The sequence below is a fragment of the Podarcis pityusensis genome (genome assembly GCF_964106645.2).
Source record: "Podarcis pityusensis genome assembly, chromosome: W".
Lineage (NCBI taxonomy): Eukaryota > Metazoa > Chordata > Lepidosauria > Squamata > Lacertidae > Podarcis > Podarcis pityusensis.
The window spans coordinates 9,258,397-9,330,485 of record NC_138045.1 but is presented as its reverse complement, the minus strand read 5'-3'; the positions used below and the strand labels follow the sequence as shown (position 1 = coordinate 9,330,485).

The following is a 72,089-nucleotide window of genomic DNA, read 5'->3' as shown; positions in this document are numbered from 1 at the left end:
CTTTTGGAATACATGGATTACAAATTAATTTTAATGGGAGATTTGAATGGAGCTGCATCTACCTTGATGGATAGGACTCAGAGACAAAAGAATTTGAATACTGGCAGATTACCTAAGACTTTTTTTTATATAACTGACAAATTTGATCTGTCAGACATATGGAGAGTCAGAAATCCAACTGAAAAAGACTTCACTTTTTTCTCAGATACAAACCAATCATTTTTAAGAATCGACTACTTATGGATATCCAGAGACTTGGTTCCTAAGGTATTAAAAACGGAAATTTGCCCCAAAACTTGCTCTGATCATAATGCAGTTTTTATGGATCTGAAAATGTTCGTACAGGGTTCCTTCAAATGGAGAATGAATGATGATTTGCTGAGAAGTACTCCAATTGTAAATAAAGCCCAAAAAGCCCTAAAGGATTATTTTGAACTCAACATGAATCAGGGAATGGAAACAAGGGTTATTTGGGATGTCAGCAAAGCAGTAATGAGAGGATTTCTCATTCAACAAAACTCAGTTAGGAAAAAGACACAGAATGAGAAAAAAGATAAAATTATGGAGCAATTAAAAGATAAAGAGAAAAAGCTTAGATGAAATCCAAAGAATTTGCAGATACAAAAGGAAATTAAAGCTCTACAGATTCAACATTCACAGATTATAAATCAAGAAATAGAATGGAAGTTAAGGAGGATGAGACAAAGGAACTTTGAATCTGCAAATAAATGCAGGAAATTTCTAGCATGGCAATTAAAAAAGAGGCAAAAGCAAAGTACCATCACAAATATTGTAACAGAAGGAAAATCTGTGGAGAACCCTGTAGACATAAGAAAATGTTTTCACAAGTACTACAAACAACTGTATAAAAAAGATAAAGAGGACCATGTGAAAATTGAACAATTCATCAAAACTAATGGTTTGCAGAAGATTCCAGAAGACAAAAAGATCCTTCTAAAGGGACTAATCACAAGACAGGAAGTGGAACATGCAATAAATTTAATGCAACTTGGCAAGGCACCGGGACTAGATGGTCTATCAGTGAAATATTATAAGACATTGAAAGATTGGCTAATCCAACCTCTGGTAGAAGTATGTAATCTGATTTTATGAGGGGGCAAAGCACCTGAAACCTGGAAGGAAGCCTATATTACTCTGATTCCCAAACAGGACCAAGATAGATCCAATGTTAAGAGCTACAGACCAATCTCCTTACTCAGTGTGAGAGCCAGTGTGGTGTAGTGGTTAAGAGCGGTAGTCTCGTAATCTGGGGAACCGGGTTTGAGTCTCCGCTCCTCCACATGCAGCTGCTGGGTGACCTTGGGCCAGTCACACTTCTTTGAAGTCTCTCAGCCCCACTCACCTCACAGAGTGTTTGTTGTGGGGGAGGAAGGGAAAGGAGAATGTTAGCCGCTTTGAGACTCCTTAAAGGGAGTGAAAGGCGGGATATCAAATCCAAACTCCTCTTCTTCTTCTTCTTCTTCTTCTTCTTCTTCTTCTTCTCAATGTGGATTACAAAATTTTTGCAAATATACTGGCTAACAGGCTAAAGAAGGTCCTGTCTGAGCATATACATAAGGACCAGGCAGGATTTCTGCCTGGAAGACACATGAAAGACAATATTAGGAAAGTTGTTGATATCTTGGAAAAGTTGGAAGCAAGAAAGAACTGTAAAGCAATGTTAATGTTTATTGATGCAGAGAAAGCCTTTGACAATGTATCTTGGAGTTTTATGTTACATAACTTAGAAAGTATGGGGGTTGGTCAAGATTTTTAAATGGTATTAAAGCGATCTACCAAGAACAAAAAGCTAAAATTATTGTAAAGAATGTGGTATCAGAGGAAATTAGAATTGAGAAGGGAACCAGGCAAGGGTGCCCACTTTCCCATCTGTTGTTTATTTTGGTCCTAGAGGTCTTGCTAAGCATGATTAGAAAAGATGAAGAAATCAAAGGTATTACAGTAGGATCCAAACAATATAAATTAAAAGCCTTTGCTGATGATTTAGTACTGACATTACAAGATCCAGACTCCAGTGCAGTAAAAGCACTGGAGCTGATACAGGAATTCAGACAGGTAGCGGGATTTAAGTTAAATAAGAGCAAAACCAAAGGATTAGAGAAAAATCTGGATAATGATGAAAGAAAACTATTACAAGAAAAGACGGGCCTAGATTTCGTGAAAAAAGCTAAGTATCTGGGTGTGAATCTGTCTGGGAAAAAATTGAATTTATACAAAGATAATTATGAGAAATTATGGAATGAAATTAAGAGAGATCTAGAGAGATGGTCAAATTTAAAATTGCCATTAATGGGCCGGATTTCAGTGGTCAAGATGCATGTATTGCCAAAGATGCTTTTTTTGTTTCAAGCCCTCCTAATCATAGACAATGTGAAATGTTTTAAAGAATGGCAGAAAGCTCTATCTAGATATATCTGGCAGGGGAAAACCCCCAGAATTAAATATAAATTGCTTACGGATTCTAAGGAAAGAGGGGGATTCTCACTGCCAGATTTGAAAATCTATTTTGAAGCAGCAGCGCTTTGCTGGATTAAAGAATGGATACAACTGGAAGATACTGATGTTTTAGATTTAGAGGGATTTGATAATGTGTTTGGATGGCATGCATATTTATGGTATGATAAAGTAAAGGCCCATAATGCATTTGAAAATCATGTAATTAGGAAATCTTTGTACAATGTATGGATAAAATATAAAGATCCTTTAGAAAAGAAGATGCCCAGATGGCTCTCACCAATTGAGCCGAAGGCCCAGAAAAAGTTAAATATGGATATCAAATGGTTGAGATATTCAGATTTATTATTGGAGGATAAAGAAGGATACAAACTAAAACCATTTGATCAAGTTATTGAGATAAGTTAAATTGGCTACATTATCACCAGATTAATGAATTATACAAATTAGATAAGAAAAATGGTTTTGCTTCTGAAAAATTGAAGTTGGAGACGGAGCTGTTGGATTATAAAATTAAAAATTTGTCTAAAATGTATAACTTATTGTTGGAGTGGCATACAAAGGATGAACAAGTTAAATCAGTGGTGATAGATCGGGCAAGAGATGTAGGACATAACATAATGTTTGAGGATTGGGAAAGATTGTGGAAGAAAGGGGTCAAGTTCACTGCATGTACAGTGTTAAAGGAAAACATAATGAAAATGATGTATAGATGGTATCTGACTCCTGTGAAATTAGCAAAGATTTATCATAATAGTGACAACCTATGTTGGAAATGTAAAGAAAAAGAAGGTACCTTCTACCATATGTAGTGGACCTGCCCCAAGGTGAAAGACTTCTGGGAAAAGATTTATAATGAATTGAAAAAAATGTTGAAATATACATTTATAAAGAAACCAGAGGCCTTTTGTTTTGGTCCGGGGGGGGGGTTTACCGTGAGGCGTGATCAGAGTCCAGTCCTGGGTCGAGGGTCTGGAGACTGTCCACCAAGGGCGAAGCGGGGTCCAAAGCAAGAAGCCGGGTGTGGTCGGGAACTCCGGAAAAACAGGTCTGGGTGCTGGCAGAAACAGGTTTCCAATGACGTTGCTCCCGCAACCTGGGACTGGGCTGACTGGCCTTTATCTCCTCTGGGGCCTAGGGCGGTCCCGGCCCACAGGTGACTCGCCTCTCCTGGCCTTAAGGCAAGGACTCCTCCTAAGAGAACCTAGTTCCCTCCGCCTCTCTGCCTTGAGCCTCTGCAGCTCAGGAGAGGCTGGAGAGTTACTGGACCCAGGGGGAAGCTTCACCTTCCCCTGACAGGGCTGGGAGAGGCGCACCTGCAGGCAATGGGTCCTTAATCACCCCCGGAGACAGAGTGGATTCATCTGGTGTTTGCTCCTGAGGATCCGGCAGATTCGAGGCCCTGCCCCGGCTCAGCCAGCCCTGGAGGCAGGGACTCCTGTGTAGGCTGGGATTCCTCCGGTTCAGCCTCTGAATCAGATTCCCAGGCCATCACACCATTCCCCGTCCCAGCCCCCCCCCAACCGAGGGTCCGGAACCGGCTTGCTGGGGTATGCTGCATGGAAATCACGGAGGCAGGCACGTGGACGTTGGCTGCTGGTTCCCAGGAACGGTCCTCGGGTCCATACCCCTTCCAGTCTATGAGATACTGAAGCTTTCCTCTGCGGTATCGTGAGTCCAGAATGTGTTCCACCTCGTACTCGGGCTCCCCCTGAACCAAAACTGGCTGCGGTCGGGGACGGTTCAGGTGGAACTCGTCGGGCAGGGCCACCGGACTCAGAAGGGACCTGTGGAATTCCGGATGAACCTTCAGGGTTGGGGGTAACCGGAGACGGAATGCCACAGGCAAGACCTGGTCCACAATAGGAAACAGGCCGGTGAAGCGGGCGTCCAGCTTCCGCGAAGGCCGAGAGGGGTGGAGGTGGCGAGTGGAGAGCCATACCAGGTCACCGACGTGGAGTTCCGGCCCCACCTGGCGGTGGCGGTCAGCCTGGGCCTTGTATGCCTCCTTGGCCTGGCGCAGTTGCTTCATCAATAGTTGTTGCTGAGACTGGAGCTCCTGGAGCCAATCTGCCACTGCAGGGACCGTGGATACCGGCAGCACATACCGGAATAACCGCGGGTGGTAACTGTAATTGGCCTGGAACAGGGTCTGCTGGGTGGAGGCGTTCACCGCGTTGTTGTAAGCGAACTCTGCCAATGCTAGGTGGTCGACCCAGTCGTCCTGCTGGAAGCTGCAGTAACACCAGAGATACTGCTCCAGCACCGCGTTTGCCCGTTCTGTCTGACCATCGGTCTGCGGGTGGTAGGCTGAAGATAGACAGACCTCTGTCCCGAGGGCCTAATGCAATGCTCGCCAGAAGCGGGATGTGAACTGGACACCCCGGTCGGAAACCACACGCTCGGGAAGGCCATGCAGGCGGAAGATGTGCTGAATGTATAGCTGAGCAGTTTATTTAGCCGTGGGTACAGATGGGCAGGGGGCACAGTGCACCATCTTAGTGAAATGGTCGGAGAACACCAGGAGGCAGGTACAGCCACGAGACGGGGGTAAGTCCACCACAAAGTCCAGCGAGACCGTGTGCCAAGGACGTGGTGGGACTGGTAACGGCTGAAGTAGGCCGGGGGGTTGCCTGGTAGGACCCTTGGCCCGCCGGCAGACGTCACAACCAGCGATATAGCGAGCCACGTCAGCCTTCAGGCGGGGCCACCAAAACTCCCGGCTTACCAGATGGGTGGTCCGATACCTTGGAATAACAGGTTTGGAATTGCCCAAGAAAGATGTTAAACTATTTTTGTATGCCACAACTGCTGCTTGAATTTTATTAGCCAAGAACTGGAAAACACAAGAAGTACCAACAGTGGAAGAATGGCAGATGAAGAGGATGGACTTTTTGGAGCTAGCTGACCTGACTGGAACAGTCCGTGACCAGAAGGAGGAGGAGTACCCGGAAGAATGGATGGAATTTAAAGACTATTTAGTTAAATATGTTAAGTTAAACTAATTGGAAAAGCTTGCAAATACTAGATAGGCTTAGGATTTAAATATGTAATGTGATGAATTAATATGTTTAATGCTGAATTGGAAAGAAAGAAAGATGTTAAGTGATTAAGTTAATTTTATAAGAATACTGGTTTTGGAAAACCGTTAAAATGATATACACTGAAATTCAACCAGGGGGATACGAGGAAGCCACTTAACAATGTTAATAAGATTAGTCTTAATAAGGTTATGATTTATGTTTGTTTGTTTATTTGTGTGTTTAAAATTTTGGGAAAATCAATTAAAAAAATTGAAAAACAAACAAACAAACAGTCAGTGATGGGTGTGGTGAGTTGCGAGTAGTTAGGCATAAACTTTCTGTAGTAGTTAGCAAAGCCCAAGAACCTCTGCAAGTCCTTCTCAGTCTTAGGCTTCTGCCACTCCAACACCGCCTTCACCTTCGCCGGATCCATATGCACCCCCTCAGGAGACATGCAATACCCCCAAAATTCCACCTCTGTCACGTGGAACTGGCACTTCTCCAACTTGGCGTAGAGTCTATGCGCCCTCAGCCGTTGCAACACCTCCCTTACATGTCGCATATGCTCTTCAGGACTTTCTGAGTATATCAAAAGATCATCAAGGTAAGATACCACGTTCCTGTCTAGCAAGTCTGCCAAAACATGATTGATGAAGGCCTGGAAGGTGGCTATGCCCGATTGCAACCCAAACGGCATCACTAAGTACTCAAAGGTCCCATATCTTGTATTAAAGGCCATCTTCCACTCGTCGCCTTCCCTCACCCGTATCAGGTTGTAGGCCCCCCTCAGATCCAACTTGGTGAAAGTTTTCGCTGATCTCAACCTCTCCAGCAGATTCCCAATACGTGGCAAGGGGTATCGGCTGGAAATCATGAGCTTGTTGATCTTCCTATAGTCCACAACGAGCCTTTTTTCCGGGGTGTCCCTCTTGCTTATGAAGAAAACTGGGGCTGCCCCTTGTGCCTTTGTTGGTCGGATAAAACCCCTTGCCAAATTCTTCTGCAAAAGCTCCCTCAGCTCGGCTAGTTCCATCTCTGACATGGAATAGAGGCGACTGGTGGGTATCTGGGCCCCTGGCACCAAGTCTATTTTGCAGTCATAAGGGCGGTGTGGGGGTAACTGGTCTGCCTCCTTCTCGCAGAACACGTCTCTGAAGGCCTTATACTGTTACCATAAAGCACCAATGCTGCAGCAAGCAAAGGCTCTAGCAGCTCAGCCAGCTGCTTGTGGCTGGAAAGCCAGACAGGATGTTTGTGACTGTTGCCATGGGAACAAAGGGGCAGTCCATTCTGTACTGAGCACCGGATGTTAGCTCAGTGTGTGTGTGTCATATGACCCGTACTGGATGTACTTGGGAGGAGTTTTCTTCTTGCTGTTGTTGAGTGCAGACATGATTCTCTGTACTGATGTAAGAGGCAGAAATAAATGATGTAAATAGTTTTCTGTCTGCTTCTTTCCCCTCCCTGGGGACACCAAAGGGGAGAGAGGAAGAACGGTGTGTTCCTCTCATACATCTGAGAAGAATCGCCGGACCTCGCCTGCTTATCAGCAGAGTGGAGACGCGGGGAGGTCGACAGGAATATCTGCCGGTGCCTACGCTGTGGCACATTCCTCTGACCCAGGCAGAATTCCAACAGTGGTAGCAGAGGATGGTTGCGATCCATCGAACATCTGCATGAGAGGCTGGTGGATTGTCCTCCTCTGCTCCAAGGAGGAAGAGAAGCGTCTGAAAGAAGCCAGAGGCTCCACAGACAGCTGGTGGAAAGAAGAGGTGTTTTCCAGAGCAACAATGTTCAAGGTATGCTGCATTTCGGGCTAAAAGTGTGAACGCAGGAAGATTAATTCCCTGGTTCACGGAGCTGCGTTTCAAAGAAAACAAAAGCTCCGGAGGAAGAGGCCTGCAGCTTGAAGGCTGAAGCCTGCATTCCACAAATTTTTGTGGTAGATAAGATGTCATATTGAAATGCATTGTTGCTAGGTAACGGTCCTGGAAAATTACTGGCAAAGGGGCTGGACTCTGCGTGTAAGCCTGGGAAAGCGAAACAAAACCAGAGACTGTTTTGGCTACAAGGTTTACGAGCTCTTGGAAGGGACTTTTCGATAGCAGCCTGAGTTTAGCTGCCAGGTGCAAAGAGCGTAAACAATTTGCAGTTTCCTGCGTGAGAAAGAAAAAAACAACTGTTGGATTTTACAGTTTGTTTGACAGTCTGAGCTGGAGGCTTGGCTTCAAGATGGATGCCAAGAAAGGGGGAGGTTTGCCTTGCCCACCTCCCTTAACCAATGACAATTATTCATCTTGGTCTGTAAAGATGAAGGCCCTGCTGCAGAATCAGAGGCTTTTTGATGTAATTGAAAACCCCATCCCTGCAGCACCAACCAGAGGTTGGGAGTCACAGAATGTAAGGGCCAGGACTGCTATAATTCTGTGTGTCTCAGATGATCAGTTGGTGCATGTTCAGCATTTAGAAAATGCGAAAGAGGTATGGGACACGCTGCGTACAACGCATCAGAGAGATGCTGGTTCTTCAGCGTTGCTGTATTTTGAGAAATTGACCAATCTGAGACTTGCGCCTGATGGAGATGTTCAAGCGCACCTGACAGAAATGAAGTTTCTGCGTCAACAGATGGTGGAACGCAATTTCCGTCTTCAGGAGGAAGTGTTTTGCTTCATGATGATAAACAGCCTTAGCCGCAACTACAAGGTTGTTGCCAGTCAGCTTGGTTCCCTACCGGCCGCGCAGCTGACCGCGGAGAGAGTTTGTGCTGTGGTCCTGAATGAACACGACAGACTTGCTGCACTGGAAGAAAAAGACAGGGGGAGGGAAGAACAGAGTTCTAATTCCCCCACTGCTGATGCTACTGGGGAGCATGGTGTAGCATTGAGTGCTGTCCGATGCTACAATTGTGGACAGACTGGGCATCTACAGCGAAACTGTAAGAAGCCGCGCCAGTCAAGAGGAGCAAAGAGCAGCTCTACGAAGCCTCAGGCGTCAGGCAAAAGCCGTTCCAAGTGCCAGGTGAAACCTGCAAAGGCTATGATGGCGAAAGGAACCACGCCAGATGTTGGGAACTCGTTCATAATTGACACGGGCGCAACGGTTCACATGTGCCCGCACAGAGGACTGTTTTCGACGTTGAAGAAGCAAAGCTTCACTGTGAAACAGGCCAACGGTCAGGAGTTGGAAGCGACTGGATTTGGGACTGTGTATCTTGAGAGTCTGAACTTGACTATAAGTGAAGTTTACCTGGTTCCAGAACTGAGATTTAATCTGCTGAGCGTGTCGCAGATTGCAAAGAAAGGACTGAAACTGTCCTATGATGCTAAAAGCTGCAAGATCTACAAAGATGGAGAACTGTTTCTTACTGCCAAAGAGAAAGATGGACTGTATTTGTTGACTTTTGATCAAAGTGATTACATGAAATGTAATTCTTTTGTTTCTAACGAAATCTCTCTTGCAGGTGTGACCAGTGTGAGCACCAGGAAGGTGACCAAGACCAAGAAGGTCGACAGAGCATTTCAGCGGGTGTATGCTGATGTGATTGGTCCTCTAGATCCATCTAGAGGCGGTGCACGATTTTACCTTTTGTGTGTGGATTGTTTCACTAATTATTCTTGGGTTTATATGATGGAGAAACCGCAAGAAACTTTAGAAAAGTTTCAGGAGTTTTGTGACAAGGTTAAAAGTATGCATGATGCTAACATTGATTGTCTTTTCACAGATCACAAGCAAATTTTTCTGTTACAGAAGTTTCAGAAGTTCCTGGATGAAAAAGGGATAGACCACAAAGTGGCTGTCTCGCCAGAAGCGTGGAACAGGGGGGTCTGTGTGAGGGTGAACAAAGAATTGCAAAAGGGGATGCATGCGCAATTGCTGAGTTCACATTTGCCACATGAATATTGGGCCGAATCGCTAGCGTCCTATCTTCATGTGTGGTTGAGAAAAGTCTCAACAGAGTTGGGATGTTCTCCTTTTGAGAAGCTGTTCAATAGAAAACCTTCTGTTGCCTATTTTAAGGTTTTCGGGTCTCATGTGAGAACAGAAGCTCCAGGTGGAGTAAAGAATGCCAGAGGCATTTTTGTGGGTTATGAAAAAGGTCTCTACAGAGTAATTTTGTCTGAATCTGGTCAGGTGATTCTCACAAAGTTCCTAGAGAGTGCTCCAAAGCAAGAGCGGATAGTACAGACATTTCCCACAGGAAACGATTCAGATGATGATGATGATGAGTTTGATCTTATTGAGTTCAGTAGTACTGATGATGACAGCGATAGCTCAGACAGCTCAGTTGTCACAGTCATTGAGAGGAAATCTCACATAATGACTAGACCCTCAGAAGAGGAGGATGAACCATTGATTAAGCTTAGTACTGGTTCTCCAGAGAGTTCAGAGGCTGAACCAGAAAGCAGAGAAGAGCAGCAACTTTTACGTAGGTCTGAGAGAGCAACGAAGGGTGTACCACCCAAGAGGTATTCAAAGGAGTTTGCTAACCTTGCATATGTTGCTATTGTAAATGACCAAGGACAGATTGAAGCTGTGTCTGAGTCAGAGACAAAGGCACAACAGAGAGTTGTTAACCAAGGTAATGCGAAGTCACACAACCAGAGAGGTACATTGGTTAAACCAGTGGCGGGTAGTTCCAAGGGTGGAACTGAAACAACAGGGGAATGTTATAAATATAACAACTGTTTGTTTTCTTCTCTGGATGACGCTTTGCTCGCGGCACACATTGATACTTTAGGGGGAGTATGTTACCATAAAGCACCAATGCTGCAGCAAGCAAAGGCTCTAGCAGCTCAGCCAGCTGCTTGTGGCTGGAAAGCCAGACAGGATGTTTGTGACTGTTGCCATGGGAACAAAGGGGCAGTCCATTCTGTACTGAGCACCGGATGTTAGCTCAGTGTGTGTGTGTCATATGACCCGTACTGGATGTACTTGGGAGGAGTTTTCTTCTTGCTGTTGTTGAGTGCAGACATGATTCTCTGTACTGATGTAAGAGGCAGAAATAAATGATGTAAATAGTTTTCTGTCTGCTTCTTTCCCCTCCCTGGGGACACCAAAGGGGAGAGAGGAAGAACGGTGTGTTCCTCTCATACATCTGAGAAGAATCGCCGGACCTCGCCTGCTTATCAGCAGAGTGGAGACGCGGGGAGGTCGACAGGAATATCTGCCGGTGCCTACGCTGTGGCACATTCCTCTGACCCAGGCAGAATTCCAACATTTTTGTGGGTTATGAAAAAGGTCTCTACAGAGTAATTTTGTCTGAATCTGGTCAGGTGATTCTCACAAAGTTCCTAGAGAGTGCTCCAAAGCAAGAGCGGATAGTACAGACATTTCCCACAGGAATCGATTCAGATGATGATGATTTTTCTGATGTCACAGATTACAGTGGTACTGATGATGATGACAGTGATAGCTCAGAGAGTTCAGTTGTAACAGTCATTGAGAGGAAATCTCACACAATGGATAGACCTTCACAGGTGAAGGAAGAACCACTGATTGCTACTGGTTCTCAACAGAGTCCAGAGGTTGAACCAGTGAGCACAGAGGATCAGAACCTCATACGCAGGTCTGAGAGAGTTACAAAGGGTGTACCACCAAAGAGGTACTCAAAAGAGTTTGCTAACGTAGCTGTTGCATGTGTTGCTATTGTTAACAACTCAAAGCAGGTTGAAGCAGTGTCTAAGTCAGAGACAAAGACACAACAGAGGGTAGCAAGCCAAGGTAATGCAGAAGCACTCATTCCTTGGAAGCCAGACAACCAGAGAGGTACACTGGTGAAACCAGTGGTGGGGAGTTCCAAGGGTGGAACTGAAACAACAGGGGACTGTTATATGTATAACAACTGTTTGTTTTCTTCTCTGGATAATGTTTTGCCAATTGATGCTTTTGGGGGAGGATGTCAGGAAAAAGCACCAAGGCAAAAGCCAGCTCCAGATGGCTGGAATGCAAAACAGTGCAGATGTACTGTTGGAGAAAAGGTGGAGCCTATTCTCTGTACTGAGCACCGGATGTTAGCTCAGAGTGTCATATGACCTGTGCTGGAAGTACAGGGGAGGAGTTGAGACTCTTCTGATGGAGTCTGAAGGGAACAGTCACATTTCTATGTACTGTTGAATGACAGGAATAAAACATGTAGAGAGGACTCCTGTCTGTCTCATTTCCCCTCCCTGGGAGAATGCAGGGAGGGAGGAAGGAGGAGGGTGTGTCCTGCTCACATTTGAGGAGGATCGCCGGTTTGTTTACCTAGCCTGCCAGGGGTCGCAGACGGACGGTAAACACACAGTATCTCGCTCAATTGCCTCGGGGGAGGCCAGGTACCTCTGCCTGTGGGCTGAGATACTGACAACCTCCACCCCTAACGGTTGGGTGGCTTGCACCACCTCCCCCCCATTAAGGGTCGACCATCTATCGTCTGTACCTCTATTGGAGAGTCTAGTTGCTGTGTCCCAAGGTTGTGTTGCTTCGCAAAATCTGTATCTACAAAGTCTAGCGATGCCCCCGAATCCACCAACGCTTGCCCTTGCACCCTACCCTACGCCCATCTGGGAGTTGTAGCGTCATGGGCAGAGCTATCCCAGGAACGGCTGGTTCCATTTGAGGCCCCTCTACTGACTTGTCTCCCAGCCCCTGGCCTCTCTTAAGGGCTGGGATTCGCCGTTTCCCAACTGTTCTGCTTGGGGTTTGGGCTTTTCCTCCACCCTGGTCCCTGAAAGGGATGCCCCTGTCTTCCTATCAGGACACTGGTTAGCCAAATGCCCCTGCCTAGCACACACGAAGCAAGTGCGTGTCTCCTGACGCTGCTGACTCCCTTCCTTCCATGCCTTCCTGGTTCCCTTCCACCGATCCAATCTGCATCGGTTCATCAGCTTCTCCTTGAGTAGGTGTGCTGCCTGTCGGCATCTCCGCTCGGCCAAGCTGATAAAGCCTCATATTCCTCTGGCCGAGCCTTCAGAATTGCCTCCGACGAATAATTAATGACCTGAGCCTTTGATGAGGCCTCAGGCACGTTCTCATTAAGCAGAGTTTCCAGCAGCATGTGGAAGTGATGAGATTTATGGCTACATGGCTAAAGAGTTTTATTTCTCGCTACGCAGACAGCAAAGAAAAATACATCCTCTCTCTATGAAAGCAGAGAGCAACCGGAACAAAGGAACAAAGGAACACAGGAAACCACTAACATCACATCCCGTCTCCTCTCCCGTGAGACTTCCAATAGTATGGAATCCCTGGAATGTAGAGAGAGTCCTGTGACTCCACGCAGCTGCTCAGTGGCAAAACAGAAACTAACATCCTCCCCCTTTCTGTGAACACCACTGGGCAACGTGTCAGTACAATCTCAGTACAAACCCAATTTGTGTACATAGGTACGGTGTTGATCCCTTGGAACAACCTTGGACAATAAATCAGCAGGAATTTCATTACCTGGCATGTAGGACACCGTTACGAGTACCTTCTGAACACATTCCCTAGCATGTTGCAGCTTCAATTGCAAGTGCTTTGTGCTTTACTTACAACCTTCAGAAGTCAGCAAAGCCAAACATGCTTTGTTGTCCTGATAAACCTGAATTGGACACTTGACAGGAATTCTCATGTCTTTACAAAATTGTAACAACCATTCACAATCCACAAGTGAATAAGACAGTGCATTCAGTTCAGCTTCACAAGTAATTAAGCTTACTGTTTTTTGCTTCTTGCACGACCAATCAAATAGACCCTGGTTGTACATGTAGCAAACTCCAGACGTGCTTTTCCTGTCTGTAGTGTCACTTCCAAAACTCGCATCAGCAAATATCTCAAGACCGCCAGACTTCTGATTGTTAAATCTCAGTCTGTAGTGCATAGTGCCTTTCAAATAGTGTGCTATGTGTTTCAGAGCTTTCCAATCCTTAACAGTAGGATTGTTAACTTGTCTGCTTAGCAAGTTACAGCTAACTGCAATGTCAGGTCTTGAACATCTGGCAATGAAGATTAGTTTGCCTAGCACACTTCTGTACAGTGTAGTGTCAGAAAATGCTTCTTCAGTACCATCTACCTGATAACCTGTTGTCATCGGTGTGTCTACAGGGTTAGCATCCATCAGGTTTAGTTTGGCTAGCAATTTTCTGTGACTGGTGTACTAGAATGTTACCATCTTGATCTCTCTCTATTTCCAGAGATAGGTAGTTGGTTACCTCACTAAGATCTTTCATGTCAAAGTGCTCTTTCAGTTGACCTAGGGCGCTATTGTACATTTTGACATCCTTCCAAAAGAAAAGAATATCATCAACATAAAACAAGCAATACAGCTTCTTTTGCCCTTCCTCTTTGACAAATACACATGGATCAGCTTTACCTTGCTGAAAACCTAGAGAAAACAACACTTTAGTGAGTTTAGAGTGCCAGCATCGTGCACTTTGCTTGAGACCTGTATGCCATCAGGTGGAAGCATATAAAGTGATTCACCTAGAGATCCGTACAAAAATGCTATATTCACATCGTGATGAGAAATGTGTAGATTCTCTTCTGCAGCAAGTTTGAGCATAAGCCTAATGCTCTCATATCTCACGGTGGGTGAGTAGGTCTTGTGATAGTCTTCTCCTGGTACCTGTGAAAAACCTCTGGCTACCAATCTGGCTTTGTGTCTGACTATCTTGCCATTTTGATCTGCCTTTGCTTTGAATACCCATTTGCTGTCAAGCAGTTTCATCCCTGGAACTGTTGGAACTAGCTCCCATGTTTTGTTCCTCTCTAGGGAATCAAGCTCAGCCTTCATGGCAGTTAACCATGGCTCAGCATCCTTCGAGTCCAAAGCCTGGCTCTCTTGTGGCAGTTGAAAAAGAGACAAAAATTGAACTTTGTTACTAATCTAGAGGTGGAAGGGAGAAATATTCAGAAACCAGAAGAAATTAGAAAGTGTTTCCAGAAATATTTCAAAAAACTTTATACACAAGGGCCTCAGGAAGTGTCTGAGATAGACCAATTTTTAAAAGTTAATGGTCTACCAAAACTATCTCAGGAGAAGAGGACAATCTTGAATTATAGAATAACACAACAGGAAATAGAGGGTGCCATTCAGAATATGCAACTAGGCAAATCTCCAGGCCCAGATGGACTTACCTCCAAGTACTATAAGACACTAAAAGACTACTTGATACAACCACTAATGGAGGTTTGTAACCAGATTATGGAGGGGAGGAGGGCACCGGAAACGTGGAAAGAAGCCTTCATCACATTGATACCTAAACTGGAATCTGAAAAGACTCAGCTTAAGAACTACCGTCCCATCTCACTCCTAAATGTGGATTACAAATTTTTTGCTGATATTTTGGCAAGTAGACTTAAAAAAATACTTAATGAAGTAATTCACAAGGACCAGGCAGGCTTTCTCCCAGGGAGACATCTGTTTGATAATACCAGGAACATTATTGATATTTTGGAACTTTTACAAACTAATATCAATACGAAAGCTGTGTTAATTTTTATCGACGCGGAGAAGGCCTTTGATAACATTTCTTGGATGTTTATGAAGAGAAACTTGGAAGGGATGGGAGTGGGACGGGGGTTTGAAAATGGAATAGAAGCAATTTATTCTGAGCAAAAAGCTAAACTGATAGTGAATAATGTGGTGACAGATGAGTTCAAAATTGAAAAAGGGACACGACAAGGGTGCCCCCTATCCCCTCTTTTATTTATTTCAGTCCTGGAGGTGCTATTGAACATGATTAGGGAGGACCAGTCGATACAAGGAATACAGGTCGGAGTGAAACAATATAAACTGAAAGCTTTTGCAGATGATTTGGTTTTAACATTACAGGAGCCAGAATCTAGTACAAAAAGAGTATTAGAACTGATTCATGAGTTTGGTCGGGTGGCGGGATTTAAGTTGAATAAGCAAAAAACCAAGGTTTTGGGAAAAAACTTGACATCTTCAGAAATAGATGGGTTTCAGAAGGAGACAGAACTAAGTGTGGTAAAAAAAGTGAAATACCTAGGGGTTCATTTGTCTGCTAAAAATTTGAATTTATTTAAAGACAATTATGAAAAATGTTGGTCGGAAATCAAAAAAGATTTGGAAATTTGGTCAAGATTGAAACTTTCCTTGTTGGGTCGAATTACAGCTATAAAAATGAATGTATTGCCGAAAATGTTATTTCTGTTTCAAGCCCTACAGATTGTGGACAGAGTGGAATGTTTTGGAAAGTGGCAGAAGGATATATCCAAGTTTGTTTGGCAGGGCAAAAAGCCCCGGATAAAGTTTAAAATACTAACTGATTCGAAAGAAAGAGGGGGGTTTGCCCTGCCGGACCTGAGATTATATTATGAAGCTGCGGCCTTCTGCTGGATGAAGGATTGGTTACTTCTTGAGAACACTGATGTCCTAGATCTGGAAGGGTTTGATAATGCTTTTGGTTGGCATGCATATTTGTGGTACGACAAGGCAAAGGTTCATAAAATGTTCAAAAATCATATTGTCAGAAAATCAATATTTATGGTCTGGACAAAATACAAGGACTTATTAGAAGGTAAGACTCCGAGGTGGCTATCACCAGCAGAGGCCAAGGCCTGGAAAAAACCCAATATGGAGGTTGGTTGGCCGAAATATGGGGAAATTATAGAAAAAGTAGGAGAAACTTGGAGGCTGCAGAGTTATGAAAAATTAAAGAATAAGGTGCAAAATTGGTTTCACTATGCTCAAATTCAAGAGGTTTTTAAGTTGGACAAAAAAACAGGTTTCCAGGTGGAAAAATCGAAACTAGAGACAGAATTGTTGGAACCAAAGACCAAGGTACTTTCGAGAATGTATAACTTGCTGCTTAAATGGAACACTCAGGATGAGACAGTCAAATCAGCAATGATAAAATGGGCTCAGGACATTGGGTACAACATTATGTTTGAAGACTGGGAAAGGTTATGGACCACTGGTGTGAAATTCACGGCATGTAATGCCTTGAAAGAGAATATTATGAAAATGATATACAGGTGGTACATGACCCCAGTCAAGTTGGCTAAGATATATCATTTGTCTGATAATAAATGTTGGAAATGTAAGGAGGCTGAAGGGACATTCTTTCACCTCTGGTGGACTTGCCCAAAAGTGAAGGCCTTCTGGGAAAGGATCTATAATGAGTTAAAAAAGGTGTTTAAGTACACCTTTCCCAAGAAACCAGAGGCCTTCCTCCTGGGCATTGTCGGCCAGAAGGTGTTAAAGAAGGATAGAACTTTTTTTATGTATGCAACTACAGCAGCAAGAATTCTCATCGCAAAATACTGGAAGACTCAAGATTTACCCACACTGGAAGAGTGGCAGACGCAATTGATGGACTACATGGAACTGGCCGAAATGACTGCCAGGATCCGAGATTTGGGAGAAGAAGCAATGGAGGAGGATTGGAAAAAAATTAAAGATTATTTACAAAAATTTTATAAGTTATATGAATGTTAAGAATTCGCATGATTAGGGAAATTCAGCTCCAGCAATAAGATTAAGCTATGGTAAATTAAGTTATATTAATGAAAGGACGAATGTTTAAAAGAATATTATATATGTTATCAGTGTAAATTGACAATAAGTATTTTAAACGTAAATTACAAGTATTTGAAAGAACAAAAGAATGCACGAAATAAGGTTATAATTTGCTGAAAAATTTTATTGTAAAGAATGCACGGTGAGGGAGACGTGGGGAAGTCCGGTTGGTTATGGAAAAATGCTTTGAAAAGATGATTTTCTTTTTTTTTCTTTTTTCTCTTCTGTTATTTCTTTGTATATCTGATTTTGTATTTCTATCTGGAAAAAATGTAATAAAAAATATTAAAAAAAACAAAAAAAAACAAAGCCTGGCTCTCTTGGAAGCTTGACGGTTCAAATACCTTCTTGGAGCTATTAACAGCAGTTACAGCTTTTGCTGCTTTAGCAAATTCATCAGCAAATCTCTTTGGAGGTCTACCTTTTGTGGCTCTTTCAGACCTGCGAATTAGACGTAAGTCTTCAACGCTCTCCTCTTCTTTCTTAGGAGAAAAGTGGCCTATAGTGAACAGTGGTTCCTCCAATTCTCGATCAGAGCCTTCAGAGGGTCGCAGAGAGGCTTTAGCACTCTTGAAATCCTCTGAACTATCTGAGTCAGCTTCAGATTCAGAATCAGAACCTTAATCAGTGGGTGTGGGGTTTTGTTGCTGTTTATCCTCAGACTCCTCAGTGTCATCTGGATAACATTGGAAAATTCCCACATTCTCCCCCCACTTGGCATTGTACTCAACACTTCTAGTGAGCCTAACTGTATTAGTGTCAGACATCATTACTCTGTAAGAACCTTTCTGATATCCTAGAAAGATACCATTCAAACCACGTTTGCCTAACTTGGAGCTTTGTGGTGTGTGAACCCACATGTCAGAACCAGAAATTCTCATGTGCTTGATGAATGGTTTCTTGCCAAACATCTTTTCATAGGGGGTACAACCAATCGGTGATGACAATCTGCGATTATAAGTATAAACAAAACAGCTGAGCGATTCTGCCCAATAACTCTCTGGAAGATTGGCATCATGCAGCAAGGTTTTCAAGCCTTGAAGCAATGTTTGGCCTGTCTTTTCACAAAGTCCATTCATCCAAGGAGACCGTGGACTTGAAAGGTCATGTTGAATTCCTTTCTCAGTCAGAAAAGCTTCAAACTGCTGAGAAGTGCATTCTCCCCCTCGATCTGTAAACAAACATTTCACTTGTTTATCATGCACATTTTTCAACCAAGCACAGAATTCCTTGAACCTAGGAAACACTTCTGATTTCTGATTGAGATTGAACACATAAACATACCTGGAAAATGAATCAATGAGGACCATAAAGTACCTGGCTCCACCCAAAGAGGGTGTTAGTGGACCAACGAGATCAGCATGCACTACCTGGTATGGTTCTGTAGCTTGTCTACTAGACACCTTACCTTTCGCAGCCATTTTAACCTTGTTTGCTGCGCATGCCTTTCACTTCATGTGGTACCTGCAGGGTTTAATAGTCATACCTTCAACTAAGGCAGGCATTTTGGAAACTGCCTCGAAGTTTAAATGACCAAGTCTCCTGTGATAACCATAAATACATCCTGCATGCAAAACCTTGTTAGTATCTGCAATACAACAAATTTCATCCTGCACAACATCAACAGAATCATCATAATGCAATACAAACAAATGATCAATATAATCAGCATGCAATACAAAGTCTTTCTTGGTGATGGTGCACTTCCTCTTCTTGAAGGAAATGTCTATGTCCTGTTCAGTCATCTGCGAGACGCTCAGTAGGTTGTGTGCAGCATCTGGAACAAAAAGAACGTTGCGTATCGATGCATCCAAGCTGTGAAGAACAACCGTTCCATAGCCTTGACTGGAGATTGTGTGGTCATCCGCTTGATGAATCGCACCTTCTTGCGGAGTAAAGGATACGAACAGGTGTTTGTCCTTGCAGACGTGCCTGGTCGCTCCCAGGTTGACGATGAAGAAAGATCTAGACGTCTTCTGGACCTTTGGAGTGAAGCGTGAGACCATTGCCTTGTGTTGCGATGTTCTGGATTTCAGGCCTTTGCCTTTTCCACGCGTTGAGCTTTCTCTGCGCTGCTCTGTTGCCTTGGCCTTGGAATGTTTACGTTCCCTTTTCACGTGGCCTAGACGTCCACACGAGTAGCATTTCACTGCCTTCCAAGCTTTGGCGCCATCTAGTGGTTGCACTGCATTCTGGGATGACGTATGTGAGGACTCCCACTTAGTGATGCAGCTAGCACTACGGCGATCTGCTTCATTTAACACCACAGCAGTAACATGCGCTACCGTAAGCTGAGCAGTAGGCAAAACAGCAAGCTGGCTGGCAATCGCTTCCCAACTTGAACCCAAAGAATGTAGAATCATGAAGGAATGCACAGCCTCTGGAAAGGTGATTCCACGCTGTTGCAACTCATGCCTGAGATTCTGCATTTCCATGAGGAGAGCACGTACCTCTGCTCCATCAACAAGTGCCATATCATGCAACTTGGCATAAAAGAACAAAGAAGCACCAGCCTCCATTCTTAAATGTGACTCTTGCAGACTGTCCCACATCTCTTTGGCTGAGGCCTTGTCACGCAAAAGACATAACTCTTCAGGAGACACAATAAGTGTCAGAGTTCCCCTTTCTCCGTCCTCCACCAGTCGCAGACTGTGGGCCGGGGGCGAGATGTCATTATTAATCCAGGAAGATTGTTCTTTCAGGGCTCTACCATCGCCATCAATCCCCGGCATTGGATGTGATGGCCTAGTGTGGGGCTCCGAGGAGAGCTTGGCTGTCTGGCTGGTGTACTGGCCACCTAGCACACCAGCAGCCACCCTGTCAGGCCTACTGGAGGTGGTGGCTGGCTGGGCCTTGGAGTTCCCTAACCTATTGGTATTGGGGGACTTCAACATCCATGCTGATGCCACTCTCTCTTCACAGGCACGGGATCTGGTGTCTTCCATGGCGACACTAGGGCTCTCTCAGTTTGTTTCGGGCCCCACACATCAAGCAGGCCACACAATGGATTTGATCTTTGGTGTAGGTATAGATGTGATCATGTTCCCTTCGATGAAGGTGCCATGCTTTGATCACTACGCTCTGAAAGCCAGGATTGACTTTCCACCCCACCCTGCTTTAGGTGATGGACCCTGATAGATTCTGTCAAGCCTTGCGGGACCTTGCTCCCCCTGGCGACTCATTGACTGAGCTTGTTGAGGGCTGGAATATCCAGCCCCTGGCAGCCATCAATGAGATCGCAGCTAAGCGCCCTCTGCGACCCCGCAGAAACCAGGCTCCCTGGTTTACTGAGGAGTTGGGGAAAATGAAGCGGGACCTCAGATGGCTAGAGCGAGTATGGCAGGGTGCCTGCGACGGAGCCTCAAGCACATCTTATAGGGTTTTTTTGAAAACCTATGAGATGGCAGTGAAGGCCGCTAAGAAGTCTTACTTCTCGGCCTCCATTGCATCCGCTAGCTCTTGCCTGGTGCAATTATTTAGGGTAATTAGGTCTTTAACGTCCCTGGAGGGACAGCCAAATTTAAATAACAATTTGACACACAGCTGTGAGGCATTTGCAAGCTTTTTTTGCAGAAAAGGTCCTGTTGCTCTCCCGTGACCTCCCTGCCAATTTGGATACAATAACGGAACTGGAGGCCCCTCGACTGTCTTCGGGTCCAGTATTGGACCACTTTGACCGGATATCCCCAGCTAATGTGGACAAACCCCTTCGAGCTGGAAAGCCCACCACCTGGGAAAAAGTTTAAAGACTATCTACAGAAATATTGTAAAATTAATGAATGCTAGAAAAAAGTTGGAATGAAGTTATATGGCTTTATGCTTTTATGCTTTTTAACATCTTTATGCGCCCCCTCGCCCAGCTTGTCTGGAGTTTTGGGTTGGGCTGCCATCAGTATGCTGATGACACCCAACTCTATCTGTTGATGGATGGCCATCCTGACTCGGCCCCAGACACACTGATCAGATGTTTGGAAGCTGTGGCTGGATGGTTACGTGGGAGCCAGTTGAAGTTAAATCCTTCGAAGACAGAGGTCCTTTGGCTGGGTCGGGACGATAGGGGATTGTGGGGGCAACTCCTATCTCTTGCGGGGGCACAATTAGTGCCAACACCATCCGTTAAGAGTTTGGGTGTAATCTTCGACACCTCCCTTTCTATGGGGGGGGGGGCAAATTGCAGCTATAACAAAGGTAGCATTTTTTCATCTCCACCAAGCTAAGCAGTTGGCTCCTTACCTCTCTCGCCCTGACCTAGCTACTGTGATCCACGTGACGGTCACCTCCAGACTGGATTATTGTAACTCACTCTACGTGGGGCTGCCCTTGAGACTGACCCAGAAACTCCAGCGGGTGCAGAATGCTGTGGCGAGACTCCTTACGGGGTCCTCGCTGCGAGATCACATTCCCGCTGGAGTACAGGATCAGGTTTAAGGTGCTGGTTTTAACCTTTAAAGCCCTGTACGGCCTAGGACCCTCGTACCTACGGGACCGCCTCTCCTGGTATGCCCCACAGAGGAACTTACGGTCTTCAAACAAAAACATCTTGGAGGTCCCAGGCCACAGAGAGGTTAGGCTGGCCTCAACCAGAGCCAAGGCTTTCTTGGCTGTGGCTCCGATCTGGTGGAATACTCTGTCACAAGAGATTAGGGCCCTGCGGGACTTGACATCTTTCTGCAGGGCCTGCAAGACAGAGCTGTAACACCAGGCCTTTGGCCAGGGCACAGCCTGACTCCCTCCTTTGGCAATCGTCACAGAACTCTAGCCCAATGGTTGCCATTAATTTGATTTGAATTAATTTTATAATGAAATGGTTTTAGAATGTTGTATTATTTTATTGTTGTTAGCTGCCCTGAGCCCGGCTTCGGCTGGGGAGGGCGGGATATAAATAAAAAATTATTATTATTATTATTATTATTGCTTTGTTTTTGTTTTTTTAAATAATTTTTATTAAAGTTTCAATCAAAAATTGAACAACAAAGAAGGAAAAAAAACATAAAAAGATACACAAATACACAATACAAATCTCGAAAAGAAAAAAATAAAAAAAAACACAAAAAACAAGAATCAACAATAAAAGAAAAACATAACAATTAAAAACAATATCTCTTTTCCATTTCCATTTTTAAATTTACTTATTTTCTGGACTTCCTCATACCTCCCTCTTTTGTATTCCAATCCAAATTGTTTGTCCAGCAATTTCTTTTCCACTTTTTTAATCCCAATCTTTAATTTTAATATAATATTGAAATATATAACTTCAACTTCTTTAAACCTAATCTTTAGTCTTAATGTAATATAACATTAAAATTTTACCTCTTAATTGTCAAATTTCCATTTCTTTAAACATCTTTAATCCTAATCTTTAATCTTAGTCTATCATTAACTTTAACCTGTACAGCTGGAAACCGCTTATTTTCAGTCCAACATCACTCTAACATTCTTTAATTTTGCAATGTTTCTGAAGATAGTCTTTGAATTTCTTCCAGTCTTCCTCCACCGACTCTTCTCCCTGGTCACGGATTCTACCAGTCATTTCCGCCAGTTCCATATAGTCCATAAGTTTCATCTGCCATTCCTCCAGCGTGGGAAGTTCTTGTGTCTTCCAATACTTTGCGATGAGTATTCTTGCTGCTGTTGTTGCATACATAAAGAAAGTTCTATCCTTTTTTAACACCATTTGGCCGACTATGCCCAGGAGAAAGGCCTCTGGTTTCTTAGGGAAGGTATACTTAAATACCTTTTTTAATTCATTATATATCATTTCCCAGAAAGCCTTAATCTTTGGGCACGTCCACCAAAGGTGAAAAAATGTACCTTCAGTTTCTTTACATTTCCAACATTTGTTATCGGGCAAGTGATAGATTTTCGCAAGCTTGACTGGGGTTATGTACCACCTGTATATCATTTTCATGATATTCTCTCTTAAGGCATTACATGCCGTAAATTTCATACCTGTGGTCCACAACTGTTCCCAGTCAGCAAACATAATGTTATGTCCAATGTCCTGTGCCCATTTAATCATAGCCGATTTTACCGTTTCATCCTGAGTATTCCATTTCAGCAGCAACTTATACATTCTTGACAAATTCTTAGTTTTGGATTCTAACAGTTCTGTTTCTAATTTGGATCTTTCCACCTGGAAGCCAATTTTCTTGTCCAATTTAAATGCCTCCATTATCTGATAATAATGAAGCCAGTCTCGCACTTTGTTTTTTAATTTTTCAAAACTCTGCAATTTCAGTCTATCTCCGTCTTGTTCCAAAATTTCCCAATATTTCGGCCATTTGACCTCCATATTGACCTTTCTCAAGGCTTTCGCTTCCATTGGTGACAGCCACCTTGGGGTTTTGTTTTCTAACAAATCCTTATATCTTATCCAAACATTAAATAGCGCTTTCCTGACAATGTGGTTTCTAAATGCTTTATGTGCTTTGACCTTATCATACCATAAATATGCATGCCATCCAAATACATTGTTAAAATCTTCCAAGTCCAGAATGTCAGTATTTTCAAGAAGTAGCCATTCTTTCAACCAGCAGAAGGCTGCTGATTCATAGTAAAGTTTGAGGTCTGGCAGGGCAAATCCGCCTCTTTCCTTTGCATCCGTTAGAATGTTAAATTTTATTCTGGGCTTCTTGCCCTGCCAGACAAATTTAGAAATATCTTTCTGCCACCTCTTGAAACAGTCCATTTTGTCAACAATCTGCAAAGTTTGAAACAAAAACAACATTCTAGGCAATACATTCATTTTTATCGCAGCAATACGGCCTAGCAGTGAAAGCTTCAAATTTGACCAAATTTCTAAGTCTTTTTTCACTTCCGACCAACATTTTTCATAATTATCTTTAAATAAATTCCCATTTTTTGCTGTCATGTTAATCCCAAGGTATTTAACTTTCTTAACCACTGTTAAACCTGTCTCATTCTGAAACCTCTCTCTTTCAAACGGTGTTAAACTTTTCTCTAGAACCTTGGTTTTTGACTTGTTCAATTTAAATCCTGCCACTTGACCAAATTCCTGAATCAGTTCTAAAACTCTTTTAGTACTAGATTCTGGCTCCTGTAACGTCAATACTAAGTCATCTGCAAATGCTCTCAATTTGTACTGTTTAGTTCCGACCTGTATACCTTTAACCGACTGGTCCCTTCTAATCATATTCAGCAAAACCTCCAGGACCGAAATAAAGAGAAGTGGGGAAATAGGGCAACCTTGTCGTGTCCCTTTTTCAATTTTAAGTTCTTCCGTCACAACATTATTTACAATTAGTTTAGCTTTTTGTTCTGAATAAATTGCACCTATACCATTCTCAAAACCTTGGCCTACCCCCATACCCTGGAGATTCTTCTTCATAAAATTCCAAGAAATATTGTCAAAGGCTTTCTCCGCGTCTACAAATATCAAAACTGCTTTAGTGTTTATATTCACTTCTAATTTTTCCAAAATATCAATTATATTCCTCAAATTGTCAGACAAATGTCTTCCTGGGAGAAAGCCCGCTTGGTCTTTATGAATCTCTTCCATCAGCACTTTTTTAAATCTCTTAGCCAGAATATCTGCAAAAAATTTTGTAATCCACATTCAGTAACGATATAGGGCGGTAGTTCTTAAGCTGTGTCTTTTCAGTCTCTGTTTTTGGTACAAGTGTAATATATGCTTCTTTCCACGACTCTGGTGCTCTTTCCCCCTCCATTATTTCATTGCAGACCTCTTTCAAAGGTTGAATTAACCATTCTTTTAAAGATCTGTAGTATCTAGAGGTCAAGCCGTCTGGTCCTGGAGATTTACCCAGTTGCATATTTTGAATGGCACCTTCTATTTCCTGTTCAGTTATTCTATGATTCAAAATTAATTTGTTTTCTTGAGATATTTTTTGTAATCCATTCGTTTTCAAAAATTGGTCTAAGTCTGTTTCTTTCAGTGGCCCTTGAGTATATAATCATTTAAAGTACCTCTGGAAACAACTTCTGATCTCTGCAGGGTTCTGTATATTTCTTCCTTCCACTTCTAAGTTCGTAATTGTATTTAATTTTTGTCTCTTTTTCATTTGCCATGCCAACAGTTTACCACATTTATTGGCTGACTCAAAGGTCTTTTGTCTCATTTGTTTAATTTTCCATTCTATTTCCTGATTCATCATTTTCATATATTGTACTTGGTATAACTTTAACTCTCGCAGAATCTCTTGAGATTTGGGGTTTACTCTCAGTCTTTTTTCACATTCCTTTATTTTATCCATTATCTTATCCTTCTTCTCATTTTGAGTTCTTTTCTTTATTGCATTCTGTTGTATTAAGAACCCTCTCATAACCGCTTTACTAGCGTCCCAGATTACTATTTTCTCCGCGTTAGTACTGAGATTTATCTCAAAGTAATCTCTCAAAGTTTTTTGGGCCTTCTTAAGTAGTTCATCATCTCTAAATAAAGTGTCATTCATCTTCCATCTGAAGGAGCCAGTTCGTGTTAGTCTCATTTCCATCTTAACAGCATTATGGTCGGAGCAAGTTTTTGGGCAGATTTCCACCTTTCTTGTCTTTGGTGCCATTCCTCTAGTAATCCAAATTTGGTCAATTCTTGTCCATGTCATTTTGGCTTCAGAGAAGAAGGTTCCCTCTTTAGCCATGGGATTTCTTATTCTCCAAATGTCAACTAAGTCCAAGTTGTCTGTCATGTCAAAAAAAGTTTTCGGTAGTCTACCATCCTTGGTGACTACCTGTCTTTGTGCCTTGTCCATATATGTGGATACCACTCCATTCATATCTCCCATCAAAATCATGTTATAATCCATGTGGTCCATCAGGATCTCGTGCAACTTCTTAAAGAATTCAGATTTCCCGTCATTTGGTGCATAGATTCCTACTATCAAAAATTTTTCTCCTTGTGTTTGAATTTCAATTGCCACAAATCTTCCTTGGTCATCTTTAAATACGAATTTCGGTGATAATCTGTCCTTTGCATAGATCACAACCCCTCTTTTTTTAACTTTATCCGATGAAATAAACTCTTGACCAAGTCTTTTATTTATCAACAATTTCCTGTGTAATCTTGTTATATGAGTTTCTTGTAAACAAATTAAGTCCAATTGTTCCTTTTTTAATATATGAAATACTGATTTCCTTTTCTGAGGGGAATTTAGACCGTGACAATTCCAAGTTAATAGTTGCAGAGCCATGATGTTATTGTTTTAATACTCCTCCTACTGCACCTAGTGCCTGTTCCTCTTCTGTCGGTGGTATCCCTTTTTTCGAACGGTCTTTTGGTTCCGGTGATAGTCCTTTTTGTAGGTCTTCTCCGTGGTCTCTCCAAAATTTGTCTTTGTCGTCTTCCGATCTTATTTTCCTCTTCTTTCCTTTGTAGCTAAAAGATAGGCCTTGAGGGAATTCCCACCTAAAGTTAATACTGTTACTTCTCAGCAGAGTAACCAAATCTTTGTAGTTTGATCTGAGATCCAGAAGGTATTTCGGAATGTCTTTAAATATTTCAACTCTTGCCTGTTGAATTTCCAATGTCTTCTGGAAATGCAAACCCAAAATCTTATCCCTCTCTTCTTTTGTTCGAAAAGTGATCAAACAGTCTCTCACCTTCTTCTCTCCTCTTTTCCCGAGTCTAAAAGCATTTACTATTTTAAAACTGTCTTTTACCAATTCTGGATCCCAAAAGTCCGAAAATTCCTGCATGAGAAATTCAGCTAGATTGTCCTTTTCCACTTCCGGTACCGATCTGACCCGTAGATTCACTTGTTTTTCCTTCAATTCAATCATAGACAGGGTCAATTTATGGTCTTCCAATTGTTTGTGTAATGATGGTATTGTCTCTTGAACCTCTTTAACCTCCGTGGCAGAAGTTGTAGCAATTTCTTTGGCCTCCTTGGCAATCTGGCGCACTGAAGCCGATTCCTCTAGTAATTTTTGAATGGTCTCTGTATTAGTGTTTACTTTCTGGCCCAAATTATTTATACTTGCTGTATTCTGATTGATACTTATTGTGTTTTGGTCAATCTTGTCACATGCCTCTGCTACTTGTTGACTTATTCTATTTAAAGATTCATTGACCTTAGCCAAAACTTGAGCAAAGGCATCATCACTTGCCATACCTTTTACTTTTGGTTGTGCTGATGGGGCTGTTGTTGGGATTCCAGAGGCACCAGAGGTCGAAAATCTCCTTTGTAATCCTTCTTCTGTTCGATAAACCCTGCCCGACCTTGTAGCCTGTGATGCTTCTGTTTTCTCTTTACCATCTGCCATTCCTTTAGATAAAGCTCAAGGTCAGTCACGCAGTTAAATTCAAACAGTGGAAATTTCCAACAGAGCTGTGTGTGAATTCCTCAAGCCAGCTACAGTTTCAATTATAACAAATTGTAACAATTCCAAGTTCCACTAGGGGGACACTGTAACAGTCAAAAAAGTTCTTGGATACTTTACTTCCTTTTTTAAGTCCCCCCAGTTTATCAGGAAGATAACAGTCTATCTAAAACAATTACTTTAAGACCAGGAGATATATGTCCACATATTATATCCAAATTTATATTTCCTGTGCAGGACTAGCTGTCAAAGTATATTTCAAGACAGTACCTCTCATCCGTTTTTAAATTGCCTCTGGGAATCCGTTCCCAGGGAATTGAGCGATGGTTTAATCCCTTTTGTTTCCACTTCTTTATGAAGAAATCACATCCACAGTTCTCCCCCCTTTTCCCTCGATTTAAGGGGGGGGGGAATCCAGGTTAGATGATTGGGTTAAAGTCCGTTAATACGTCTTTTCCTAAGCTTCCGCTTTCAAGTTCAATGCTTTATTGTATCTACAAATAGGAAGAGGCAGACTTCCTTTTTATGCCTCTCCGCTTTCGGCCAGATTCACAATTTATACAGTTCCAATTACGTTATATCCTACTCCCGGATCGTTGATTTTCAAGTCCAAATTCCAAGGAAAAAAGGCAGCGCTCTCCGGTTAACAGCTTGCGGCTTCACTCCACGAAAGAAGCAGACAGCCCACAGCACAGCGCTCCTTCCCCCGCTCCGATTCCGAGCCCGTTGCCAGGCTTTTTACCGGGTTGGGGGGGCGCCAAATGTGCCCGCTGGGTCCCAGGTTCACAGGCTTCCCCCGCCTGTGATTTTCAGGGGTCCCCCGCTGCGCCGAAGAGGGATCCGACCCTGTTTTTCTTGGTGAGATTTCCTCCGATCGAGGAAATCCGCCATTAACCGCTGGCGCCACAAAGCAATTATTATTGCTTTGGAATCCTTGGCCTTCCATTCTTCAGTCACTGGAGCGGGGGGGGGGCATCTGATATCACATTAAACAGACCCTCTTTTCTTAGCAGAGCCTCTGCATACTGCACCCAGTTTTGATAATTATTTTTTTGAAGCTTTGGAATTCCACACGCATTTTCAAGAGCCTCTGTTACTCTTGGACTGGCCATGTCTGTGTCTTTAAAGCAAGCTGCATCTATTTACCAGCTGCATTCCAAAAGCACACTACTTGAAGCCTTCCGCTTTCTCCAGCCACTGCCGGTAAGCGTTTTGGCTAAAAGTTCAAAGTCCACCCCTTATTGCCTTTAATTGGGGACTGGCAGGCTTCCCAGGGCAATGAGCACATACCTCTCATCAATCTTCTTGACACACAGAGAAGATAAGCTGCATTCCGTTCTTCTGCCGTTCTTCTGGGCCCATAACCAAAAATGTCAGCATCTCCACTCGGCCAAGCTGATAAAGCCTCATTTTCCTCCGGCTGAGCCTTCAGAATTGCCTCCGACGAATAATTAATGACCTGAGCCTTTGATGAGGCCTCTGGCACGTTCTCATTAAGCAGAGTTTCCAGCAGCATGTGGAAGTGTTGAGATTTATGGCTACATGGCTAAAGAGTTTTATTTCTCGCTATGCAGACAGCAAAGAAAATGTATGGAATCCCTGGAATGTAAACAGAGTCCTGTGACTCCACGCAGCTGCTCAGTGGCAAAACAGAAACTAACACTGCCCACCCCCTGTTCCGGAAGCTTGGGAGTGTAGGCCCTTATCCCCAAGGGCCCCGCTGCCCCCCTCTTCTCTAGCTTCCTCTGCTGTTGGCGTAGCCCTAGCTGTAAGGACGCTTGAACTCATCCAGTGCGTGCATGGGTTGCATCTTCGCCATCTCGTCCAGGATCGATGGACTCAGTCACATGGCGGCAAGGGGCCCTGTGTTCTGCCCCCAGCCAACCTTGTGCACTAGTGAATTGAAGGTAGTCCAGTAAGAGGCCACAGAGTCACCCCCTTGTCGCAAGTTCAGTAGCTGCTGCTCTGCAGTGGCGTGTTCCAGTGGGCTCTTGAACATGGCATCCATCAGTCTCCAGAACTCCTGCAGGTTCCCTAGAGTGCTGTGTTGGGTCTCCATAAGGGTGATAGCCCAGTCCTTCTCTGTTCCCTCCAGCCAACTGATCAGACACGCCACACGCTGCTTATCTGAGCTGAATTCGGCTGATCTCAAGTCCAAAATGTATCTGACTTCAGTTCTAAAAGCTGCATAACGTCCTGTATCTCCATTGTATTTAGCAGGGTTCAGTCCAGGCCCCCTGCTGGCTCTGAGGTTCCTTTCCTGTTCTGAAGTTAACCTCTGTTCCTGCAACGCTCCTGCCAAAAGATCTAGTTGGCTTTTGAGCTGCCACGTGTAGTTTCTAAATTCTAGTATGGGGTCTGTGGGCTCTGCTGCCCCTCCCGCTGCTCCCCCAGCCACATTTCCCACGTCCGGTACTTGCCCATCCATCACGGTCTTTGATGTCCTCCGGCGTGAAAGTAAGATGAGACTCGGCAATCTGCAATGGCTTGGCTCTCCCGCAGAAGTGAGACACCGGTCGTAATTATCTCAGGTTTATTGCTCAAACACATAAATCACTCCGGGGCTCCTTCACTCCGTGTCTGACTCCAAGTTTGCAGTTGCCGAGTCTAAACTCCGCCCCTTCCTCTTCTTCCAACAGGTTTTTATCTGGAGGTTTTGTGCTGCGTGATGGAATAATGGGTGGTACGCCAGGGGAATTAGTGGGGATGAGGTTGTTGGGATACTGCCGGGGAGACGGGGGCATTTGGCAGGCCCCCAGCTGGCTCCAGCCACCGGCTGGCAGCCGGGTGATCTCCAGTCCTCGGAACAGCATCAAACAACGACACAAGCCTCAGATACCTTTAAAGACTTGACACGCTCTAGTCAGCAGAGTGAATAACTTCTCACAATGGAAGTGGTGGACAGAGACATGTGTAAGCATTATTTACAGGCGTTTATTCAACATACCGTATTTTTCGCTCCATTGGACGCACCGGACCATAGGACGCACCGGAACATAGGAGGGGGAGAACAGGGAAAAAGATTTTTTTTCTTGTTCTCCCCCTCCAAAACAAGGTGCGTTCAAGGTACATTCACCAGAGCTTGTGGGGCTGGCGGTGGGGGGAAGCGCTGCTTTCCCCCACCGCCAGCCTCAAAGATCCCTGAAGCCTTTGGAGCGCAGCGCCCCGCTGCCCTGCAGAGGTTTGCGCGCAGCCCTCCCCAAGCTAGAGCAGCGAGACGGAGCCCTCCGTCTCGCTGTTCTGGCTTGGGAACAGCCTTGCTAGCTTCTGCAGGACAGCGGGGTGAAGGCTCCATCTCGCTGCTCTAGCTTGGGGAGGGCTGCGCGCAAACCTCTGCAGGGCAGCGGGGTGCCTTCACCCCGCTGTCCTGCAGAAGCTAGCAAGGCTGTTCCCAAGCCAGAACAGCGAGACGGAGGGCTGCTCCGTCTCGCTGCTCTAGCTTGGGGAGGGCTGCGCGCAAACCTCTGCAGGGCAGCGGGGTGCCTTCACCCCGCTGTCCTGCAGAAGCTAGCAAGGCTGTTCCCAAGCCAGAACAGCGAGACGGAGGGCTCCGTCTCGCTGCTCTAGCTTGGGGAGGGCTGCGCGCAAACCTCTGCAGGGCAGCGGGGTGCCTTCACCCCGCTGTCCTGCAGAACCTAGCAAGGCTGTTCCCAAGCCAGAACAGCGAGACGGAGCGCTCCGCAGTGCTCCGTCTTCCTGTTCTGGCTTTGGGCTTAGCGGCGCAGCCTGCATTCGCTCTATAGGACGCACACACATTTCCCCTTAGTTTTTGGAGGGGGAAATGTGCGTCCTATAGAACGAAAAATACGGTAGTTCAGGAACAAAGGAAAAACATGTCTGCTTCCCTTTGTGCCCAAGCAAACAGCAGTATAGCAAAAGCAATATACAAACGGAGGTTCCCAGCAAGGCTGTGCTGGAAGTAAACAGGCATGTGACACACAACAGTCATGCCTGTTCCTTTTAAGGTGGAGTGGAACTATACCCTAACATCCTCCCCCTTTCCGTGTAACCTGTAGTACCTGTGGTTCAACCCAATTGCAACCTCTTTACATAAACCTTAAGTTGTTCTCTGTTAGCAACCTTAGACAACAGATCTGCAGGAATTTCATTTCCTGGCATGTAGGACACCTGAATGAGTACATTCTGAATACACTCTCTTTCACGATGTAACTTTAGCTGCAAGTATTTGGTTCTTTGCTTGCAACTCTCTGAGTTCAATAAAGCCAAACAGGATCTATTGTCTTGATACACCTGTATAGGACATTTCACAGAAACCTTGATGTCCTGAAACATAGGTTACCGGACCCAGAGGCAACCTCAGCTTCCTCTGACGGGGCTGAGAGTGGAGCACCTGCAGGCAATGGGTCCTCCATCACCTCAGGAGCCAGAGCAGACTCAGCTGATGCCTGCACCTGAGGATCCAGCACAGGTGAGGACCCTTCAGGCTCATGCCCCAGCCCCACCTCAGCTGGTTCTGGAGGCGGGGAATCCTGTGCAGGCTGGGATTCCTCAGGTTCAGCATCCGAGTCTGAATCCCAGGCCATCACAGCATGTCTGCTAAGCAGGTTAGTGCTTACAGCTATGTCAGGTCTTGAACATCTAGCAATGAAATTCAGCTTGCCTTGAATGTATCTGTACAGTGTGATGTCAGAAAATGATTCAGCAGTACTATCTACCTGGTAACCTTTCACCATCGGTGTGTCTACTGGGTTTGCATCAACCAAATTCAGCCTGGTTAATGTTTGGTGTACCAGAAAATTACCTGGTTGGTCCTTCTCCACCTGCAGAGAAAGATAGTTGGATACCTCACCAAGATCCGTCAAAGTGCTCCTTCAGTTGAGCTAGGGTGATTTGGTACAAAGCTTGATTCTTCCAAAACAAAAGCAAATCATCAACAAAACATAAACAATACAGTTTGTTTTGCCCCTCCTCCTTGACAAACACACATGGATCAACTTTGAGTTTCGTGTTCCAAAACCTGGCACTCTGCTTGAGACCATATAAGGACTTCCGTAGTTTACAGACCATTCCCTTCTGTATCTGCACTCCATCAGGTGGAAGCATATACAGCTCCTCCCCCAAAACCCTGTACAAAAAAGCTGTTTTCACATTGTGATGAGAAACGTGAAGTTTCTCTTCTGCAGCAATCTTGAGCATTAGCCTAATGCTCTCATACTTGATGGTGTGTAATGGCTTGGCTCTCCCACAGACGCGAGACACCGGCAGTAATTATCTCAGGTTTATTGCTCAAACACATAAATCACTCCGGAGCTCCTTCACTCCGTGTCTGACTCCAAGTTTGCAGTTGCCGAGTCTAAACTCCGCCCCTTCCTCTTCTTCCAACAGGGGAAAAACCCTTTTGCTTCTGCTCTTTTTCCCTCCTCTCACTGACCTTTGTGCGCCTTTGAGTTTTTGGGCTAGGTATTCTCGGCCTCTCCCCTTCTGTCTCTGAGCTAAAATTGGTATTTGGATCTATGCTATCTGCTGCCTGCTCTCTGTTCTCTGAAGCTATGCCGCTCGGCTGCCCCTCCTCCCTCTCACATTCCAGCCCGCATTCCTTTTTTTTTTTTTTTGAATAATTTTTATTGATTTTAACATATAAATTATAAAATGTACCACAAAACTTATCACTTATACAATCTTTTTAGACTTCCATCAGCACCTCTGATGATCCACCGTTTTAACCACTTCTTATGCATTTCTTAACTTTATATTGCCTTTACATCTCTTAACAAATCATCCTTCCCCTTCTCCATTTTTGCAATACTTCCAATAATACTCCTCACAAACCTACAAACGTCGTCTGATCTTCACAAATACTTTTCAAGTAGTCCGTAAATTTACTCCAGTCTTCCATGAATTTCTGGTCCCGCCTGTTTCAAATCCTTCCTGTTAATTTATCTAGTTCTGCATAGTCCATTAACTTCATCCTCCATTCTTCAGTCGTCGGTAATTCTTCTTGCTTCCATTTTTGGGGTAATAATATTCTTGCTGCTGTTATTGCATATAAAAAGAGCTTACATTCCTTTCTATTTATATCACTCCCCACAATGCCCAGTAAAAATGCTTCTGGTTTCTTTATAAATGTATATTTCAACATTTTTTTTCATCTCATTATATATCATCTCCCAGAAGCATTTCACCTTTTTACATTTCCACCACATGTGATAAAATGTTCCCTCTTTTTCTTTACGTTTCCAACATTTATTACTGACTTTATACATTTTCGCTAACTTGACAGGTGTAATATACCATCTATACATCATTTTCATCACATTTTCTTTTAGGGCATTGCATGCAGTAAATTTTAAACCTTCTTTCCATAATTTTACCCAATCACTCAGCAGTATATTATACCCAAAATCTTTGGCCCAGTGAATCATAACCGACTTAACATCCTCGTCCTTCAAATGCCATTCAAGCAGCAGTTTATACATTTTAGACAAAATTTTAAAATCATTACTTAATATCTCTAATTCAAACTTTGATCCACTTTCATCAAATCCTTTTTCTTTAGAGTCCTGTTTAAATATTTCATTGACCTGGCGGTAGTGTAGCCAATCATTTACATATTCTTTAATTTCTTCATATGGTTTCATTTTCCATTTACTTCCTTCCATATATATTAACTTCCCATATTTTATCCATTTCCCACTCATATTGACCTTTTTCACACTCATCGCTTCTAATGGAGATAACCAATGTGGTGTTTTTCGTTCCAATAGGTTTTTATACCTATCCCATATTTCTATTAGAGATCTTCGAAATATATGGCTTCCAAATCCTTTATGGACTTTTGACTTATTATACCATAAATATGCGTGCTACCCAAATCTATTATCATAACCTTCCAAATCCAGCAATTCCGTATTTTCTAATTTCATCCATTCCTTCAACCAACAGAGACAAGATGCTTCATAATACAATTTCAAATCTGGCAGGGCGAAGCCTCCTCTTTCTTTTGCATCTGTTAACAGCTTAAACTGTATTCTCGGCTTCTTTCCCTGCCAGATATACCTTGAAATTGTTTTTTGCCAATCTTTAAAAATTGCTGCCCCTTTGATTATTGGAATTGTCTGAAACAGAAATAACATCTTTGGTAGCACATTCATCTTAATAGCTGAAATCCTACCCCAAAATGATAACTTCAACCTTCCCCATATTTCTTTTTTTTTTTTAAAAAATGATATTTATTAGAAGTTTAAAGATTACAGAAAAAAGAGAAGAGGAAAATAGTAAGAAATTTAACAGAACATACATTACAATAGATAAAAAGAGAGACATAAAAAAACAATACAACAATGCAGCAAAAAAAACACTAAAACACATCCAATATTCCATATCTTTACCTTTCATTTACTTGTTTCATCGACCTCCTCACACCTCCCTTTTTTGTATTCTAGTTCAATTCACTATTTCAGCAAATTCTTTCCATCTTTCTCAATTTTTGTTCTATAATTTATCTTAAAGGTCTAACCTTAAATTTTTTCATTTTAGCCCATTATCAATCAGCTTTTACTTAATTCTTTATTACATTTCTGCTAAAACCATATAGCTTCATTCCAGCATCCTTCTAGCATTCATTGATTTTGCAATGTTTTTGTAAATATACTTTAAATTTTTTCCAATCTTCTTCCACCAACTCTTCTCCCTGGTCTCGTATTCTGCCAGTCATTTCTGCCAGTTCCATGTAGTCCATCAGCTTCATCTGCCATTCTTCCCTGGTAGGTAGATCTTGTGTCTTCCTTTTTTAAAAAAAAAAAAAAAATATTTATTGGAGTTTACAATAAGAATAAATGTAACAGGCAGTATAACAAATATCTTAACATACTTTCACATTTTTTTTGGACTTCCTCACATCTCCCGCTCCCACTTTCATCGTTATAACTTTTTGCCAGCAATTTATTATCTTATTTACATTCTTGTATCCCATCTATATATTTATAATCTTATAATTCTCAGAAAGAGTTATATTTTCTCAATCTCACTTGTTATCTTAAGTCATCTAAGTTAGTGGTGTTCAATTATTTATGATCTAGCATCCTGCTTAGCATTCACTCAAATTGCAATATTTTTGTAAATAATTCTTAAATTTCTTCCAATCCTCCTCCATCTTCTCTTCTCCCAGGTCACGAATTCTGCCGGTCATCTCAGCCAGTTCCATGTAGTCTATCAGTTGCATCTGCCATTCTTCCAGTGTGGGTAGATCTTGAGCTTTCCAGTGCTTTGCAAGTAGTATCCTTGCTGCTGTTGTTGCATACATAAAAAATGTCCGGTCCTTCTTTACCACCCCTTGGCCGACAATACCCAAAAGAAAGGCCTCTGGTTTCTTTGTGAAGGTATACTTAAATACCTTTTTCAGTTCATTATAAATCATTTCCCAGAACGCCTTCACTTTAGGGCAGGTCCACCAGAGGTGGAAGAATGTTCCTTCACTCTCTTTACATTTCCAACACTTATTATCAGACAGGTGGTAAATTTTTGCAAGTTTGACTGGGGTCATATACCATCTATATATCATTTTCATTACATTTTCTTTCAAAGCATTGCATGCAGTAAAGTTCAACCCAGTACTCCACAACCTTTCCCAGTCCTCAAACATGATATTATAGCCGATGTCCTGTGCCCACCTTATCATAGCCGATTTAACCATTTCATCTTGTGTATTCCATTTTAACAGCAAGTTATACATCCTTGAAAGTACCTTAGTCTTTGGTTCTAACAATTCTGTTTCTAGTTTCGATTTCTCCACCTGGAACCCTAGTTTCTTGTCATTTTTAAAAACTTCTTTAATCTGAGCGTAATGTAACCAGTCTCGCACTTTATCCTTCATTTTCTCCAAACTCTGCAATTTCCAATTGTCTCCATCTTTTTCTAATATTTCCCAATATTTTGGCCATTTAGCCTCCATATTGGGTCTTTTTCGGGCCTTAGCTTCCAAAGGTGAAAGCCACCTTGGAGTTTTATTTTCCAGCAAGTCTTTATATTTTGTCCAGACATTAAACAGTGATTTTCTGACAATGTGGTTCTTAAAGGCCTTATTTGCTTTAACCTTGTCGTACCATAAGTATGCATGCCATCCAAAAGCATTGTTAAACCCTTCCAAATCCAACACGTCAGTGTCTTCAAGAAGTAGCCAGTCTTTTAGCCAGCAGAACGCTGCGGCCTCATAGTACAACTTTAAATCTGGCAGGGCAAAGCCCCCTCTTTCTTTCGTATCGGTTAATATCTTAAACTTAATTCTGGGCTTTTTGCCCTGCCAGACAAATTTAGAAATATCTCTCTGCCACTTCTGAAAGCACTCCGTTCTGTCCAAAACCTGAAGTGTTTGAAACAAAAACAACATCTTTGGCAATACATTCATCTTGATAGCAGCAATTCGGCCTAACAAAGAAAGTTTCAATTTTGTCCAACTGTCTAAGTCTCTCTTGATTTCTGCCCAGCACTTTTCATAGTTATCCTTAAATAGACTTAGATTTTTTGCTGTTATGTTTACCCCTAGGTATTTTACTTTTTTAACCACATTAAGTTCTGTCTCTTTCTGAAACCGTTCTGACTCTGTGTCTGTCAAGTTTTTCCCCAAAACCTTAGTTTTCTGTTTATTTAATTTGAATCCCGCCACCCGACCAAAGTCATGAATCAGTTGTAATACTCTTTTCGTACTAGACTCTGGCTCCTGCAGGGTCAAAACCAGGTCATCTGCAAAAGCTTTTAGTTTATATTGTTTCTGTCCGACCTGAATTCCTTCCACCAACCGGTCCCCTCTGATCATATTCAATAGCACTTCCAGAACCGAAATAAATAACAAAGGGGAAATAGGGCAACCTTGTCGTGTTCCTTTTTCAATTTTAAACTCTTCTGTAACCACATTGTTAACTATCAGTTTAGCTTTCTGCTCTGAATATATCGCCTCAATCCCATTCTCAAAACCCCGTCCCACTCCCATTTCTTTTAGGTTTCCCATCATAAATTTCCAGGAAATGTTGTCAAAGGCCTTCTCCGCGTCTATAAAAATTAAAACTGCTTTTGTGTTTATATCTGTTTGCAAAAGTTCCAAAATGTCAATAATGTTCCTTGTATTAGCAAACAAATGTCTACCTGGGAGAAAGCCTGCCTGGTCCTTGTGAATTACTTCATTTAAAACTTTTTTAAGTCTACTTGCCAAAATGTCTGCAAATATTTTGTAATCCACATTTAAAAGAGAGATGGGACGATAGTTCTTAAGTTGTGTCTTTTCAGCTTCCGTCTTTGGTATTAATGTGATAAACGCTTCCTTCCACGACTCCGGTGCCCTCTTCCCCTCCATAATTTCATTGCTGACCTCCATCAAAGGTTGTATCAAGTAATCTTTTAATGTCTTGTAGTACTTGGAGGTCAGTCCATCTGGCCCTGGAGATTTGCCCAATTGCATGTTCTGAATGGCTTGTTCAATCTCTTGTCGTGTTATTTTACAGTTCAGGATTGTCCTATTTTCTTGTGACAATTTTGATAATCCATTTTTTGCCAAAAATTGTTTAATCTCAGCCTCGTCTTGCGGCCCTTGGGTGTATAATTTTTTAAAGTATCTCTGGAAACACTTTCTAATGTCCACGGGATTCTGGATGTTTCTTCCTTCAATCTCTAAATTTGTAACCGTATTTAATCTTTGTCTTCTCTTCAACTGCCAAGCTAGCAGTTTTCCACATTTGTTCGCCGACTCAAACGTTTTTTGTTTCATTAATTTGACCTTCCACTCTATTTCCTGGTTTATCAATTTGGAATATTGTGTTTGGTAAAGTTTGATTTCTCTCAGAGTTGGCTGTGACTTCGGGTTTAATCTTAGCTTCTTCTCCAATTCTTTTATTTTGTCCAGAATCTTGTCTTTTTTCTCATTTTGTGTCCTTTTCTTTACAGCATTCTGTTGTATCAAGAATCCCCTCATAACGGCTTTGCTTGCGTCCCAGACGATTCTTTTTTCCACCGTGGTGTTCATATTTATCTCAAAATAGTCCTTCAAAGCTTTTTGGGCCTTCTTGGTGATTTCCTGATCTCTGAGCAAGTTGTCATTCATCTTCCATCTAAAAGAGCCGGTTGGTAACAGTGTCATGTCCATCTTTACTGCATTATGGTCGGAGCAGGTCTTTGGGCAGATTTCCACTTTTCTAGCCTTAGGTGCCAGGCCTCTAGATATCCATATTTGGTCGATTCTTGTCCAGGTCAGTTGGGCTTCAGAAAAGAATGTTCCCTCTCTTCCCAGGGGGTTCTTTGTCCTCCAGATGTCAATCAAATCCATATTGTCTGTCATTTCAAAAAAAGTTTTAGGTAGTCTGCCGTCTTTTGTAACATTTTGACTTTGTGACTTGTCCATGTTAGTTGATACGACCCCATTCATGTCTCCCATCATAATGTTGTTGTTATAGTCCAGATAATCCAGCATAGTCTCATGCAACTTCTTGTAGAATTCCGATTTCCCTTCGTTTGGTGCGTAAATTCCTAATATCAAAAGTTTCTCTCCTTGGTGTTGTATCTCAATTGCCAAAATTCTTCCATGTTCATCTTTAAATAAGAATTTGGGTGACAGGCTCTCTTTCGCATATATCACCACACCTCTCTTCTTTACTCTGTCCGAAGATATAAATTCCTGGCCCAATCTTTTGTTTATTAACACTTTTCTGTGGAGCCTTGTCACATGTGTTTCCTGTAAGCAAATAATGTCCAATTGTTCTTTTTTTAATATATGAAATATTTTCTTCCTTTTTTCCGGAATGTTACAGCCATTTATATTCCAGCTCAAAAGTTGCAGAGACATCCTGAATAAATCTGATTATTTTTCTAGGGGTGGTATCTTATTCACAGGATCTTCAGGTTCCACAGGTGCCGGTACTGCCGGTGCTCCAGGCCCAGAAGGTAGTTCAATTCCTTTTTGGAGGTCCTCTTCGTATGTAGACAGAAATTTGTCTCTCTCTTCCGGTGTTCTAATTTTGACCTTCTTCCCTCTAAAGGTAAAGGATATTCCTTGGGGGAATTCCCACCTAAAAGCAATTGAGTTGCTCCTTAGTAATTTAGCAAGTTCAGAATAGGCGGCTCCGAGGTCCAACAGTTGTCTAGGAATATCTTTGTAGATTTCAATTCTTCTGTCCAAAATGTCCAGTGACTTTCCGTAGTGTAGGCCCAAAATCTTGTCCCTTTCCTCCTTTGATCTCAATGTTATCAGGCAATCTCTGGGCCTCTCCTTTTTTATGAATCTTCCAAGCCTGAAAGCTGACACAATTTTAAAGTCCTTTTCCTCTAAATTCCAAAACTTGGAGAATTCTTTAGTTAAAAACTCAGCTAGGTTGCCTTCTTCTGCTTCTTGTAGCGACCTAATCCTTAGATTATTCTCACGATTTCGCAGTTCTATCATAGAAAGATAAATCTGGTGTTCCCCTACTTGTTTGGTGAGTGGTCTTACCTCTTGTTCTAAGTTTTCTAATTTTTGTCTAGTATCCTCAGCCAATTTCCGATTTTCTGCTGTGGCCTCCGTCAACTGTCCAATTGCCTGTGTGTTCTGTGCAACTTGTCCAGTTAATTTATTTAGGCATTCTGTATTTTGATCAATCTTAGCTGTTTGCTCATCTGCTTTCTTATCCAAAGCTTCCAGTTTTTCATAAATTTTCTCTAAAATAGAAGCAGATGATCCTGAGGCCATATCTTCCAATTGTAACTGCTCTATTTCTCCCTCCTTTGCCTGTGGCAGAACGGCTTCTTCTACTTCTGAAGGCAGAGTAGGTACAGATGATCTACGTATCTGCGAGGCTGAGGTTAGAGTTGTCAAAGTTGTTTGTCTAGCTCTTCCTCTTCTTCTTGTGCCACTCATTCCAACGTTATCTAACAGTCAAGGTCACGCTGAGTTATTCCCATGGGAAAAGAGAGGCCCAGAGAGAACAAGCGGCCGGGAAATAGAAAGTAAATGTAAAGTCACTGTTTTAAATCTCCAATCCTCTAGAGGGAGCTTAAGATGTCTTTAGGGAAGAATTCTAGTGTAATTAGAGTCTGATTTAATGTCCAAGAACCTTCAAATACAGATATTTAGCAGAGTTGATGTTAATAGTCACTTTGTTTCAAACAGTGCTTACTGGTCTCCAAAAGATGTTTCAAATTAGCAGGTCCAAGTACCCTCAGATTGTTGCAAGTTCTGATACACAATAGCCAAATCTGCAAAACTGACAGCTCAGTCTCTCAAAGAGCTCAGGCAGCTCCGGACCCTGGGTTTCACATTTCAATTGTAATCCAATAAAAGAAGGATAAGTCAAATGCAAATAAGTAATTCCAAATCATAAACTTAAAGTCTTTACTTTATATAGCAGATTCAGTGGGTGCTCAGATCAATAAGGTTGAAAGTTCTTTTTAAGCCTCCACTCCTCCAGCTCTTTGCTTTTTAAAGTTCAATGGCAGCGGAAGACGGACTTCCTGTTTCCTCGTCTCTCCGCTTTCAGCCAAGTTCAATCTTTTAATTTCAGCTTTTAGTCTCGAATTTAAAATATTTCAGTCTTTACTCACGAATAAGTTGTTGTTTTCTTCCGGATCCAAAATTTACAGGAAAAGGGATCAGCGCTCACCAGCAGCAGCAGCGCGGCTTCGCTCCACAGATCGCGAAACGGCTCACAGCGCCGCAACCCCCCTCCACGTTCCGGAGCCCCTTACGGGGTTCCTTTGCCGCTAAGAGGGTCGCTTCTGGCGCCCACCGAGCCTCAGGACCACAGGCTCTTACTGCCTGTGGGTTTCCGACGTGGGTCTCCGCTTCGCCGTAGCGGACGACCCTTTTCTGCGGAGCCTCCTCCTCACTAGTGGAAGAGGACCGCCATTGCCGTTCGCGCCGCCCCCGGAAGTATTGTCTTCCAATACTTTGCGATAAGTATTCTTGCTGCTGTTGTGGCGTACATAAAAAAAATCCTATCTTTCCTTGGCACCAATTGGCCGACCATGCCCAGGAGAAAGGCCTCTGGTTTCTTCAAGAAGGTATATTTAAATACCATTTTCATTTCATTATAGATCATCTCTCAGAATGCCTTAATCTTTGGGCATGTCCACCAAAGGTGAAAGAATGTGCCTTCAGTTTCATTACATTTCAAACATTTGTTATCGGGCAGATGATAGATTTTTGCAAGCTTGACTGGTGTTATGTACCACCTGTAGATCATTTTCATTAAATTCTCTTTTAGGGCATTACATGCCGTAAACCTCATACCAGTGGTCCATAACTGTTCCCAGTCAACCATCATAATATTATGTCCAACATCTTGTGCCCATTTAATCATAGCAGATTTCACCGTTTCATCTTGAGTATTCCATTTCAACAGCAAGTTATACATTCTTGACAAATTCTTAACTTTAGGGTCTAACAATTCTGTTTCCAATTTTGATTTTTCCACCTGGAAGCCTAATTTTTTGTCCAAGTTATATGCCTCCATTATTTGATAATAATGGAGCCAATCTCGTACTCTGTTTTTTAATTTTTCTTTCTTTTTTTTATAATATTTATTAAAGTTTCAATAAAAAATTAAACATAAAACATAAAAAAGAAATACACAATTCAAAAATACACAATACATAATCCAAAAGAAAAAAAGGAACAAAAAAAAAAGACAAAAAAGAAAATAGAACAATTAAAAACAATATCACCTTTTCATCTCCATTTTTAAATTTACTTATTTTCTGGACCTCCTCGTACCTCCCTCTTTTGTATTCCAGTTCAAATTGTTTGTCCAGCAATTTCTTTCCCTCTTTTTTAATCCCAATCTTTACTCTTAATATAATATAACGTTAAAATTTTACCTTTTAAAAACCAAATTTCCATTTCCTTAAACTTTTTAAATCCTAATCCTTAATCTTAATCTATCCATAACTTTAAATCCTGTACAGCTGGAAGCCACTTATTTTCAATCCAACATCACTCTAACATTCTTTAATTTTGCAGTGTTTCAACAGATAGTCTTTGAATTTCTTCCAATCTTCCTCCACCGACTCTTCTCCCTGGTCACGGATTCTACCAGTCATTTCCGCCAGTTCCATATAGTCCATCAGTTGCATCTGCCATTCCTCCAGTGTGGGAAGCTCTTGTATCTTCCAGTACTTTCCAATAAGTATTCTTGCTGCTGTTGTTGCATACATAAAGAAAGTTCTATCCTTTTTTATCACCATTTGGCCGACTATGCCCAGGAGAAAGGCCTCTGGTTTCTTGGGGAAGGTATATTTGAATACCTTTTTTAATTCATTATATATCATTTCCCAGAAAGCCTTAATCTTTGGGCATGTCCACCAAAGGTGAAAAAATGTACCTTCAGTTTCTTTACATTTCCAACATTTATTATCGGGCAAATGATAGATTTTTGCAAGCTTGACTGGGGTTATGTACCACCTGTATATCATTTTCATAATATTCTCTCTTAGGGCATTACATGCCGTAAATTTCATACCTGTGGTCCATAACTGTTCCCAGTCAGCGAACATAATGTTGTGTCCAATGTCTTGTGCCCATTTAATCATAGCCGATTTTACTGTTTCATCCTGAGTGTTCCATTTCAGCAGCAACTTATACATTCTTGACAAATTCTTAGTTTTGGGTTCTAACAGTTCAGTTTCTAATTTTGATTTTTCCACCTGGAAGCCAATTTTCTTGTCCAATTTAAATGCCTCCATTATCTGAAAATAATGAAGCCAGTCTCGCACTTTGTTTTTTAGTTTTTCAAAACTCTGCAATTTCAGTCTATCTCCGTCTTGTTCCAAAATTTCCCAATATTTCGGCCATTTGACCTCCATATTGAGCTTTTTCAAGGCTTTCGCTTCCATTGGTGACAGCCACCTTGGGGTTTTGTTTTCTAATAAATCCTTGTATCTTATCCATACATTAAACAACGCTTTCCTGACAATGTGGTTTTTAAATGCTTTATGTGCTTTGACCTTATCATACCATAGATATGCATGCCATCCAAATACATTGTTAAAACCTTCTAGGTCCAAAATGTCAGTGTTTTCAAGAAGCAGCCATTCTTTCAACCAGCAAAAAGCTGCTGATTCATAGTAAAGTTTGAGGTCTGGCAGGGCAAATCCACCTCTTTCCTTTGCATCTGTTAGTATTTTAAATTTTATTCTGGGCTTCTTGCCCTGCCAGACAAATCTAGAAATATCTTTCTGCCACCTCTTGAAACAGTCCATTTTGTCCACAATTTGCAAAGTTTGAAACAAGAACAACATTCTAGGCAATACATTCATTTTTATCGCAGCAATACGGCCCAGCAGTGAAAGCTTCAAATTTGACCAAATCTCTAAATCTTTTTTCACTTCAGCCCAACATTTTTCATAATTGTCTTTAAATAAATTCCCATTTTTTGCTGTCATGTTAATCCCCAGGTATTTAACTTTCTTAACCACTGTTAAACCTGTCTCATTCTGAAACCTCTCTCTTTCAATCGGTGTTAAATTTTTCTCTAAAACCTTAGTTTTTAACTTGTTCAATTTGAATCCTGCCACTTGACCAAATTCTTGAATCACTTCTAAAACCCTTTTAGTACTAGATTCTGGCTCCTGTAACGTCAATACTAAATCATCTGCAAATGCTCTCAGTTTGTACTGTTTAGCTCCGACCTGTATACCTTTAACCAACCGGTCCCTTCTAATCATATTCAGCAAAACCTCCAGGACTGAAATAAAAAGAAGTGGGGAAATTGGGCAACCTTGTCGTGTCCCTTTTTCAATTTTAAGTTCTTCCGTCACCACATTATTTACAATTAATTTAGCCTTTTGTTCTGAATAAATTGCACTTATACCATTCTCAAAGCCTTGGCCTACCCCCATGCCCTGTAGATTCTTCTTCATAAAGTTCCAAGAAATGTTGTCAAAGGCTTTTTCCGCGTCCACAAATATCAAAACTGCTTTAGTGTTTATATTCACTTCTAGTTTTTCCAGAATATCAATTATATTCCTCAAATTGTCCGACAGATGTCTTCCTGGGAGAAAGCCCGCTTGATCTTTATGAATCTCTTCCATCAACACTTTTTTAAATCTCTTGGCCAAAATGTCAGCAAAAATTTTGTAATCCACATTAAGTAATGATATAGGGCGGTAGTTCTTAAGCTGTGTCTTTTCAGTCTCTGTTTTCGGTACAAGTGTAATATATGCTTCTTTCCACGACTCTGGTGCTCTTTCCCCCTCCATTATTTCACTACAGACCTCTTTCAAAGGTTGTATTAACCATTCTTTCAAGGATCTATAGTATCTAGAAGTCAAACCATCTGGTCCTGGAGATTTACCCAATTGCATATTTTGAATGGCACCTTCTATTTCCTGTTCAGTTATTTTATAGTTCAAAATTAGTTTATTTTCTTGAGATATTTTTTGTAATCCATTTGTTTTCAAAAATTGATCTAAGTCTGTTTCTTTCAATGGCCCTTGGGTATATAATCGTTTAAAGTACCTCTGGAAACAATTTCTAATCTCTGCAGGGTTCTGTATATTTCTTCCTTCCACTTCTAAGTTCGTGATTGTATTTAGTTTTTGTCTCTTTTTCATTTGCCATGCCAACAATTTACCACATTTATTGGCCGACTCAAATGTCTTTTGTCTCATTTGTTTAATTTTCCATTCTATTTCCTGATTCATCATTTTCATATATTGTACTTGATATAACTTTAACTCTCTCAGAATCTCTTGAGATTTTGGGTTTACTCTCAGTCTTTTTTCACTTTCCTTTATTTTGTCCAATATCTTATCCTTCTTCTCATTTTGAATTCTTTTCTTTACTGCGTTCTGTTGTATTAAGAACCCTCTCATAACCGCTTTACTTGCGTCCCAGATTACTCTTTTCTCCACGTTAGTGTTCAAATTTATCTCAAAATAGTCTCTCAAGGTTTTTTGGGCCTTCTTAAGTACTTCTTCATCTCTAAATAAGGTGTCATTCATCTTCCATCTAAAGGAGCCAGTTGGTGTTAGTCTCATTTCCATCTTGACAGCATTGTGATCGGAACAAGTTTTCGGGCAGATTTCCACCTTTCTTGTCCTTGGTGCCATTCCTCTAGTTATCCAAATTTGGTCAATTCTTGTCCATGTCATTTTGGCTTTAGAAAAGAAAGTTCCCTCTTTAGCCATGGGGTTTCTTATTCTCCAAATATCAACTAAGTCCAAGTTGTCTGTCATATCAAAAAAAGTTTTCGGTAGTCTACCATCCTTAGTGACTACCTGTCTTTGTGCCTTGTCCATATATGTAGATACCACTCCATTCATATCTCCCATCAAAATCATGTTGTAATCCATATGGTCCATCAGGGTCTCGTGCAACTTCTATCAAGAATTTTTCTCCTTGTGTTTGAATTTCAATTGCCACAAATCTTCCTTGGTCATCTTTAAAAACAAATTTTGGTGATAGTCTGTCCTTTGCATAAATCACAACCCCTCTTTTTTTAACTTTGTCCGATGAAATAAACTCCTGACCAAGTCTTTTATTTATCAAGAATTTCCTGTGTAATCTTGTTATATGTGTTTCTTGTAAACAAATTAAGTCCAATTGTTCCTTTTTTAATAGATGAAACACTGATTTCCTTTTCTGAGGGGAATTCAAACCACGACAGTTCCAGGTTAGTAGTTGCAGGGCCATGATGTAATTATTTTGGTTCTCCTCCAACGACACCTAGTGCCTGTTCCTCTTCCGTCGGTGGTATCACTTTTTTCAGAAGGTCCTTTAGTTCCAGAGATAGTCCTGGTGTTTCTAAAGCTTCTCTTGCAGTTGTTCTTAACTCTCCTGTGACTTTCTTTTGTAGGTCTTCTCCGTGGTCTCTCCAAAATTTGTCTTTGTCGTCTTCCGATCTTATTTTCCTCTTCTTTCCTTTGTAGCTAAAAGATAGGCCTTGAGGAAATTCCCACCTGAAATTAATCCTATTACTTTTCAGCAAGGTAACCAGGTCTTTATAGTTAGATCTGAGATCCAGAAGGTGTTTCGGAATGTCCTTAAATATCTCCACTCTTGTCTGATGTATTTCCAGTGTCTTCTGGAAATGCAAACCCAGGATCTTATCCCTCTCTTCTTTTGTTCGAAGAGTGATCAAACAGTCTCTCACCTTCTTTTCTCCTCTTTTTCCAAGTCTAAAGGCGTTCACTATTTTAAAACTGTCCTTTACCAGTTCTGGATTCCAAAAGTCTAAAAATAACTGCATAAGAAATTCAGCTAAATTGTCCTTCTCCACTTCAGGTACCGCTCTGACCCTTAAATTCACTTGTTTTTCTTTCAACTCAATCATAGACAGGGTTAACTTATGATCTTCCAATTGTTTATATAACGGTGGTATCTTCTCTTGAACCTCTTTAACCTCTGTAACAGACGCTGTAGCAATTTCTTTAGCCTCTTCGGCAATCTGACGTGTTGAGGCCGATTCCTCTAATAATTTCTGAATAGTCTCTGTATTAGTATTTACTTTCTGGCCCAAATTATTTAAACTTGCTGTATTTTGATTAATACTTGTTGTATTTTGATTAATACTTGTTGTGTTTTGATCAATCTTGTCTGATGCCTCTGCTACTTGTTTCCTTATTCTGTCCAAAGATTCATTAATTTTAGCCAAAACCTGAGCAAAGGCGTCATCACTTGCCATACCTTTAGTTTTGGGTTGTGCCGATGGGGCTGCTATTGGAACCCCAGAGGGGCCAGAGGTCGAAGCTCTTCTTTGCAATCCACCGTCTGTTCGCAGTACTCTGCCTGACCTTGTTGCTTGTAACGACTCTAATTTCTCTTTCCCATCTGCCATACCCCTTTAGATAAAACTCAAGGTCAGTCACACAGTTAAGTTCAAAATTGTTTTGAAGTGGAAAGTTCCAAAAGGACCGTGTGGGAAAATCCTCAGATCAGCTGCAATTGCAATTGTAGCTAGTTGTAAAAAATCCAAATTCCACTAGGGGGACACTGTAACAGTCATAAAGTTCTTAAATGCTTTACTTCTTCTTTAAGTCCCCCCAGTTTATCAGAAAGATAACAATCTATCTTAAACAGTTACTTTAAGACCAGGAGATATCTATCCACAATATTGTATCCAAATTGTATTTCCAGTGCAGGACTAGCTGTCAAAATATATTCAAAGACAGTACCTTTTCTCCAACTTTTAATTGTCTCTGGGAATCCGTTCCCAAGGGATTGAGCGATGGTTTTTATCTTCTTTTTCTCACCTCTTCTTAAAGAAATAACATTCAAAGTTTCCCCCCCCTCCCTCAAGTTGAGGGGGAAAAGTCCTGGTTAGATGATTGGATTAAAGTCCCTTTATGCGTCTTTTTCTAAGCTTCCGCTTTCAAGTTCAATGCTTTGTTTTATCTACAGCAGAGAGAGGCAGACTTCCTTTTTATACCTCTCCGCTTTCGGACGAATTCCCTTTAAATTTGTACAGTTCCAATTGCATAAAATCCTACTCACGGATCGTTGATTTTCAAAGCCAAATTTCCAAGAAAGAAAGGCAGCGCTCTCCGGTCACAGCTCGCTGCTTCACTCCACGGAAGAAGCAAACAACCCACAGCACAGCGCTCCTTCCCCCGCTCCGTTTCTGAACCCGTTGCCGGGCTCTTTCACGAGTTGGGGGGGCGCCAAACGTGCCCACTGGGTCCCAAGTTCACAGGCTTCCCCCGCCTGTGATTTCAAGGGTTCCCCGCTACGCCGAAGCGGGATCCGACCCTGTTTTCCGTAGAGCGATTCCCTCCGATCCGAGGGAATCCGCCATTAACCGATGGCGCCACCTCCGGAAGTCCCCTGTTTTTTTAATTTTTCAAAGCTCTGTAGTTTTAATCTGTCACCTTCTTGTTCCAAAATTTCCCAATACTTTGGCCATTTGGCCTCCATATTGAGTTTTTTCTGAGCCTTTGCTTCCATTGGTGACAACCATCTTGGGGTTTTAGTTTCTAACAAATCCTTATATCTTATCTATAATGGGTATGGGGTTGCTCGTGCGTAAGTTGCCGCCTCTCCTGGCTATGTTGCCTTGTTAAACCTTTCTGTCTGGACAGCCCTTCAATTCGTGGCTGCCTCAGTCGCTAGCAGAATCCGTCAGTGGGCGTTTCTTAAACCTCTTCCAACATAAAAGTTGTTTGACGCCCAGTCTCCTCCTACTCTCCCTGCATGGAAGTCTTCTGCGCAGGGAGGGCGTGGGTAGCGGAGGACCCGTGCTCTCCCCGCTGGTGTCCAGTGAAGAGTCCTGGAGCCCTCTCGCCGATTCCCCCATCTGCCTCCCTGTATCCCTGGTGTAACGTTGATTTGCTTCCCCCTCTGCTGAACTGCCTCTCTCCCTGCTTGGCCCTTCTCCAGCATCATTTGAGAGCCTTCCCTCCGCCTCAGGCTCCGATGTCAGTTCCCTGACATCCACCTCCCCCCCCAGGACCCCCTCCACCCCCGGCCCAACCTGTTGATCCAACTTCGTCCTTATCTTCAGCCAACGAGGCGGGGAATCCCCGGAAGGAGCTGTCGCCATCCTCAGAGGATTTGAAGCCCGCTTCCCACCCGCTCTGATCCCTTCCCGCGGGGTGGGCCTCCCAGTCTGATTCTTCTTCCTCCGAAACCTCTCCTCCCTCCTCCTCGGAGGCAGAAAAACCCACAAAATCCTCTTCATCGTCTGTAGTTCCAAACTGCTCCTCCCAGAATCTCGCCAGTGGTTTGGGTTTGTCCGGGAACAGGCGGTGGAATTCCTCCACCAGATACCCGTCATCAATTGCCTCCGCGGGAACCCACGTGTTTTCCGACCCGGGTTCTCCCTCCCAAGCTACCAAGTACTCCACCTGGCGTCCTCGCCACCTTGAATCAAGTATTTCCGTGGCCAAGTGGTGGTGCTGCCTCTCTTCTACCTGCGGGTGTGTGGTGACTTCTCCCTCTCGCCCCGGGAATTCCCGCCCCTCCCTGTACGGTGAGAGTAGGGACCTATGGAACACCGGGTGTATTTTTATGCTGTCAGGCAACTTGAGCTTGAATGCCACGGGGATCACCTGCTGTGTTACCTCAAACGGTCCCAGCCGCCTGGGCTGCAACTTCTTGCACCCCCCCTTAAAGGGTAACCCTTGGGTTGACAACCACACCCTGTCCCCCACCCGTATGGTCTCCCCTTCCCGACGGTGCTTGTCTGCCTGCCTCTTGTAAATTCCCTTGGCCCGCTCCAAGTTCATCTTAAGTTGCTGGTGCAGGGCCTCCATTTCTTCCACAAACTGCTCTGCCAAAGGTACACTCCAACTTTCCTCCCCACTCCCCGGGAAGGCCTTGGGGTGACACCCATAATTGGCCATGAACGGGCTCATTCCCGTGGACACATGTTCAGCGTTATTGTACGCAAATTCCGCCAGTGCTAGTTTCTCCACCCAATCGTTCTGCCTCTCACTGACGTAACAGCGTAGGTACTGCTGGAGTATACTGTTCGCTCTTTCTGCTTGCCCGTTGGTTTCCGGGTGTCTCGCCTTCGAGAAGCCCACTTCGACCTGTAGCAAGCTCATGAGCTTCCTCCAGAACTGGGAAGTAAATTGTTTCCCGCGGTCGGAGATAACCCTCGAGGGAGCCCCATGCAACCTGAAGATGTGATCTACAAACAACCTGGCTGTTTCCTCTGCCGTAACTGCATGTGAGCAGGCTATAAAATGGCACATTTTTGTCAGTAGATCGACCACTACCATGACTGCTGTCTTCTCCCGGGACTTGGGCAAATCGGTCATAAAATCAATGGACACCACCTCCCAGGGTTTTCCCGGCGTGGGTAAGGGTTCCAGTAATCCTGCCGGGGCAGCCCGCTCCCCCTTTGCCCTTTGGCAGCGGTCGCAACCCCGTACATATTCCCGTACATCCTCCCTCACCCTGGGCCACCAGAACTGTCTGGTGACGAGCATCATGGTTTTGTGCTGTCCAAAGTGTCCAGCTGTGGGGTTGTCGTGGAGTTGTTTGAGTACCTTCCCCCGTAGAGTCTCCCCCGGTACATACAGTGCCCCCTTATAGTACAGCACCCCTTCCTTCTCCTCAAACCCTCCTTGGGTTCCTCTTCCGTCTCGGAGTTCCCGGATTTTAGTTTGTGCGAACACGTCGTTTCTAGTAAGTCCGGCCAGTTCTCGTTTCCCCACCAAGATTCCCCCACACACCCACCGGTCCTCGGGGATCACGTGTCGTATCTCCGACGGCCCCTCTCCTTCCCAGTACTCTGGCTTCCGGGAGAGAGCATCTGCTCTCACGTTTTCCTCTCCTGGTACGTATCGGATTTTGAAGGAAAACTTGGAGAACTCCTGTGCCCATCGAATCTGTCTCTGGTTGAGTACTCGTGCGGTCCTCCAGTATTCCAAGTTCTTGTGATCTGTACAAACCTGGATCTTGTGCTGCGCCCCTATTAGTAGATGGCGCCATCGACGAAACGCTGCATAGATCGCAAGCAGTTCACGGTCATACACAGTATAGTTTTGCTCCGATTTGCTCAGCTTTCTCGAGAAAAAGGCACACGGCTTCCATTCCTGCTTGCTCCTCCCTGGCTGCAAAAGAACCGCCCCAATGGCTCTGTCGGATGCGTCGGTCTCTAGCCTCATGGGTTTCTCCAGATCCACGTGCAGGAGCTGCTCTTCTGATGCGAACGCCTTCTTCAGTCTTTCAAAGGACTGCTGGGCCCCCTCTGTCCAGACGAACTTCCTTTTGCTACTGAGACAATCTGTGATGGGCGCTGTCAAGTGGGCGAAGTTCTTGATGAACTTCCTGTAGAAGTTGCTGAACCCTAGGAACCTCTACACGTCCTACCGGGTTTTGGGAGCCTTCCACTCCAGCACTGCCTGCACCTTGCTTGGGTCCATCGCTAGGCCTTTGTCTGACAACCTGTACCCCAGAAACTCGACTTCTCTGGCGTGAAACTGACATTTTTCCAGCTTGATCCACAACTGGTGCTTCTGCAGTCGTTTTAGCACTTCCCTGACGTCCCTGACATGTTGCTCCTCATTGTCTGAATAGATTAAGACGTCGTCCAAGAAGGCTACGCAGTTCTTGTACAGCAGGGACCCCAACACGTGGTGCATGAAAGCTTGAAAACAGGCGGAGCCCGACTGTAATCCAAAAGGCATAACTAGGTACTCAAAGGCCCCTAGGGGTGTGAACCTTGTGGTCTTCCATTCGTCCCCCTCCCTCATCCTAATCAAATTGTATGCTCCCCTGAGGTCCAGCTTGGTAAAAAATTTCCCTTGCCTCACCCATGTTAAAATGTCGTCAATCCTGGGCATCGGGAAGGTCACGGGTTCCGACACCAAATTGACGGCCCTATAGTCCACAATGAGCCTGGGTTTATTTGTGTCCTTTTTGTCCACAAAGAACACCGGACTGCCCCCCACCGCTTTCGATTCTCTTATGAAGCCTCTTTTCAGGTTCTTGTCAATAAATTCCCGCAACTCCTTCATCTCCCTGTCCGACATGGCATACAGTTTACCCACCGGCAGCTGCGCCCCCGGGAGCAAGTTGATTTGGCAGTCAAAGGGCCTATGGGGGGGTAGTCTATCCGCCTCCTTCTCGCTGAAGGCCTCCTGCAGGTCAGCATATTGTGGTGGCACCTCCCCTTTCCGCTCCACAGCTATCCCAGCCACCCTGGCCACGGTCATTCTTGGAGTTTCCCCCCCTAGACAGTGTTCCAAACAGTAAGCGGACCCAAAGGTGACAGTCCTCTGATGCCACGCCACCACCGGATCATGTTGTGCTAGCCAGCTCATCCCTAATATTATTGGGGGCCCTGCCAGTGAGGCTACATGAAAGGCGATGGTCTCCGAGTGCCTGGAAACCCTCATTCTCATTGGTGGGGTCTCGTGTGTCACTTCCCCTCCCAGAAGCTCTCTGCCATCAATGGTGGTTACTTGCAAGGGGAAATCTAAGGGCAGCAGGTGGAGCTGGTGCTCTAGTGCAAAGTCCTTGCTGTAGAAATTGCAGGAACTGCCCGAATCCAACAGCCCTTTCACCTTGACTGGGTGCCCATTCGGGAGTTCTAGACCACTTCTATGGCTATAGCCGCCCTGGGGGGGTCTGGTTGGGGCACTTTTATTGGTTGCTGGCCTGGCTGCTGTGCCCGCTGAGTGGCAGCCAAGCGTTGTCGTTTCCCTGCTCCTTTCCCTTTTCCACCTCCTCCTCACCCCCTGCAGCTCCCACCATTCCTTGCCAGGCCTTTCTTTGAGGGCAGACCCTGGCAAAATGTCCTGGCCGCTGGCAGAGGAAACACTTCTTATTAGTTTTCCAATTCTTTCCCTCCTTCTTGCGACCGTCGCTGGAATTTGAAACCTCCCCCGCGCGCGCCCCATCTATTTCCATTGGCTCCGCCGGCGGGGAAGGCTGCCTTGGTATTTCAGGAATGCGGTAGTCATGGTAACGTTGCTCTCTCCCTTCCCGCTTCTCCTGAGCCCGCGCTTCCTGCCTTACACCAATCGCAAGCACAGCCTTGGTCAGCTGATCCATCGACTGCGGGCGGGGTGCGCGGGAAAGCTCGTCCTTCACCGTTGGGGACAACCCCTCCTCAAACAACATCTGAATGGGTTCAGAGTCCAGTTCCCACCCGAGCAGATGAACTAACATGGCAAAGCGTGACCAGTAGTCTCTAACTGACTGGTGCCCCTGTTTACAGTTCATCAGTTCCCGCCGAGTCACACTTTGCTGTACATCACTGGAGTACATTGCATCCATTGCCTGGAAAAATTTCCTCAGGTCCTTCAAGGCGGCATTCTGCGTTGCCATTAGGGGCCTGATCCATTCCCTGGCCCCATCCTGCAGATGCCCAACAATGTAAGCAACCCGCTCCCCGTCGTCTGCAAAATCATTCTGCTGCAGTTCCAAAGCGTACTCTATTTCCGTTCGGAACGCACTATAGTCCTGGGGCTTCCCTCCAAATTTGTGTACCAGTCCCGGTACCTTCCTTGCTACGGGGGTGGGTCTGACCTGTGCATCTTGAGCCCGCCTTTCGTCCAGCCGCGCCGTCAGAAGAGCCACATGCTGCTCCAAATCTCGGTTCCTCTCCACCAGATTTTGCACTCCGGCTGCTCCCTCCGTGGCGCCAGCTTCTCCGGTTTTGCTCATGATGCTGCCTGCCGCTGTGCACAAGCAACGTCAGGGACTGACGGATTGCTATAATGGGTATGGGGTTGCTTGTGCGTAAGTTGCCGCCTCTCCTGGCTATGTTGCCTTGTTAAACCTTTCTGTCTGGACAGCCCTTCAATTCGTGGCTGCCTCAGTCGCTAGCAGAATCCGTCAGTGGGCGTTTCTTAAACCTCTTCCAACATAAAAGTTGTTTGACGCCCAGTCTCCTCCTACTCTCCCTGCGTGGAAGTCTTCTGCGCAGGGAGGGCGTGGGTAGCGGAGGACCCGTGCTCTCCCCGCTGGTGTCCAGTGAAGAGTCCTGGAGCCCTCTCACCGATTCCCCCATCTGCCCCCCTGTATCCCTGGTGTAACGTTGATTTGCTTCCCCCTCTGCTGAACTGCCTCTCTCCCTGCTGGGCCCTTCTCCAGCATCATTTGAGAGCCTTCCCTCCACCTCAGGCTCCGATGTCAGTTCCCTGACATTATCCAAACATTAAACAGTGCTTTTCTGACAATATGGTTTTTGAACGCTTTGTGTGCTTTAACCTTATCATACCACAAATATGCATGCCAACCAAATACATTATTGAAACCTTCCAAATCCAACACATCCGTGTTTTCAAGAAGCATCCATTCTCTTAGCCAACAAAATGTGGCTGATTCATAATAAAGTTTTAGATCTGGCAGGGCAAATCCACCTCTTTCTTTAGCATCTGTTAATATCTTAAATTTTATACGAGGCTTCTTGCCCTGCCAGACAAATCTGGAGATATCTCTCTGCCACTTCTTGAAACAGTCCATTTTGTCCAAAATTTGCAGTGTTTGAAACAAAAACAGCATTTTTGGCAATACGTTCATTTTTATCACAGCAATTCAGCCTAACAACGATAGCTTCAAATTTGACCATATTTCTAAATCCTTTTTCACCTCAGTCCAACATTTTTCATAGTTATCCTTAAATAAATTCACATTCTTAGCAGTCATGTTAACCCCTAAATATTCCACTTTCTTAGCCAGTGTCAATCCTGTCTCCTTCTGAAACTTATCTCTCTCAATCTCAGTTAGATTCTTCTCTAAAACCTTAGTTTTCGTCTTATTCAACTTAAAACCTGCTACCTGACCAAATTCTTGAATTAGTTCTAATACTCTTTTAGTGCTAGATTCTGGCTCCTGTAAAGTCAATACTGTTAGGGTGTGAAACCTAAGACGCTGGCAAGTTAGCAATGTCATGTGACTTTAAGTAGTCAAGCTCGTTAAGTTGTTAAGTTGCTCAGTATATAAAGAGTGTTTGTTTTCTCTGCCTGTGGGGCGTGAAGCAAAAATGTCTGAAAGCTCCGGAGGTATTTCTGTTATCTTTCTGCAGTAAACCTGTCTTTGGAAAGACAGGCTTCCCTGTGTCGTTATTTCTTTGCTGCTGAGACTCTGAAGCTTGTACTGCAACAAGAATCTCTGCACTGGACTTAATTAATACTCTGCAAAGAGAGCTGTTGCTGGTGGCGCAGCGGAAGCGTTTACTGGACCAGTACACAAACTCTCTTAGGTTATGGATCCTTCTACGTTTCTACAGCTGTATTGTGTGCAGAGAAAGTGAAAGCAGCTTTCGGATGAGAGAAGACCGGCTTGGTCGTAAATCCAGCTCTTAAAGGCTTCAGAGGAGGCTGGAGGCGTCTGAAAAGTGAGTAAAACAAATCCCAAGGGGAAAAAGAAGAAAGGGCACACAGAGGGAGTAGCAGCAGACCCCAAGAATGGCAGTGGAAAATTTCCAGGTTCCCTTTACAAAGTTGAACTCTGCTAATTACGTGCAGTGGTCTAAGAGGGCTCAAGTCTGGTTGGAAGCCAAAGAAGTGTGGGCTGACTATGTCCAGAGGCGAAAGCCGTTTGTGGCTGTTGCAGCAGATGCCACAGCAGAGCAACAGGCTGCTGCACATGCTCAGAATAGGGAACATGATAAAATGGACACTAAAGCTAGATGCATGTTGATGGTATCGATAGACGATTCCCAATTACCTCATGTGGAAAATTTAAGGTCTGCATTTGAAATTTGGGAAGCTCTTAGGCGAATTCACCATAGAGCCACGCCCGGAGAGAAGGTGAACATTATACGTGCTTTGTATGAGTTGAAACTGAAGCCAGGGGATAGTGTGGTTGAACACACGTCACAGATGACTGAGTATTTCAACCGACTGTCATCTTTAGGTGTGAATTTTCCTGAAAATATTAAAGTTTATACTCTGCTTAGCAGCCTGCATGCAGGGTTTGAAAACTTAGTACTAACTTTACAGGTTTTGCCAGAGGACCAGCTGAATATGAATTATGTGACTGGTAGATTGTGTGAGCAAGAATATCAACATCATCGAAAACGTATTGATAATTCAAATACCCCAAGGGTTGGATGTTCAGATAATTCCCAGCGTGGGGAAACTAGCAGGCAGAGCTGTAAGGAAGCCTCACAAGTGTCTGCTATGGCCAGCAAGTCATGTTTTTGATGTGGCAGCAGGTTTCATTTGATAGCAAAGTGTCCAGAAAAGCAACAGGAATTTCAACAGTCCAGGGCCAGTTTCCGGAGCTACAGGGGAAGACGACGTGAGAACTACAAGAATCAACGATCCAGAGGGGGAGCAGGTGCTGATAAGGGACTATCTGCAATGGCAGCACAAAAGAGTCCTAAAAGGAGCCAACAAACCTTGAAGTGGATAATTGACAGTGGAGCAAGTCACAGTTTAGTTCCAGCGACATCTAGTGGCCGCTTGATGAACTGCAAGACATTGCCAGTTGCAAAAACCGTGACTATAGCAGACAATAGTAAACGAGAAATGAACCTTAAAGGCACAATTTATGTTAACTGTTTGCAAACTAACCTTCCTGTTTTTGTTCTTCCAGGAATGAAGAATGGACTTTTGAGTGTGTCATGCCTGGTAAAAAGTGGTTTTAAGGTTGAGTTTGAAAATGATGTGTGCACCATTTTGAAACAGGGGAAGGAGCTAGTTAAAATTCCCTGTGAGGATGGGCTTTTTGTTTTGGATGAAGAGCAGTTAGCAGCAGGTAGATGTTCAACAGGTGAAGCGCAAGCTAAGTGTGTAAATAAGGCTCCTCATACAGGTTGTGCACATCTACTACACAGAAGGTTAGCTCATATATGCTTTAAGTATGTAAGCAAGATGCCAGATTTAGCTGAGGAGTGTAACATTAAACCCTGTCCAAATTTTCTGGATTGTTGTGCTTGTAAACATGCTAAGGTTAAGACATGTAACTATCCTAGATCTGATAGAGTAAGCAAGAAACCCTTTGAACTTGTGCACACAGACGTGTGTGGCCCTATGCCAGTCAAATCGCTTGGAGGTGCGAGATTTATGCAAATTTTGGTGGATGATTTTTCAAGGGCTAGTTGGGTTTTCTTTCTGAAAGAAAAATCACAAGCAGCTTCCATCCTGATGGATTGGATTGAAGAAGTCGAATGTAAATTTGACACCAGGGTACGTAAAATACAATCAGATCGTGGTGGGGAATATGTGAACCACATGCTGGAGACGTGGTTAAAAAGGAAAGGTATAGTTCATAGACTTACCAATCCCTATTCACCACAGGAGAATGCAGTTGCTGAAAGAAAATTTCGAACATTACAGGAAGCCATTGCTGCTTTGCTGTTTGATTCTGGACTTCCACAGCGTTTTTGGGCTGAGGCTGCACTGTATGCGAATTATACTTTTAACAGAGTGTACAATAGCACAGTAGGCAACACTCCTTACTTCATGCTATTTGGGAAAACCCAAAAATTGATCATCTAAGAGTTTTTGGATGTCGTGCTTATGTGCTGGTGCCTAGGGCACAACGTAGGAAAGGCGATCCTAGGTCTAAAGAAATGTTTTTCTGTGGTTATCAAGCAAACACAAAAGGTTGGAGATTTGTGAATGTAGAAGGCAATCAAACGAAAATCACAATCAGCAGAAGTGCAGAATTTTGTGAACAGGATGGTTGGAATAAAATTCATGGAAATCCTGACATACTATTTGATGTGGTGAACAGCAATGAAACTCAGGCCCCAGGGCAGGTATTAGTTCCAGAACAGACTGAGGAATTTGAGTCTGAGGATAAGGGTGAGAAATCGCCTAGTTCACCCAAGTCTGTAAAGTCAGAATCTTCTAGTTCTAAAAGTTCACCTGTACAGCAAGAGAGACGTGTAAAGTCAGAATCAGAAAGTTCTACAACTACTAGTGACAAACAGGTGACGACTAGTGATTCTGGGTCAGAGGGGGAAACTGAAGGAACGTCGCAGGAACTGTTAAGGCGTTCTAAGCGTACCAACAAAGGTAAACCTCCTGAAAGGTACCAAGCTATTAGTGTTTGGGCTGGTTTGGCAAATTGCGAACCTGAAAGTTTTGAGGAGGTTGAACAATTACCCCAGGAGGAGGCCAGTAGGTGGCGTGAGGCCATGCAAAAGGAGTTGAATTCTATGAAAGAACTGGGTGTGTTTTCCATCACCAAACTGCCAGAAGGTACCAAAGCAGTAAGTTGTAGGTGGGTGTACAGGATAAAGACAACAGCGATGGGGAAACCAGAGTACAAAGCAAGGCTTGTAGCTCGAGGTTTTACGCAAAGAAAGGGGTTACATTATTCCGAAGTCTATGCACCCACTTCAAGGAGTGAAACCCTACGGGCACTATTAGCAGTTGCTGCTCAGAAAGGGTTCAAAGTGAATCAATTTGATGTCTCTACAGCTTATCTTCATTCAGACTTGGCTGAAGAGCTCTATATGGAGCTACCGCCAGGATTGAAAGTTGGTAAATCAAATCAGGTATGGAAACTACATAAATCTATTTATGGACTCAAGCAATCTGCTCATAATTGGAATGAATGTTTGAATGACGTTTTGGTAGGCATTGGTTTTAGCAGGAGCAAGGCTGACAATTGCTTATATTTCAGAAGTTCAGGAGATGCTCAAGAATCTTTGCTTGTTTATGTAGATGACCTGATTTATACTTCAAAGACACAAGAACAAGTAAAAAAACTAGCCAAAGAGTTAAATAAACACTTCAAAGTTAAGAATCTTGGTGATGTGAAGGTCTATCTTGGTGTTCAGATAGATAGGACCAAAAATGGCAGTTTTCTACTGAATCAAAAAGGCAAGATATTGCAAATGTTGAAAAAGTTTAACATGACGGAGTGTGCAGGTGTTAGAACACCAATGGAAATGGGTTTTGTAAAAGACAATGAGTTCAAGGATAGTGCTGAATTCAAGCGTGCTGAAATCTTTCAGTCAGCACTGGGAAGCTTACTTCATCTTTCGCAATGGAGTAGACCAGATATTGCTTACGCTGTTAACTTACTCAGCAGAGAAGCTTCGAAACCTAGTGTAAATGCATGGAAAGGAATTCAAAGAGTGTTAAGATATTTACAATACACCAAAGATTTTTGCCTTGAATTGTTTTCGGAAGGACAAGCACAGATTACTTGTTGGGCAGATAGTGATTGGGCAAATTTAAAGGATAGAAAATCAGTGTCTGGCTGTGTAATAAAATTTGGTAACTCTCTGATTGGGTGGAGATCCAAGAAACAGAACCTAATTGCTTTGTCGTCAACAGAAGCTGAGTTCTGTGCCTTATCTGAGTTATGTAGAGATCTAGAATTTTACAAATGCTTGGCACAAGAGATGTATGAAAAGGCCATCACTCCAATCACTGTATGGGGTGATAATCAACCGTGTCTTAAGTTAGCACAAAATGGGCAGTTTAAAGGTCGTACAAAACATTTGGATATCCGCTTTCAAAATGTTTGTCAAACGGTAAAAGCAGGAATTGTTAAATTAAATTACTGTCCCAGTCATGAAAATCAAGCTGATGGTTTTACAAAACCACTTGGGTTTCAGCGGCATGAAAACTTTTGTGAAGAAATGGGTCTGAAGTAATTTTGTTTTTTGTATTGCCAGCGAGAGGGGGTGTTAGGGTGTGAAACCTAAGACGCTGGCAAGTTAGCAATGTCATGTGACTTTAAGTAGTCAAGCTCGTTAAGTTGTTAAGTTGCTCAGTATATAAAGAGTGTTTGTTTTCTCTGCCTGTGGGGCGTGAAGCAAAAATGTCTGAAAGCTCCGGAGGTATTTCTGTTATCTTTCTGCAATAAACCTGTCTTTGGAAAGACAGGCTTCCCTGTGTCGTTATTTCTTTGCTGCTGAGACTCTGAAGCTTGTACTGCAACAAGAATCTCTGCACTGGACTTAATTAATATTCTGCAAAGAGAGCTGTTGCTGGTGGCGCAGCGGAAGCGTTTACTGGACCAGTACACAAACTCTCTTAAATACCAAATCGTCAGCAAATGCTTTCAATTTGTACTGTTTGGCTCCCACTTGTATACCTTTTACCAATTGGTCCCTTCTAATCATATTTAACAATACCTCCAGGACCGATATAAAAAGCAATGGAGAGATTGGGCAACCTTGTCGTGTTCCTTTCTCAATCTTAAATTCTTCCATCACTACATTGTTCACAATTAAATTGGCCTTCTGTTCTGAATAAATTGCACCTATACCGTTTCCAAAACCTTGACCAACCCCCATCCCCAATAAATTCTTCTTTATAAAACTCCAGGAAATGTTGTCAAAAGCTTTCTCCACGTCCACAAATATCAAAACTGCTTTGGTATTAATCTTCACTTGTAATTTTTCTAAGATATTAATTATATTCCTCGTATTGTCAGACAAGTGTCTGCCCGGGAGAAAGCCCGCTTGATCTTTATGGATTTCTTCTGTTAACACCTTTTTTAATCTTTTAGCCAAAATGTCTGCAAAAATTTTATAGTCCACATTAAGCAGTGATATGGGGCGGTAGTTCTTGAGCTGTGTCTTTTCAGTCTCTGTTTCCGGTATAAGTGTGATGTAAGCTTCCTTCCACGACTCTGGTGCCCTTTTCCCTTCCAATATTTCATTACAGACTTCCTTTAAAGGTTGTATTAACCATTCTTTCAAAGATCTGTAATATCTTGAAGTCAGTCCATCCGGTCCTGGAGATTTACCTAGTTGCATGTTCTGAATGGCCCCTTCTACTTCCTGTTCCGTTATTTTGTAATTCAGCATTAATTTATTTTCATGGGAAATTTTTTGTAGTCCATTCATTTTCAAAAATTTATCAATATCCATTTCTTTCTGCTTCTCCTGTGTATATAGTTGTTTAAAATACCTCTGGAAGCACTTTCTAATTTCCACTGGATTCTGTATATTCTTTCCTTCCACTTCCAAATTTGTGATGGTATTAAGTTTTTGTCTTTTTTTCATTTGCCAAGCCAACAGTTTCCCACACTTATTTGCCGATTCAAATGTCTTTTGTCTCATCTGTTTAATCTTCCATTCTATTTCCTGATTCATCATTTTCATGTATTGTACTTGATATAACTTTATCTTTTTCAAAATCTCCTGGGACTTTGGTTTCACCCTCAATTTCTTCTCCCCTTCCTTTATTTTTTCCAAGATTTTATCTTTTTTCTCATTTTGCATTCTCTTCTTAATTGCATTCTGTTGTATCAAAAATCCTCTCATGACAGCTTTACTTGCATCCCAGATTACTCTTTTTTCCACAGTAGTGTTCATATTTATCTCAAAATAGTCTCTCAAAGTTTTTTGGGCCTTCTTAGTAAATTCTTCATTCCTAAACAAAGTATCATTCATCCTCCTTCTAAAGGAACCAATTGGCGTCAATTTCATTTCCATCTTCACAGCATTATGATCGGAGCAGGTCTTGGGACAAATTTCAAGTTTGCTAGTCTTCGGAGCCAGTCCTCTGGTTACCCAAATTTGGTCAATTCTTGTCCATGTCATTTTAGCCTCGGAGAAGAAAGTTCCCTCTCTTCCCAGAGGGTTCTTCATTCTCCAGATATCAACTAAGTCCATATTTTCAGTCATATCAAAGAAAGTTTTTGGTAGTCTTCCATCCTTAGTGACTATCTGTCTTTGTGCCTTATCCATATTTGTAGACACTACGCCATTCATATCTCCCATCAAAATCATGTTATAATCCATATAGCCCATCAGGATCTCATGTAACTTCTTAAAGAATTCCGATTTTCCTTCATTTGGTGCGTAAATACCTATTATCAGGAATTTTTCTCCTTGCGTTTGAATTTCAATTGCTACAAATCTTCCTTGATCATCTTTAAGTATAAATTTTGGTGATAGACTCTCCTTTGCATAGAGGACCACTCCTCTTTTTTTTACTTTATCCGATGAGATAAATTCTTGGCCTAATCTTTTATTATTCAATAACTTCCTGTGTAACCTTGTCACATGTGTTTCTTGTAAACAAATCAAGTCCAAATGCTCTTTTTTCAATAAATGAAATACTCTCCGCCTTTTTTCAGGGCTGTTCAGTCCGTTCACATTCCAACTCAAGACCTGCAGCGCCATCATGTGGTTACTTTGGTACCCCCCCAACTGCCCCCAAAGCTTGCTCCTCTTCTGTTGGTGGTGGTGTTGTCACGTTCACTGGGGGGTCCAATCCAAAAGATAATGTCGATATGTCCAATGTTCCCCTGTTTGGTGATCTTCTCTCCAATGCTCTTTCCTCTGATCCTCTATCTGGTGATCTTCTGTCCAATGCTGTTGGCTCTTTTCCAATTCCCTTCTGCAGGTCTTCTTCGTATTTAAGCAGAAACTTTATTTTATCTTCTACTGATCTTATTTTTATTTTCCTTCCTTTGAAACTGAAGGATAGGCCTTGAGGAAATTCCCACCTGAAAATGATTTTGTTCCTTCTCAACAGGGCAACCAAATCTCCAAAGTTGGACCTAAGGTCCAGAAGATGTTTTGGGATATCTTTAAATATTTCCACTCTTGACTGATGTATTACCAAAGTCTTCTCGTAATGCCAGCCCAAAATTTTATCTCTCTGTTCTTTAGATCGGAGGGTAATCAAACAGTCTCTTATTCTGTTCTTCTCCTTCTTCCCTCCTCTTCCCAGTCTGAAGGCCCTCAGAAGTCTAAACTGCTCTTTTTCCAAATCCAAGTCCCAATGGTCTGCAAATTCCTCCGTGAGATAGTCTATCAGGCAGTCTTTTTCCAGTTCAGGTACAGCTCTAATCCTCAAGTTTGTCTGTTTTTCCTTAAGCTCAATCATAGAAAGCGCCAACTTATGGTCCTCAAGTTCTGCTTCTGAAGGTCTGGGACTCTCTCTGTTTCCAGCTGGGTTACCTTCGCTTCCACAGCAACGACCTTTTCCTTAACTTCCTCTGCTATCTGTCGAGTTGAATTAGACTCCTGAATCAATTTCTCAATAGCTTCTGTATTTGAATTAACTTTTTGTCCTAAGCTATTTATACTTTGTGTATTCTGATTTATACTTTGTGTATTCTGATCCAATTTTTTATTCATTTGTTCCAATGATTCATTTATTTTGCTCAGAGCAAGTGCCAGAGCCTCTTCTGAAATCATTCCTTTTGGTTTAGAATGCGTCAATACAGCCACAGATGAAACAGGAGGGCCAGATGTAGCAGCTCTTCGCCAAGACTTCCCGGACCTTGTTGTTTTGTCTTGGATTGGCGGGTCTATTTTTTCTTTTCCATCTGCCATAACACTTAAGCCCTTCAAGGTCAATTCCACAGTCTCAGAGTCTTATCTTTAGAATTGGAAAATTCCAATCCTTGTAGCAATTTCAAAGTCCTCCTCTAGAGGGAAATAGTTACTATTTATATTGTGTTAGTCCAAAATGTCGCTTCTTTTTTCCCCCAAACCACAATTGCACCAGTATATTTAATATCAAATCTCAGCTACTATTACTCAGTTTGTTTTACTCCTTTTAGTCCCTTTCGAATCAGAAGAGGGTAATTGAAACAATGTATCACTCTTGTTACACTAACTGTCAATGAACGGTCTATTCACAGTCTATGCAGAGCTCCAGAATACAACAATCTTAATGGCAGCCCGTTCCCAGGTTCTGAGCGATGGAAATTTAGCTTCTTTCCCTCTCTTTTTGCAGGCAAATATTGTCCAAAAACTCCCCCCCCCTTTTCTCCTGCTTCCAAGGGGGGGTTTTCGCTATTTTTAGTGCTGGAAATTTAGACATTTAAGGTAAACTTTCCAAGGCTTTAGCTTAAGCCTGTTTGCTTCCGACTGTTTACAAAGAAGGTGGACTTCCTGTTTTAAGCCTCCCCCTTTCATTGCCAAATTCAACTTTTGAAACTCCAATTCTTCGCTTTACTCACGGGTAGTTACTTTTAGATCCAATTGTCCACAGGAAAAAGTCAGCGGTCTCCGGCAACGGCTGTGCGGCTTCACTCCGTGGAGGTAGCAATCAGTTCAAAGCACCGCGCCACTCACCCCACTTCGCTCCGGACCCCCGAAAACGGGTTTCCCCGTGAGTAGGGGAGGCGCTCTTGGTGCCAGCCGAATCCCACGTTCCCAGGCTTCCTCCACCTGGGATTTTTGAAGGGTCCCCGCCTTCGCCGCGGAGGCAAGACCTGATTCCCACGGAGCGGATTCCTCTCATTCAGAGGAACTCCGCCATTGCCGATGGCGCTAACCCGGAAGTCTCCTTCCCCATATTTCTAGATCTCTTTTAACACTATTCCACATTGGCGTATAATTGTTCTGAAATAGATCAATAGTTTTAGAGGTTAACCAAATTCCCAAATACTTAACTCTTTTAACAACTTCTATACCTATTTGTTGCTGCAATACTTCTACCAGGTCCTGTTTCATATTTTTGACAATTATCTTAGTTTTCTTTTTGTTCAATTTAAAACCTGCCACCTGCCCAAACTGTTCTATCTCCTCTAGTACTTCTTTAACACTTGTAGATGTCTCTTCGATTGTTAATACCAAGTCATTGGCAAAGGCTTTCACTTTGTACTCATTTTGACCGACTGTAATTCCCTTTATTAACTCATTTCTCCTTATTGATCTTGAGAAGACTTCCAGTACCGATATGAATAATAATGGTGATAAAGGACACCCTTCTCTTGTGCCTTTAGTAATTTCAATATTTTCTGTTACTATATTATTTACAATCAATTTTGCTCTCTGTTCCGAATATATCACTTTTATTCCATTTAGGAAGAATTGACCCGTATCCATAAATTCCAAATTTTTTAACATAAATTCCCAAGATATATTATCAAAAGCCTTTTCCGCATGCACAAAAATTAACATTGCTTGCTTTTCATTCCTGGCAGTCAGATACTCAATTATATTAATTATATTCCTTATATTATCTTTCATCTGTCTGCCAGGTAGAAAGCCTGCTTGATCCTTATGAATAATTTCATTCAATATTTTTTCCATTCTGTTTGCCAATATGCTTGCAAATAATTTATAGTCATTGTTTAACAGAGAAATCGGTCTATAATTCTTTACTTGTGTTAAATCCGAATCTTGTTTTGGAATAAGTGTAATATAGTCCTGCCCGCATTCCAGTGTCCTTATCTCCCTTTGTCTGCTTTGATTCCCAGCCTCTGTCAGCTCCGGAACGAAGCTGACACAGTGGGTGAGTAGGTCTCCTGGTAATCCTGTCCTGGTACCTGTGAAAAACCTCTCGCGACCAATCTGGCTTTGTGCCTGTGATGGCTTGTGAATGCTCTTCTCAAGAAATGCCTCTGCTCACTCAGAGATACATATATACAGTCTTTATTTTACATATGTACAAGCAGCACATTGCAATCATGCATCCGAATCCTCTGGCTCAGATTCTGGGAGTGGCTTATGCTGGCTCCTTCTCCAACAGAAAAGGCGGGGAAGTTTCACGTGATGCCTCTCCCCCCTCCTCTTTAACACTCTCCTGTCCCTGGCAGACGGAATAGGCATTGTTTCACTGTCTGTGCCAGAACTTCCTGTGAGGTGTTGAGGCTCTGGTTCCACATCTGTGAGCTGTCCCGCCTCCTGGCTTTCCCCTCTTTCCTCAATCGCCAATTCCTGCCCCCCTCCCTCTGCCTGTCTCTGCTCCTCCCCTGCATTCTCTGACAATACCATGACAGTGCCTGACAACCCTAGTCTCTTGTGACAGAGCGTTCCACCAGATCGGAGCCACAGCTGAAAAAGCCCTGGCTCTGGTTGAGGCCAGCCTAACCTCTCTGTGGCCCGGGACCTCCAAGGTGTTTTTGTTTGAAGACTGTATGATCCTCTGTGGGACATACCAGGAGAGGCGGTCCCGTAGGTACGAGGGTCCTAGGCCGTACAGGGCTTTAAAGGTTAAAACCAGCACCTTAAACCTGATCCTGTACTCCACCGGGAGCCAGTGCACCGGGTGAATGTGATCTCGCAGCGAGGACACCGTAAGGAGTCTCGCCGCGGCATTCTGCACCCGCTGGAGTTTCTGGGTCAGTCTCAAGGGCATCTCCACGTAGAGCGAGTTACAATAATCCAGTCTGGAGGTGACTGTCGCGTGGATCACAGTGGCTAGGTCAGGGCAAGAGAGGTATGGAGCCGACTGCTTAGCTTGGCGGAGATGAAAAAATGTTGCCTTTGTTATAGCTGCAATCTGTGCCTCCATGGAAAGGGAGGTGTCGAAGATTACACCCAAACTCTTAACGGACGGTGTTGGCACTAATTGTGCCCCCGCAAGAGATAGGAGTTGCCCCTACAATCCCCTATCGTCCCGACCCAGCCAAAGGACCTCTGTCTTCGAAGGATTTAACTTCAACTGGCTCCCACGTAACCATCCAGCCACAGCTTCCAAACATCTGATCAGTGTGTCTGGGGCCGAGTCAGGATGGCCATCCATCAACAGATGGAGTTGGGTGTCATCAGCATACTGATGGCAGCCCAACCCAAAACTCCAGACAAGCTGGGCGAGGGGGCGCATAAAGATGTTGAAAAGCATCAGGGAGAGTATCGCACCCTGCGCCACTCCACACACCAAGGAGTGGCACGATGACAGTTCCCCCCCAAGCGCCACCCTCTGTCCCCAACCAGAGAGAAACAAGTGCAGCCATTGAAGGACTGTGCCCTGGATCCCCATGTTGGCAAGGTCCAGGAGTTTGTGATCGACCATGTCGAAGGCTGCTGACAGTTCTAAAAGAATCAGCAGCCCCAACCCGCCTCGATCCAGCTGCCTATGGTGATCATCTGTTAGGGCAACCAGAGCTCAGTCCCATGACCAGAGCGGAAGCTGGACTGGTATGGATCCAGAGCCGATGTTTCATCCAGAAACCCACCAAGCTGTTCAGCAACCGCTCTCTCAATCACCTTACCCAGGAACGGAAGATTCGAAACCGGGCGGTAATTGGATAGATCTAAAGGATCTAATGATGTTTTCTTTACGAGCGGGCGCACCACTGCCTCCTTCAATTCCCCTGGGAATGTCCAATTAGGAATAGCCAAGGGACTAATTGATGATATCCCCTAGGGGGCCCACACCTCGTCTGAACACGCTCTAATCAGCCAGGACGGGCACGGGTCAAGAGGACAGGTGGTGGGCTTTCCATCTCGGACGAGTCTGTCCACATCGGCTGAGGATATCCGGTCAAGGTGGTCCAATACTGGACCCGAGGACAATCGAGGGGCCTCCAGTTCCGTTATTGTATCCAAATTGGCAGGGAGGTCACGGCGGAGCAACAGGACCTTCTCCGCAAAAATAAGTTATCAAGAACAAGCCATCTACAAACATAGCATGCAAAATGTCCTCTTTGCCTTTCTTGATAATACAGATGCCCTTTTTGAAGGAAATCTCAGTCTTGCTCAGTCAGCTGTGGATGCTGAGCAAATTGTCTGCAGAATCTGGAACAAAATGTACTTTGTTGATGGTTGTATGCAGACTTGCCAGTTTCACAATTCCAACTCCTGCAATTCTCAAAGTCTTACCATCAGCCTGTTGGATTTCCCCATCCTGAGGCGTGAAGGAAATAAACAGGTGCCAATTTCCACAGATGTGCCTCGTTGCTCCTGAATCGACAATAAATCTTCCTTCGGCCTTTGGATAAACAGTACCTGCAAACAAAGCCTTGTTTTTCACCGGCCTGGGTTTCTCACCCCCTCCCTGCTTTCGGCCATCTGCAGGCTTTTTCTTTTGTTTACCTTTAGCCTTTGGACAATGATGCTGCAAGTGGCCTTCATTTTCCACAGTGCCAGCACTTCACAGCTGCCAATGCCTTGGCTCCCCCTGGAGGCTGGAATGCTGTCCCACACTGCTCCCCCGAAGCACACAAGCTGGTTCCGCTGCGTTCCTCCTATCAAATTCATTTTGGAGGGTTGCCAAAACCTTTGAAGCAGTGAGCTCCTGTGCAGGTAAAGTTGCCAGCTGGTTTGCCACAGCGTGGTAACTATCATCCAGGGAATCCAATATTAAGATAGCAAACAGAGATTCTGGCATCGTGAAACCTCTTTGAACCAATTCCTGTCTCAGATGCTGCAAATGCAAGACGTGGATTCTAAGGTCTTCTTCTGGCCCCCAACGCTTCTTGTGCATCTTTCTGAAGTAAAGCAACACAGACCCAGCTTCTTGTCGGAGATGCAAGGCCTGAAGCCCTTCCCACATCTCTCACGAGCTGGATTTGCCAGCCAGGGTAATTAACTCTTCTGGAGCTACCGAGAGCAGAATTATTCCCATGGCTCTTGAATCTCCTGCAATCCATGCATCTGTTACAGGAGCTGGGGGATCCTCAGAAACAGTGTGCCACACACCAAGCTTTCTCATCTGGCCTTCGCAATACCTTGCCCAGGTCTGATAATTGTGGCCATTAAGCTTTGGACATGGATCCCCATCTGAGGCTTGTAAAAGCTCCATTTCAGCTCTTTACTGCAGCCGTGAGCTGGATTCTCTTCACAGGCTCCTTATTTCTAGCAGGTCGTAAAATACAAGGCCTGCTTCTCTCTACGGCCTAATTGCTTCTTGGCACGGACTTCAAAAGCCCTCTAGCCTTGGCCGGGGCGATCAGCTTCACATACCTCTGTCTCTGCCAGGTCTCACAGCAGCCATCAGCAGCTTTACTCTCCTGTTAGCGCCATGGATCTGGGCCCGAAACCCTGTTGTTGGGATAATGCCGGGGAGACGGGGGCATTTGGCAGGCCCCCAGTTGGCTCCAGCCACCGGCCGATCTCCAGTACTCGGAACAGCATCAAACAGTGACACAAGCCCCAGATACCTTTAGAGACTTGGCACGCTCTAGTCAGCAGAGTGAATAACTTCTCACAACGGAAGTGGCGGACAGAGACATGTGTAAGCATTATTTACAGGCGTTTATTCAACATAGTTCAGGAACAAAGGAAAAACATGTCTGCTTCCCTTCGTGTCCAGCAAACAGCAGTATAGCAAAAGCAATACACAAACGGAAGTTCCCAGCAAGCCTGTCCTGGAAGTAAACAGGCATGTGACACACAACAGTCATGTCTGTTCCTTTTAAGGTGGAATGGAACTATGGATAGTTTGCCTATTTCTGTTTTCCATGCTTTGAGCATGGTCTGTGTGTACCTGTTAAGTGTTGGGGGAATTTTCCTTAGTTTGTTCGGGAGGAGAGGGTATGCTGTGGTGCAGGTATTTTCAATTGTGTCCCTCTCTAGGTGGATCCATTGTTTTTTCTCATCTTCTATTATATATGGGATTATATGGCATATTTGGTTGGCACTGTAATATGCTTCTATGTTGGGGATTCCCCATCCTCCTTCTGAGGTGGGGAGGTGCAGGCATTTGGGGCTTATTCTTGGTTTTTTGTGTGAGAAGATAAAGGAGGGTAGTTTTCTCTGCCATCTGCGGAGTTGGGTGTGGGGAATCCAGATTGGGAGGTGTGATGGGATGATGAGCTGCTTGTGCGTAAAATCGTATCCCCTCAGAGTTTGTTCAAGTCCACAAACCTCTGTCTGTGACGGAGCCCCTCAGACATGGCTCCTCTAGTCACTAGCAGATTCCGACAGTGGTTGCTTTCGGAATCGCTTCCAACATAAAAGCTCCTTAACGGAAACACGTCTTCTGGACTCTCTGCGTGACAGTTTCCGGCGAGGAGTGGGTGTCCCTACAGGAGGTCCTGAAACCTCCCCACTGTTTTCGCTGGAAGTGTCTCTGAGCCATCCCTCCAGCTCACTTTCCCTCAGCTCAGCTCCTCTCCCCCTACTGGTTCCCTCTTCAGCTGCTGAGTCTCTCTCAACCTGTGTGAGCCCTTTCACCTCCCTTCCTTCCGATGGCAGTTCCCTGACATCCACCTCCCCTCCAGGGCCCCCTTCACCCCCTCTCGCCCCCTCCTCTACGGGCGGTGAGGAGGCAAAACCCCGGAATGAACTTCCTTCATCTTCCGATGTCTCGAACACTTCTCTCCACCTGTTGCGGTTCCTGGTCTCGAAGTACTCCTCCTCCTCAGAGTCCATCTCCCCTTCCCCTTCCGAGTCCGGGAATCCTTCCAACTCCTCCTCCTCATCGGTGGTCCCAAAGTATTCCCTCCGGAACCTCTCCACAGGCTGAGGTTTCCTTGGGAACCTTTGATGGAACGTTTCTATCAATACCTCGTCATTGATATCTTCTGCCATTACCCAAGTGTTTTCTGACTCCGGTTCTCCTTCCCACGCTACCAAATACTCCACCTGATCCCCCTTCCACCTGGCGTCGAGGATTTCTGCCACATGGCTGCTGCATTCCCTTTCTTCTATGACCGGTCCCCGAGTGGCCATCCCTTCTCGTCCCCCCTCATACGGTGACAGTAACGACCTGTGAAATACTGGGTGCAGTTTCATGTGGTTGGGTAACCGGAGCCTGAAAGCCACTGGGTTGACCTGTTGAATGACCTCAAAGGGACCCAATCTCCTGGGTCTTAATTTCTTACAACCTCCTTTGAACGGCAACCCTTGGGTTGACAGCCACACCCTATCTCCCACCCTTATGGTTTCGCCTTCCCTTCGGTTCTTGTCTGCCTGCCTCTTGTATTCTTCCTTCGCCCTTTCTAAGTTGAGTTGGAGCTGACGATGGATTGCTTCCATTTCTTCTACAAAATGCTCGGCTGCCGGGACGCTCCATCTCTCCCCTTCTCCCCCTGGGAAAGCCCTGGGATGACACCCATAATTAGCCAAGAAGGGGCTCATCCCTGTGGACACATTCTCGGCATTGTTGTAGGCAAATTCCGCCAGCGCCAACTTTTCTACCCAGTCATTCTCTCTGTCATTGACATAACACCTCAGGTATTGCTGGAGGACACCGTTTGCTCTTTCCGCCTGCCCGTTGGTTTCAGGGTGCCGGGCAGTCGAAAAGTTGACCTCCACCTGCAGTAAGCTCATGAGCTTCCTCCAGAACCTGGAAGTAAATTGTTTTCCTCGGTCTGAGACCACCCTCAATGGCATTCCGTGCAACCTAAAAATGTGTTCTACAAATAACTTCGCTGTCTCTTCCGCCGTGACTGCATGCGAGCAGGCTACAAAGTGGCACATCTTTGTTAGTAGGTCTACCACCACCATGATGGCTGTTTTCCCCTTGGACTTCGGCAGATCAGTCATAAAATCTATCGACACTGCCTCCCAAGGTCGTTCTGGGGTTGGTAAGGGTTCTAATAGCCCCGCCTGCGCCCGCCTCTCCCCTTTGGCTCGCTGGCATTGCTCGCACCCTCTTACATACTCCCGTACATCTTCCCTCACCTTAGGCCACCAAAATTCCCTGGTGACCAACCACATGGTTTTGTGTTGTCCAAAATGCCCCGCCGTGGGGCTGTCGTGCAACTGCTTGAGTACCCTCCCCCTTAAGTCTCCTTCAGGGATATACAGTGCCCCTTTGTAATACAAAGCTCCATTTCTTTCCTCGAAACCCCCTGGTTCCTCTCCCTCACCCCTAAGACCTCTGAGCTTATTCTGGGCGTATTCATCATTCTCTGTTTCCTCTACCAGTTCTCTTTGTCCCACCAATGCCGCCCCACACACCCAGCGGTCCTCTGGAATGACATGTCTCTCTTCGGGTGCTCCCTCCCCCTCCAAATATTCAGGTTTGCGTGAGAGAGCGTCCGCCCTAATGTTCTCTGGGCCTGGCACGTAACAAATCTCAAAGTTAAATTTGGAGAACTCCTGGGCCCATCTCACTTGCCGTTGGTTGAGCACTCGTGCCGTCCTCCAATACTCTAGGTTCTTGTGGTCAGTGCACACTTGCACCTTATGTTGTGCGCCAATTAGCAGGTGCCTCCATCTCCGGAACGCCTCATGAATGGCTAGTAGTTCTCGGTCATACACCGTGTAGTTCCTCTCGGATTTGTTCAGCTTTCGCGAAAAAAAGGCACACGGTCTCCACTCTGACTCCTCCTTCCCTGGCTGCAGAAGCACCGCCCCAATCGCTCTGTCTGATGCGTCAGTTTCCACTCTCATCGGTTTTTGTAAATCCACATGCAGGAGTTGTTGTTCCGAGGCGAAGGCCCTTTTTAGTTCCTCAAATGCTCGCTCCGCCTCCTCAGTCCAAACGAACTTCTTCTTACTGCTGAGACAGTCCGTAATGGGCGCCGTCAGGTGGGCAAAGTTTCGGATGAACTTACGATAGAAGTTCCCAAATCCTAGGAACCTCTGCACATCCTTCCTTGTTTTGGGTGTTTTCCATTCCAGCACCGCCTGGACCTTGCCGGGATCCATGGCCAATCCCTTGTCTGACAGGCGATACCCCAGGAATTCCACCTCCTTGGTATGAAACTGACACTTCTCCAGTTTCACCCACAGCTGGTTGGCTTGCAGCCTGCTCAACACTTCTCTGACGTCTCTCACATGCTGCTCCTCATCCTCAGAATACACCAACACGTCGTCTAAGAAGGCCACACAATTCTTGTAAAGCAAAGGCCCCAGGACGTGGTTCATAAACGATTGAAAGCACGCGGAGCCTGCTTGTAGGCCGAAGGGCATAACTAA

The 72,089-nt window shown here is 43.8% G+C and overlaps 1 long non-coding RNA gene across 1 annotated transcript; it reads left to right on the top strand.

Annotated features, from left to right (window-relative positions):
• The first annotated feature begins 54,510 nt into the window (after nucleotides 1-54,510).
• LOC308467705 lies at nucleotides 54,511-59,458 on the top strand. Its single transcript, XR_013981257.1, has 2 exons — nucleotides 54,511-55,004; nucleotides 55,612-59,458. It is a non-coding gene; the product is annotated as an uncharacterized lncRNA (long non-coding RNA).
• Nucleotides 59,459-72,089: the final 12,631 nt, after the last annotated feature.